This window comes from Hermetia illucens, chromosome 5 (assembly GCF_905115235.1).
Source record: "Hermetia illucens chromosome 5, iHerIll2.2.curated.20191125, whole genome shotgun sequence".
In the NCBI taxonomy this organism is placed as follows: domain Eukaryota; kingdom Metazoa; phylum Arthropoda; class Insecta; order Diptera; family Stratiomyidae; genus Hermetia; species Hermetia illucens.
The window spans coordinates 93,662,525-93,734,613 of record NC_051853.1 but is presented as its reverse complement, the minus strand read 5'-3'; positions in this window follow the sequence as shown (position 1 = coordinate 93,734,613).

Genomic DNA, 72,089 nt, shown 5'->3' with positions numbered 1-72,089 from the left:
GTGTTGTCAGACCTAGAGACGCGGGGAACATCACCTTAGTAGGTAGTAGTATTAGTATTAGTATTTTATCACTTTTAGAAAAAGATGGTATTACAAAATAATATCACAGACCATTCGTATATCAGCAACTTCACATTATTACACTCGGTATGTTAAATGTTATGTATGACTAGAGCGCCATGAATAATAATAATTATAACAATTCTTGTGAATAAATATTAGTTACTACTTAGAAGTATAAGCATTTTCTACCGCTTTGTTCGGTATTGCAAAAATTATCATTCACTCAAAATAATTTTTTCAGGTGAAAGTCAACCAAGAAAATTTCAATTCATAACACTACGTGACGGGTCCACCACCAACTTCACACTCCACAATCGCGAGCGCCACTCGAATTAATGTCTGGTGATACTTTGATATCACACCGGCACGAATAATCCAAAGATTATTTATCACAAAAGTAATATCACCGTTAGTTCTCTACTGAATGGTGATGTTGTGTTGTTAAGCAACTGTTTAACTTTAAGTGATGCTGTGATGTTAAGTTTCTCGCTTCAGGTCGCGAGGTCAGTTGATATCCGAGGCACTGTCAACATTTCGGCAGCAAATAGAGTTTGCTAGCCAGCCAGTTTCTCTCTTCTTTCAATCGTCTTTTATGATAAAAAAGAAATACCCTTCTCTCTCTATTGACAATGACTAGAACGATTTACCGTCGTGTAAATCGGTTTTAATATCGCTTCGAGTACTTGTTATCTCCATTTGATTGCTCCTAAGTTGCACCTTTTCGTGGACGTCAAGTTCATCTACTATTATCATACATTCATGTGGCGGAATTTTAAAAGGTATACGACCACATCGTAGTTTTCCTGTGATATAGGGTAGGGGTTTCAATTGTGGCGACTTGCGCCTACTTGCCCATCGCAACCGTAAGCTCTCTCTTCTGACGGCGGGGTGCTTATTGCAAATTCACTGCTTCAATAATGTGCCATCAATCGCTTGCAGGGAAAGTTGCAGAAATTTATAAATCTTTTACCATTCTCGTTACCATTTCCAAGATAGTATTTTTGAATCCCATACTCGAGAGTCCTCTTTAATGTCAAAAACATTGAATGGAATTATGACCTGAGTTGTAGATGAAAAGGTCGAACTCAAGATTGATTTACTTACTTGCTCTATTCTTTTAGTCTATTGTCTTTTTGTTATATCACCGTTTATTCTATGGAGTATAACCATAGTGCGATGTATTCCAGCTGAAGGCCAAGTAAAAATCTCGAAAAATACTGACTGTGTAGAAAACGGAAAATGAGGGGAACAAAGAAAGAATTAGTTTATTTTAATATTAATTATGAAAGATTCAACGTCACGCAGAGAGAAAGTATAAAAAGCATTTCTTTTCGCTCAGGCGTGCTGCGTTCTTCTGGCTGATGTATAATTTTAATATAAAACCATAATCCCATCCCATTTCCCATAGATACGAAAGAATCCTTATTAACAGGCCTACATCAGTCTAAAAATAAACTTCCAGAATTTGCTTAATATAATGAAAATGAAATTACAAAGTTCACGTAAACAGAAAAACACTGAAATGAAAAATTCGGATTACATGTAATGTTTGAAATCTAAACGTAGACGCAGATAGATACACTTCGTATCTTGTAAGATAAATATTCTAGACTATACCATTTGATTTATTTTTGATTTCACAGTTAATTAAAAGTTTTAATCCGATTGGACTATTGCACATCAAGTAAGTCTCGATTACGTTAGTAACTTTCTTACTTATTGTTACAGAGGAAAGTAAGGACAACCGACTTGAATGAGGTGCGGCCACGTACGATTATTATCAGTTTAAATTGTATCATATAATATGGTCTAAATTCTTACTGTGTTCCGGAGGAGGAATATTGGTTGAAAGACATTTATAAATTATTTTTTAGAAATAAAATAAGCACTTATCATGGAGAGAATGTAATCCCAAATCCAGCTTATGGTAAAGGTACAAATGGAAGGAAAAACTATAATCCAAATAGTAGATAACGAGTGTTTCAGACATAAGGTTTCCAAAGTGCTTCAAGATTTTCTGACCAATATAATGAGAATATAGCGAAAAATGCCTACACGATTTGGTGTGTTGCTAGGGCGTGTGGTTACACGTCAGTCACGTTATAAAATAATCCATTTAAAATATTATCTGATTTGAAAATAGAACTCGGTTGCTTTATTTACTAGTCGTCCCACTCAGTTAAGACCTCAAGATATGTAGTTAGTAGGGAGAGCTATAAGAACGTATTCCATCTGCTAACTGGAAAAAGCGTGCTTTGATTTGAGAAAACCAAAATAAATTTGTTAGGGTCAGATAAAAACACTATGTTCGGCTTTTTTAAGGCAAAGCGTTCGACTAAAAGGACATCATAAAGATCGATTTTGAGGGTTTGCTTTTTAGCTACTGGTGGTGGTATCTTCTTTTCTTGATGGAAAGCAAAACGTATGCTAGATTACCAATGCACCCTAAGGATGAAAATTGCACTTTGTGGTGATGAAGAAATGCCAATAAAGTGAGAGTTGTGGTGGAGAATCCTTGGCTGTAGTAAGCAAAAGTTCCACTTATGAATTTAAAAAGCTTATAGGGAGACATCCATATAAAAATGATGGTGAACTGTGAAAATAAGCAGGTAAACGGTAGCACAGGTAGCAGTACGGAAACGTGAATATTACCCACGATGAAGCATAAAACCTGGGAAAACCTGGTGAACCAACACTAACAGCTTTACTACCACCCCTATCTCCTGCTCCACGTCGGCATCACTGAGAGTTTCTTTCTTAATGAACAGTTGCAAACGGAGAGGGATGAAAACGTGTCTCCCAAAAATGAGACAAATTATACCGACTGGTTTTCCAGGTTGGGGGCTGGCAACCTTACATGGAAAATAACCATCTAGTAAACCAAGTACTCAGAGTTGGTTTCCTATTCAATCAAAACATAAAGCAAAAGGCTATGTATTCTTTGCTTGCGAGCCAAATTCCCCTAAAGAGGAGACTGCAGGGTCGATGAGAATACTTTCTACGATGCAGTAGAATAACGTTCGAAAACTGCCCCAGGTATGATATTAAAATCATACTGGGAGATTTTAGCAGCCAAGGGTATTTAGGTGATCTGGAAACATAGAGAAAACTAAAACGAACCAGAAGAATGCCTGTGAGAATGACGTTTCTATACCGATGGCTCAAAAATAGAGCAGGTTTCTGGAGCAGGAGTCTACTTCTCCAATAAAAACGAGAAGTGGGTTTTTCTCTTGGGACAAGATGCAACGATCTTTCAGGCAGAAGTATATGCGAACCTAAGGGTGGCAACCTGAGTGATTGACGTTCAGGAATTTAGAAACGGATTGAATTCTGTTGGTAGATTCAATTCTCGGCGTACCTCGTCATTTTGTTGTAGAGGGAAATGAAATCTGAGATGCTTTACCAAAAGAGGATTCAATTTGCCCCATGCCCGGACCGGAACCAGAAATTATAGTATTAGTAGCGTTAGCTAATGCAATCAAAAAATACTGATAAGTTTCCTATACTGGTGGCAGAGCCTTGGTGCTATTAAATATATATTTCGTTAGACGGGGGAATCGAGAACAATATACTGAAGTCGGAGACGTTGCCTCTCCCCACCTCATATATACACACACACATCATTTGACATCCCGTTATACTTGCGACATCTCCGAAATGTTGGACTTCTCATATGAACATTATCTCTGGGTATGCTTTATTGCATGTCATTTGATGACCTCACTAAACATCTGTATTCTCAGGTCCCTATGTAGTTCTACTTTCAAGTTAGTCTCGTTGCGATAGGCCCAGAGTTATATGCCGTACGTTCTAATAAGCTTTAGAATCTTCTTCTTAATTAGTGAATTGTTGTGGACAGTACACTGGGAATTCCTCTTGAGCAGCCAGTGCACCCCTCTGAATCTGACATTTTACTCTTCTTCCTTTTTTTAGAATTTATTTATTTATTTAACGGAGAATAGGTAGAGTAAACTCCAATTACTTATTGTCCTCAGGGAGGAGAAAGCAATAATCTTACCTTATGCTTAAAACTGCTTAAAGAAGAGAAGTTAAAAGGATCAAGCTGTTCTGCGTTGTAACTCCGGAAAAGTCTAGGAATAGGGGAAAGGAAGTAGACTTTGAACTCTGCGAAGGACACGTTGAAAATGTCTGCGTTACGTGTATTATAAGACGCTGGACGGTAGGTGATGTCGTTAGCGGCGGAGCAGTCCATCAGACTCGACGAAAGTTTAAAAAATGTAAGTAGGTCCAGATAGCGTCTACTCTGTTGTGGGAAGGGTAGGTTAAAAAATCAGAAGTGAGGGGGGTAGTCCACACGAGGGAAGAAAAGCACAAGTTGCACATTTTCAAGGGCTAGACAAACATAATTACGGAAAAGTGACCAGATCATGGACTGGTACTCGAGGGTATTCCTCACGAGGGAATTGAAGAGAGCTAAGGAGGGTTGGATGGAGTCGAAATCAGAGGAGGAGTGAAGTATAAAGCCTAATAATTCTGCTGCTCGATTGGTGACTTCGAGGCAATGGTTGTCGCAGCGGAGCGTATTGTCGAAAGTTACTCCGAGGTCTTGAATGGAATTTAGTTATGATAAGGAATGCCCGTTAAGAGAATAGGAGAAGATTTAACCGGGTAGCGAGTTGAGTGATAAATTCTGACGTTTAGCGCTAAGGCATTATCAGAGTACCAACGACCTAGAATGTCTAGGTCAGATTGAAGGGAAACACAGTCCATAGGTGAGAATATAGTGGAAAATAGCTTATAGCCGTCGGCATAGAGCAAACAAGGACAAGTAAGAAAGGGTAAGGTCGTTGATAAAAAATGAAAATAGCGAAGGTCCCAAAATAGGGGGACGCTAGAGGAAGGGGGTAAGGAACGGGATGTGCAGCCGTTATAAGAGACGTGGCGGAATCGGTTGGAAAGGTAAGAGGCAAGCCATATGAGGTATGAGAATACTTAGAGACGAGAGTTTGGATTGAAGTGTCTTGTGATTTACAGTGTTGAAAGCTTTAGCGAAGTCAGTGTAAATAGTATGCACTTTGTATCGTGAATTTAGACATTTGGCGACAATCCATGTTCCTCTTTCACTATGTGGTGGCCAAAGTGGGCGGACAACTAGTAGCTGACATATATTTCCTAGATTTTGGAACAAGGGGAGACTAAGGAAATGGGACCGAAACTCTCGACAAGCGTACGATCGCCACTCTTGCCAATGGAAATGATGAGAGCCTATTTCCATAAGCTGGGGAAATGCTTCTCTTCGAGGTTTTTGTTGAAAATAAGGGATTGGGGAAGGGGAATAGACTGACTAGTTTTAAGCAAAAAGAGGTTTGGAAGACCATCGTAGCCACGTTCGACCATGGGTTCAAGTTTGCCAAATGCGGTACCCGACAAGGAGAAAGGCAATAAGGGGGAGGGTAGGCGATGCGGAGTGGGCTACTTCTACTAGCGGGAGGGAAAAGGAGGAATTAGATAGAACATAGACTGCCAAAAAGTAGCGGGGAAGTAGTTGGGGTTATTTAGCTGAGGAGCCGGAGAATTTAATGGAAGGAGGGGATAGCTGGGCCGGACAGCTGAAGTAGCGAATATGAAGCACGAAAAGTTTGAAGTTTTCGCGCTTCAGTGAGTCTTCAACACTGTTCAAATATTCGTTTCTGGACTTACGTATTAAGGATTTAACCGAGGAATGCAGAGTTTCCTCTCCTAGGTGAACTGGTCATCGAGTGTCACACCTAAATTTTTAACTTTATTTGCTTGTCGCTCGTCTTTTCCGTTAATAATGACTTCAGCTGGATTCTTTTTTATGGTTTTGGATAAAAAAAACATTATTAGAATCGATTCGATGCCTGTCTATTCGTCTGTCTGTCTATCTGCCACATATCGGAAACGAGTGAACCAAAAGTCACGAAATTTTCTGACAATGCGTGAATCCCTTTACATTTGCATTGCTTTTAAGGAAGGCTCCCCATGCATGTGAAAGGTGAGTGTAAATGTTTCTTTTTCACAGAATATGGCCGTGTGGGGTATCAAATGAACGGGATCAATTAGTGCTGATGATAGTTTTGATATTGGGTGAAACATAGGGGAGTGAGCGCTCAAAACGTGCACCCCAAAAGGTGTAACAGGCCTCCTCCTCAGAAACTATCCAACCGAAAAATCTAAATAAAATCACAATCGGACATTTATAGGAAATGTAGCCTTCAAAATATACCCCATTCCAATATCTGCTAAAATAAAGTTAATAACAGTATATTATCAAATTTTAGAAATTTACCCGAAAAGTCCCCTTAAATTCATCCTAGAAGTACGGTTATAAGTAATAACATAATCTATGCTTTGAATTGGAGGTATACGTGAATGGGAAAACGTAAAAAGGAAATTGGTCACATAAGAGGAACGCAAAAACCTTTATACCCGAAGCGTCTAACTTCCGGTATCCTGACTTCTTTTTTGTTAGCGAAGTTAATGTACGTCGATTTGTTTTTATTTAATTTGATTTTCCATTTCTTGATCAAATCTACAAGGTGGTGAGTAGCTTTTGTAGCTTTATTTTTGCCTCCTCAGCATTTTTCACCGCCATAGGAATAGCAACGCCATCCGCAAATATGGGCAGTTTTGACTTCGCCATTTCAGAGCATGTCATTGGTATACAAAAGAGATAGTGTTGCGCTCAAGACACCAGCTTAAATTTTTTCAATTCAGAGTTTATTTTTTCGTATTTCATCTCAAAAAATTTTTCCGGGAGTTTCCATATCTTATACAACGCTTTGGCGTCAGCAAGAAAAATGGCTGAGCGCACCTGCTGTCTTCCATTCCACTTTCAGCAGTTGAATTTTGGAATGTTTTTCGTGGAAACCCAATTGGTAAGCTGGTATAAGGTTTCGATCTACAATAAATTGCATAAGTTTCTAATGGAGAGCCTTTCAAATAATTTGGCGGTAGTTTGGAGTAGCGATATTGGCCTATACGAGGAACGTATTTTATTCAAACTGCTGCACTGATTATTTGGAATAATCCTGGCAATTTTTCCAGTATTCTCCCAGTAAAGTTCATAGTCATAACCTTTATTACGAGGCAGATTTGTTTTAACGTCTGTCTTCAGCCCATTTAGTTTTATAGGCTGAATTGGGTAATGGTCAACCTTCCGAACTGGGGTTATGCATGTAGAAGCTTGTGTATCTAGTAACTGGAAGGTACCTTCTAGATGTTTGACTTATCCTGTGCAGAACGGACCCAGTTCCCATTTTGGACCTATGGTGGACAACCTTGAGCATAGTTCATGATAATGGAATTGATAGCTGTCAGCACTTCTTCAGCGTCATGTCCGTCCAAAAGAGTAGAGTTATTTCGATTCTCCTGCTGATTCTCACATCTCGTACCTTTGCATGCGACAGTTTCTATTGCATCGTGTAATACATCCGTCAGCTGAAGGGATTACGCTTTGGAACGTTAGTGCTAGTGCGTGCAGTTGTCAAAGACCTTCTCCGTTGTTTTCAGTACAAATGATCTTAGGTTTAGCTCGTTTGTATATCTTAAGGCCATGCTCCAAATGAAACACTACGCGTTATGCGTTGGAAGCATGATGGTGCATTTTCTAAACCGCTGGGCATATGGCTATGTTTATAATGGCCACAAGAAGAACTCAATGTGGTTTTTGCCTGCAGATTTTTTCTGATAGACACTAGATGTTCTAGTGTTTTTAACCTTTCCTAATTGGTCCAATATCTTTAGCTCGTTAGTTAGTGCAAGTAGAGATACTTGCCCCTTAACTTCGTTTTCGGGTATCTTTGAGAACTTGCATACTTTTACCCGGAAAAGTTTTGAGCTTTCCATGGTGTCTAAGGAGTGTACAGCAGCTCCTTCAATTACTTTGACAAGATCAATTTCACTGAATTTCATCGCATATTTGGGTAGTCCTTGGTTAGAAAGGAAGAGAAGTAGATTTGGAGTGAAGATAAACACTAATAAAATCAAAGTTCTCAGATGGACATGTCATCCCATTATCTGAATTAATGTGCAGAGCATCAAAGGCTTTGATCAATGTGTGTATCTAATCAGCGTGGTTTCTGCCGATGGTGGCATCGAATTGGATGTTGCTATACGCATTAACAGCGCTTGTCTGAAACCTCGAAATGCTGTTATTTCACCAGAACCACCTCAACTTGAGATTGTTCTGTGCTAGTATTGTTTCTGTATTGCTTTGTGGGAGGAGCACATGAAAAGTGATTACCACTATTACTGGAGGGTTTCAGGCCTTTGTCAATACTACTTCAACGAAGAACTTATTGGGTGATATCATCTAAAGATCGAAGTGGCAGTGGATAGCTCACACATTGAAGAAGGCCGACAACTGCATTGTTGGTTACGCCTTGCAGTAGAACTCACTCTCCTCAGATGAACGGTGAGCGGGCCCTCTCCAGAGCGGTTGACGCCAAAGAGCAGGGACAGTCCTTTTCGGATTGTGGTATGTGTGGTTGACGCACTATATCCTAAAATTAGTGAATAGCGGCCATTTATTTATTATTAATTCCTTGATATATTTTGCAAATCATACCTGAGTATTCTGTATTTCATCCACCATCCCTACACAGCTGAAAACAGTTGCAAATCGAATTTGTCCTTTAGTAGGAAAAACTGCGTCCCAATTTTATTTTCAACATGTACGAAACGTATAATTTCATGTGTATCTGGTAGTTTGAAATCATCATTATATATTTTTACTACAACTTTTCCAAATGTAAAATATTGTGTTGGAGGTTAAATTGCACATTGTGTTTTCCTAAGAAACCCATACCTGGGAATGCTGCAGAATCTTGTAAAACGTGCCATTCAGCCACTTGGAATTGTACTTGGAAGCGAATCCATTTTCGAAACATGTAAGCATTATTTTCCCAATAGACTCTTCACTATGTCTACCAATCTTATTGAATTTGATCTTTTCACTGGCCCACTTGTCTCTCATGAACCTTTTCTTTCAGGATCAGACTCCCCTCACCGCGTCTCTCAACTAATGTTTTAATGCATTTACCGTTGACTTTAATGTAGATGTACGGACCTTGTGAATCGGCGAATTATCTTGGTGAAACAGTCCTGAGTCCTTTTCTGTTTAATTGTGTCAACCAATCGATCCAATAATTCAATATAGTAGTTGCTGTTGATCATCTGGCCCTTTGGAAGAAAGTCCAAAAGTAAAATTCAGTGGAGGTCTTAAAACAGAGAGGTCAGAGAGGCCTTGCCTGCTGACTTTTTGTCTTCCCACGCTTTAGCCAGCCATTTTTCAGCTTGAACGGTATTTTTCCCATTAAAAAAACAGTGTCTAATTAACACGACAAATCCGTTTTTTCCATCGTTTTTCCTCGGGAGATGAGATTTCAGCACCAGCTTAACACATCGCAGGAATTCGAACAGCGGAGCATCCTTCAAATCACCAACTCGAGCATGGGTTCCTTGCAGAATTCCTAGGTATTTGGAGAAGTCTGCCTCCGTCATAGCTTCGATGTGGAAGCCACTAATGCTATTTCCAGCATGCGGCTCGTGATGACCTTTGCGGATGGCTTGGGTTCGACACTTGTCTAATCCAAACTCCATCCGAATATTACGGCTGATACTTTCTACTATTCCCAACAGACTTCTAAGATGTTCGTCAGTACCAGCATACTATTTAATGTTATCTAAATACATCAAGTGCGTCAGTTCGTACTTACCACGTCTCTCCATCTTACTTCCCTCAGGCCTAGAATGTAGAATAATTACGGCTGAAAATCGTGCTCAAATTGGTTTCATAACATAAAAATGTTTCCAAAATTTTGAGACTTCTAGTCTTCAAATTTGTATCCCTTTTAGTAGCCTTTTACGAGAAGTAAGGATTAATTTAAGTGAGTCATTATTTCTCAACTTTAAATGAGTCGCTATCTCAGTAGGGTACCTACATACTATGTCGTTCGAAAAATAGTAGCAACTATCCGTAGGAAGTACTATCTACTGACCGAACCCCTTTAATTCTGACGTTTCTAAGGAGCCCTCCGGAGGGAGGAGATTCTCTATATTCAATCGTCTGCAGCGTACTGTTATTAGGTTGGAACGAAAGATTTTTGCCTAAAATGTTTCTATTTTGAGGAAACTACTCATCCTCAGAACTAGAGGCGCGTCATTATTCTGTACAAATGTTTGCCATTTTTTGTAGGCATTCGATTCCAATCTCTTACCCCCCATTCATCGAAAGCATTCATCCGATGATACAGAGACTTGTACGTCGCTTTCAAGATCTCTTCCTACTTTACGAAAATTTGTAGCGATTGGAGCAGATGGAAACCAGTTGGTGCGAGGACAGGAAAATATGTTTTCCATTCGAATTTGCTTAAATTCTGTTGAATTATGAAAGCTAGATTTATATACAATGGCACGGTCGTGATGAAAGAAAACGACACTTCTTCAAGAAAATATGGAATGGCACATGCACAAAATTGCTTCTTTTTCATGAAGGAAGGGTTTTGTCATTGAGCAACCAGTTTTTTTTTAGTCTAGTTGACGATAAAGTCTATCTTTGTAGATCGTATATCACACATGACTTGCTGAATATTTTGACATCCGAGAAGCTTCTACAGAGATCATAATTTTTCGGAATTTTATATGGTTTTTACAGCTGAAATGTTTACAGTGCTGGTAAAAATGATAAGACACCACCAGTTTTTCATTATTATGTAGGTACCTGAGATAATCGCACCATGTTGGGTCCTCCTGAGCTTTCCCGGCATAATACAGCGAATAACTAGAAAAAAGTTGAATTTCGAGTAGGTAACAATCATAAGACAGTACGGAAAAAAATTTTCTGTTTATTTATATTTGAAGGCGATTTCCAGTTATTTTGTTGTAGTGAATTCATGATAATAGGCGGGAGCAAAGCACGAGGAAAGCCCATAATGGAAATTGCTGCGATTGTGTTGCGGAACAGATGTACGGCTCGTAACTTTATTCCAGACCCTGGGAATTATGGAAAGAAAAGGTCAAAGGAACTGCCAAGAATTGTAAGTCCTTAGTCCGAACCGATATTTATTCGATTAGCATCTAACGCTAACCGCGGTCAATGCGGGCATTGATACTAGGAGTATAAATGCTGGAAAAAGTGTAGCACAAGTAAAGTGTTTTAAGGGGTCATGCCGTTTGAAGGTTGTTTTTTCGCTTTTTTGAAATTTGTTGTGACGAACTGGATATAGGTACAAATACGAATTTTTCACCCTAGATTTATTAATATCTTGAGCGTGCATAGTAATTTCCAGCCCGATCGAATAGTGCGTTATTGAAATAGGGAGCAATTTATACACCCACCTCCAAAAAAGGTGTTTTTCTGCTGCCACGCTAGAGGTCCCTGTGATCATACTAAAGAAAAAAGCAAACGGCATTATAACGTGCAGACTTAACTACAGTCCGTAAACTAGGGTTATTAAAAAATATTAAAAGCTAAATTTTTGGTGCCGTGTTAAACTTTTTTTCGTGAATTATGGTTTTTTTCACGGCTTCTACTGAATGATATCGCAATTATCCTAGTTTGCGGACCGTGGAAATATGTTCTGAATAAGTCGTGAAAATTTCGAAGAATTTTGTTTTATAGATTTTGGGTTATGGTGGCAGCCGATTTTCAACATGCAGTTTCGAGAAAAACGCATTTAAAAAGTAGAATGGGATTTTTAGCCATAAAACCTTAACTAATCATTAATCTGCTATACCTAGTTCATAAACCTTAGGTTTCTTCAAAAAACACATGCACAGCTTTGGCTTCAGTTCTTGTCCTTTTAGCGAAGTCATTCGAACATCATTCGGACTGATAAATACGCGCTTTATTACGACGATCGACATAAATCTTGCATGTGACTTATCACGTGTTTACCACTATAATTTCCGAACGACCCCGTATATCAAAAAATAATTTTGCCCATATATTCTACACTATATCTAGATACAATTGATGACAAAAAAAATCTATTTCGCCGATCTGACACACGGGATGACCCCCTTAACCTCTTAACCACCACAGACATTTTACTTTAAAAAATAAAATTGTCTTTCAAATACTTAAATTGCAATAACTATAATAGTTAGGGTATTAAAATAAACGCCGGATCGTAGCTAAGATTTCGCTCTGAAATGTGAATGCCAATTTGTGTAAATTAAGTGCGCCGTTTAGAAGTAATAAATTTCCATACGCGAAAACTGTGTTTTTCTTGCCAAAATTTCGCTGTTTGACGGACTTTTTTTCGAATTTTAACAAACACAATGGATTGATATTTTTGGATGGTCAACCAATATCTTGACGCAATCTAAATACACAACAATATACTTCTTATAGTCATTTTTATGTTCTTTAAATTTTCCAAAGTTTTCGATTTGTTTCACCAGCAGGGGAGTTCTTGCATACAAACTTTTGTACCAACTCGGTACTATTCAATTTGTCTATCTCATCTTTGCTTACAATTATTATTTTGGAGATTTTTGATGGAAAGAACAGTAAATTGAAAACCTTTAAATATTGAATAGTGAGATATTATATTAAAATTATAGACCGTAAAGAACGTACAGTAGTGGCAACGATGTTTTTATCTTGCTCTGAATGAATATGCATAAATTTGATTTTCAGACATTTTCAATAAAAGGGTTCATCACTCAAGATCCGTCTTGCAAAACTAATGTTGCCTTTGTGAAGATTTTTATTGGGCATTAATATCGTCCTGTTGACTAGATTGCAGACAATTTCTTTTTATTGATTGGAATCGAAACTTAAGGTTTTCGCGGCGGAAGTACTTTTACTGCGCCAATTTGTTATGATATAGTAACTTTCACGAAGAAGAAAAATGTCTGAGAATGACATCGAACTAATATTTTCTATTTCGAGAAGATATCGATTTCAATTATTAATGACATTAGCGACAATATCGATAAAGTTTTCACGCATTGTAATGACAAGTGAGATTGACGAAGGTCAGAAGACAATCCTAAGTGGCCGGAGACGACCAAGAGGGGAGAGCTATTTCAAAAATCTTAAAAAAAGACCGATGACAGATTGGATCCTTTATCGATGTTTCGCTTGCCTAAAATGTATAGTGCGGCATGACCTTGGAGATTCTCACCTTGCCTTGGTATCTTTACATCCGCCAAGACCAAAGTTACGATAGTTTAAATTTGACTCTTACCCTGATTTTAAGTAAAGGCACAACTTTATAATAAGTCGAGACACCGGGAGCGAGGCGCTTCTGGCAAAAGGTTTTATCTTCACCTTTTGGGAGCAACTCCCTATGCACGACTTTCTATTCTTATTTACATAGCAAAAAAAGGAAAATATTCCTTCATTAATTGCTAAAATCTAGATATGCAACGTTGCCTACCCAAATTGACCTGGCGCATCTTCTCGTATTTCCACTCTACCCCGTGCACAAAGCCATACAAATATGTACTTAAAGTAAATACCACTGGTACTAACGTACACACAACTCTATCCTATTGGACACTGCCCGCTAACTTAATTAGAACATACATATACATACAAATGTCTGTCTCCAGTAATTGATACTGGAAAAAAACGAAAAGAGGAAAATTAAAATGTCCTCGTGGATCCCGCCATTCGCATAATTTCACTTTATATGCTGATGATGTCATACACCTATTAGAGTGCAATAAATTTTCATGAAATGCAGAAGTTTCAAGGCGAATAACTTTGTCAATAATGGTTGGAGTTCATTCAAACTTCCAGGAGTTATGTCTTATATTATCCCTTACCATCATCATCAACGGCGCAGCAACCAGTATCCGGTCTAGGCCTGCCTTAACAAGGAACTCCAGACATCTCAGTTTTCCGTCGATGTCCACCAATTCGATATCCTTGACAGCTGTGTGGCGCCCTGACCTACGCCATCGTTTGATCTCAGGCATGATCTGTCGCGTCTTCTTTTTCTACCATAGATATTGCCCTTATAGACTTTTATCATCCATACAAATTAGGTGACCCGCCCATCGCATCCTATTGAGCCGGATTTTGTCCACAACCTGACGGTCATGGTATCGCTCGTAGATTTTGTCGTTAGGACGGGCAAGATCATAGTCTTGTACAGTAACAGCTTTGACACTATGGTAAGACGTTTCGAGCCGAATAATTTTTGCAAGCTGAAATAGGCTCTGTTGGCTGACAACAACGGTGCGCGGATTTCATCATCGTAGCTGTTATCGGTTGTGATTTACGACCCAAGATAGGAGAAATTATCAACGGTCTTAAAGTTGTATTCTCCTATCCTTATTCTTCCCATGCGACCAGTGCGGTTTGATGTTGTTGATTGGTGCCTTCATTGATGTGCAGCCCAAGATCTTGCGCCGCCTGCTCGAAGGATGAAGGATGAAGGCAGTTTGTATGTCTCGGGTGATGCTTCCGATGATGTCGATATCGTCAGCATAGGCCAGTAGTTGGGTGGACTTAAAGAGGATCGTACCTCTTGCATTTACCTCAGTATCACGGATCACTTTCTCGAGGGGTTAAAGAGGACGCATGATAGGGCATCCCCTTGTCGTAAACCATTGTTGATTTCGAATGGTCTTGAGAGTGATCCTTCTGCTTTTATCTGGCCTCGCACATTGGTCAGGGTCAGCCTAGTCAGTCTTACCAATTTCGCCGGAACACCGAATTTTCCCATGGCCGTGTACAGTTTTTTCCTGGCTATGCTTTCATAGGCGGCTTCAAAGTGGATGAATAGATGGTGCAACTGTTGTCCATATTCCAACAGTTTTTCCATCGCTTGTCGCACAGAGAAAATCTGATCTGTTGCTGATTTGCCTGGAGTGAAGCTTCTTTGGTATGGGCCAATGATGTTCTGGGCGTATGGGGCTATCCGGCCTAGCAAGATAGCGGAGAATATCTTATAGATGGTACTCAGCAACGTGATACCTCTATAATTGCTGCACTGTGTGATATCTCCCTTTTTATGTATGAGACAGATAATGCCTCTTTGCCAATCGTCAGGCATTGACTCGCTGTACCATACCTTGAGCACAAGTTGGTCAACCACTTGGTGTAACTGGTCGCTTCCATATCTAATCAATTCGGCTATACTTCCATCGACTCCTGGCGACTTATGATTTTTTAGCCGATGAATTGCACGGGCTGTTTCTCCCATACTTGGTGGTGCCAGTATTTGTCCTTCGTTTCCAGTTGGCGGGACCTCCAACTCGCCGATGTTCTGGTTGTTCAGCAGCTCATCAAAATACTCAACCCATCGCTCCAATATGCCCATTCTGTCGGAAACCAGATTTCCTTCTTTGTTTCGGCAAGATGAACACCGAGGTGTACAAGCCTTCATCCTGCTGACTTGTTGGTAAAACTTGCCCGCCTGGTGCGGTTGCTCCCTGCACTTTCACAGACTGTTGGCTTTCCCAGGCTTCCTTTTGCTGTCTGTGAAGTCGATTCTCCGCTCGCCGGAGTTGGTGATTGGTGTCCGTGCGTGCCCGTGTTCTTTGCGAATGTAATTTTACCCGGTGCGCGGCATTATTCCGTTCCGTTGCTAGCTTACATTCATCGTCGAACCAGCCGTTCCTACTCCTTTTGCGGGATGGGGCCAAATATGTTATAATATCGTTCTTCAGATGATTATGAAGACCATTTGTTGATGCTTCACTTCCAGGATCTCTGTTGACTGCGGTTACTGCGGCATCCATTTCCCTATGATAGGTGTCGCTGAGGGCTGTGTTGTGGATGGCTTCAGTGTTAACTCTCACCTGATTGTCAGATGGGATACTGGGTGGTGTTGTAATTCGAGCTCGGAGCACCATGCCAATTCGATAGTGATACTAGCCTATACTGGCCCCCTATATGCTCTGACATTCATCAAGGCTGAGAGGTGGCGGCGTTCGAACAGCACGTGGTCAATTTGGTTCAAAGTATTCGTGTCTGGATCCAACAACCAATTCATGTGACACTGCTAATTGAATAATCCGCAGAACGTTACCATTTGTATTTTTATGTAAGCTATGGGAGCCAACGTGACGCCTGGATACGGGCTCCGGCCGCTGTCAAAATCCTCAAGTATGATTTTGAAATCATACCTGGGGCAAGCTTCGAGGGTTCGTTCTACTGCCTCGTAGAAGGTTTCTTCTCCGACTCTGCAGTCTTCTCTGTAGGGGCGTGAATGGTATTTTATTATAATTGGTTCAGCTGTTTCCGAATAAATTGGGTGTGGCAGGCAGACAGACAGATAGCCGGAGAGACAGCCGGAGAGGCACTGAATCGTATTTTAAAACGGTTTTTTTTTCACACAGAACCTTAAAAATCAGTTTACATGCACACCCATCACTTACAAGGTGAGATCAAAAGTATAAATTTGAAATGGAACAGTACTTATCCAGGTCATACCATCTATTATCACGACTGCGAGGGGTGGCCATATTTTTTTGCTTGAAAGAGCACTTGACGAATAGTTTGAATCGGAGGCCGACAATATTTGTTTTAGAAAAACCTGACTTCACTATCACAATTTGTATACTTCAATATAGATTTTCAATATGAGAAAACTAGTGTGAATGCGGCAATAGTATAACCAAAAGTGTTATGCAACATTGAATTCCTTTGAATGCAGCATTCAATTCCTCTGATTGTGACGTATTTTAACCCACGTTTTGATGAATATTTGATACTTCGGCAATCGAGTGTGATAGTTCTATTGCGCATATTTAATTAACTCTTTCAATCTCGACTATATAAAGACCGTAGCCTAGAAGAGAAGGTGTTAAATGTAGATTATTACGGTAGGTTAATATCAATGTGAATTTATTCTCAACATATTTCTCATGAGGGGATCCGCATAGAAGGGAAAAGGGGTGTAACATTGATTTCGTAAATAAATCAAACACAAATTTTCTAAGGCGAAGGAATGATACTTTTAACCTTAGGTAAGCTGGTGAAATTACTAGCAGACCTTTGTACTCATTCTTAGTTTTTAACCAGATTTTAGCTCAGGGTCCATTGCCAGTAAGATAGCAAACGAAAACTGAAGACATAATGCGCGATTAACACCCGGTTTATTACGGAGAAAAACATCCAAAGTTTGAATTCTTCTCCAAAAACCATGTCATGAAAACTGATATGGATAGAAATGAGGAGGGAGTGGACATCTGGAGGTTCCAATTTGTCTCAATTCAAGTCAGAAAGTGCTAATGCAGGGCACACATTTGGTACCCTCAATGTGAATATTCAGAAAGTAAAATAACACCCTTTCTTGGATGTATGGAGAGGATCCCTTTAAAGTAAGTATAAAATCATGTCGATTGCTGCATGAGTCGATGTGTGTCACAGAGGGACAATGAAAGCACAAATACCAATAACTTTCTACACAATAGTGCAAAATTTTTAGTTTCAAGTCAGTGATATTCATTACCATCAATAAGCTTGGTGAGAACTGCGATGTAAATAATCATCTGATTCGTCAATTATTCTCTTGAAAATCAGAGGAAAGTGCACCTTTACAACGCTCCCTTTCTCCAGTCAATATAAACATAAAAATGACGTAGTTCCTCAGCAATATTTCATTTATGTTGCTATATGGATGCAGCGTATCGCTTGCAATCTACAAGCTTCAGCTTATCTACGCCTGTCATCAAGCACTCTAGTTTGACACAATCCTGAACGAAAACCTGTAGCCACTTACTTTTGGACGTGTTGATTAGAAGGCAGACGTAGCAGTCACCTGTCTGAAAAGCATTAAATATGATTACACGAATGTCTACTATGTTGTACATCGCACGTTGCACGCCTTACTGAATAATTAATACGACAAGAATGCAATTAAGAGTTTAAAATCAGACGATTTCATCCTGCACGTCTAGAAATGATGCTGACATCTGAAAATGTAAATGGGTCTTCTACTTCGTAGTATTGCAACTATTTGCAAGCAATATATATTTTTCAGTTCCTGATATCACACCTCTGCTGAAAGTTTAATGTTAGAATCTACTTTATGACACTCTGCATACTTCGAAGGCTACATGAAAACCACACATATCAAAAACTGGGAGGTGTGCAGTTCTTGAAAGAATTCTAGGCGACTTTTGATTACGGTTAGAAAACTAATAAGTCGGAAACTGGAAGCTCTACGTTTCCGGTACGAAAGGTTATGTGTATTCTATGTGCAAGAATGTTTCGGTGCATTTCAGCTCCATTTGTACATATGTATGTGATGAATGTCAAACCATATACTGAGCTGAAAAGTTCGGAGGCTAACACTCAGATGGCGCTACTAGTATTAGATCCTTATGGTTTTAGTTAACCCCAACCTTCAAAAGACACGTGGACAAATTTGTCAGCTGTCGGAGAATTAATTTGTGGGATAGAGCATTTTGAGTGAAGTAACTTTTGCTATGTAGTTTGAAGAAATTTTATCCATTTTCGAATTTCGTGTGTGCCGCGAGTTATGGAACTTGTTCCATAGACATCAAAAAAATAAATGATTTTATTTTTTAGACGTTTATTCACATCAATGCGAATGCAATACAATACAATAACTGAACTTACGTTAATTGAGTGCATCATTTATAATATTACAATAATGCTTACTCAGGTGCATGTGCGTGGAGTGCGATAACATATTATATTTAGAAAAAAGTAGAGTGCATGGCATGTGTGGCAATCTGATGAGTTAGCATGGCATGTGTTGGTATCGAAGTTGGGGTCGTTGGCATGGATCATGTATTGACATCGGGTGGTTATGATGGGGTCGTTGACGTAACTCGCGCGAGCTCACAATCGACCAAAAATAACAGCTAGTTGACGATTCTGAGCAGTGTTTGAAGCTCTTCCACAATAAAAAACCCGAATTTATGCATCGATATGTGACAATGGAGGAAACATGGCTCCATTATTTCACACCACAATCAAAACGATCGTCAGCTGAGTGGACAGCACTTGGTGAACCGGCTTCAAAGCACGCAAAGACGCAACAACGCAATAACAGAGTAGAGTATTTACCCAGGTGGGGTATCGAATGAAAGGGCTCGATTAATAATTTTCGAAACTAATCTTGTTTCTGATATTGGCTGAAATATAGGGGAGATAAAGCTTAAAATGTGTGCCCCAAAAAGGGAAACAGGTATCGATCTTAGAGCTTACTTCACCAAAAAAAATCACAGTGATGTAACCATATGAAATCTAGGCCACAAAATATTGGGTTGGGGAAAAAGAAATCATCAATCAATCATCCAAGTAGACCTGGATGTGAGCATTCGCTCGATTGGCCAGGAACTGGGTAAGGACCATAAAACCGTTTGGAACCATTTGCAGAAGATTGGATTCCAAAAAAAGCTGGATGTTTGGGTGCCACACGAGTTGATGCAAAAAAATCTCTTGGACCGAATCAACGCCTGCGATGCACTGCTGAAACGGAACGAATTCGACCCATTTTCGAAGCGGATGGTGACTGGTGATGAAAAGTGGATCACGTACGAAAATCTCAAGCAAAAAAGATCGTGGTCGAAGCACGGCGAGCCGGCCCAAATTATCGACAAGCCCAGATTGATGGCCAGGAAGGTTTTGCTGTGTGCTTGGTGGGATTGGAAGGGACTCATCTAGTGTGAACTACTCAACTATGGCCAGACCCTCAATTCAGTCCTCTTTTGTGAGCAACTCGACTGTTTGAAGCGGCTAGAATTGGTCAATAGGAATGGTGTTGTGTTCCACCAGGACAACGCTTGGCCTCACACATTTTTGATGACCCGCCAGAAGCTACCGGAGCTCGAATGGGATGTCCTATCGCACGCATCGTATAGTCCGGACCTGGCACCAACTGATTACTATCTCTTCCGGTCCATGCAAAACGCTCTTGGTGCTATTAAGTTGACCTCAAAAGAGGCTTTCGAAAACTGGTTGTCTGAGTTTTTTGCACATAAGGGGGGGGGGGGGGGGGGGGTTTATAAGGAAGATAATAAAGTTGCCCTCTAAATGACAACAAGTTTGCGAACAAAACGGCGCAAATTTGACTTAAATATGTTAAATAAAGCGTCAAATGTCGATCACAAATACGACATTTCTTTTCCACAAAGTAATACATTCCATTCCGCTATGTGCACCAGCAAAGTTAATAATACCATAGTATTTTACCATATTCATCCCAGAAATTCGAAAATTTGACATCAGCATAGTCGATAATATAGGACGTAATTTTGAAAAGTTTGAAGCCAATCCGACTATTGTTAACAAAGTTAGAAGGTCAAAGTTTGACATTTCAGGTAAGTTTATGGCACCCTAAGACATGTATGGTGTCAACATCATGTAAAGTGAACTTATCTGAACGGCGATGCCCATGGGAAGTTTTAGTTTTTTTTGGCTTTTTTTTTAGTTATTTGCATATCTGGGTGAAAAACCAACCGAAACAAGGGAAGGGTTTATTATATCGAATTATCTGTGAAGATGGAAAATATATTTACTATGAGAATTCTAAACGCAAAAAGCCATAGGCCAAGCCGGGGAAACCAGGTCCATCGCATCCAAAGCGAGATATTCATTGTAATAAGGTTATGCTATGTGTCTGGTGGGAGCACTATACTGTGGTGTCTTATGAGTTGCTGGAAACAGGTGAATGCACTACTTGCAATATCTACAAATGGTAACTAATGCGTTTGAAACGAGCTATTCAAGAAAACCGTTCAGAATGGGTAAATATACACAAAAAATTAATTTTCGAATTCAACAGTGACTGGGCTCATGGGGCTTCAGTTGCTAAAACCTACTTGGAAGAGCAGTACAGGCAACTTCCACCGTATTCACCAGACATAGCTCGTTTAGATTACCGTTTGTTTCTGTCGATACAGTTAGCCGTTGCAGACCTTATGAAGATATCGAAAAATGCCTCCTCAATGAATCGCCTCAAAAGAAGTGGACTTCTTTAGAAGAGAAACCGTAAATTGCCTGAAAGAAGGGCAAAGATTTAGCTGCAGATGTAAGATATTATACTTTGCGTAACATTTCTAAGTAGCATGTATTTTAACGTGACAATAATGACAAAACAAGTCGGAAACCGGAAGCTCGTGTTTACGTATGAAAAGTTTTGTTGATTTTATATGTAAGAATATTTGCCTATACGTCAGTAGCACTTACAGATAGCTTATAGTGTATATACGGTGAATATGTCCTATATTCAATTCGATGTGGTACTGACATTTTATCTCTCAGGGAGTAGTAATTTGTCGCGAAAGTAACAACTTTGACCTACTACAAGTTTGTTAATAACGATCAAATTTTCTCCAAACTTTCCAATCTGATGTTTTTTATTAAGGTTTATATTACTACCAAGTTTTGTTGACTAACTTAAGGGGGGCGCAGCGAATTTTCAAAATGCAATAATATACTATTATTAACTTTATTTGAGCAGATGTCGTAACGGATGGTATTTCGAGGTCTAGATAACATGTGCAGGTGTCACCATAATTTTTTTCAGATGTTTCGGTTGAAAAGTTTCTGAGAATAGGTCCTTGAAGGATTTGACTCTTTTCGGACCAACGCACTCTTCCATTTTATAACCAATGGAAAATTACTATCTGAATTAAAAAAAGCTGATCAAGACCTTTTATTTAATACTGCACATGGCTATGTTCGGTGAAAAAAATGGTTGGGTTGTTTCGTAAAGTTAAAATCTTCTTCTTCTGATACATCAGATGACTATATTCTAAAAAAAAAATATTCTACACCAAGCCACGTTGTTTTTGGGTAGGTGGAAAAGTGTAATGTCGTGAAATGAACTAAGCATTCTAGGGTGAAACTTGAAATCAGAGTGCAGTGAGGATAAACGCATTTATCGCTAAACTGACTAAAGAATTGGAACGAGTAAACACCATATCCGGCATCATAACCGCCGCCTGGCTCGACCCTAGCTAACTACAAAAATTTCTCTTCCGAGTAGAAAACCTCACCATGCGGACCCAATAAGGAGACTTCACTCTGGTGTGTCACATATTGTCCAGTCTTTTACCTTTCTTTCTTATCTCACCGTCTACCCGTACCCCAAATTTCATGTCAATCGGTCTTGACTGAAAGGATGCGCAAGTTGGAATCTTTAACGACTTTTCAAAGACAGGGCAGTTGATTGATATTAGAGATCATTCTGTTGAACGAATCAAATGGTCGTCATTTATTGAGGTTCTTCGTACTTGGGTTCGGTATCATTTGAATCGTAGGATTTCGACTGCAATGATATAATTCGTATATTCAGTGGTCTAGAAATCTATTCAAGGAACGACAGAGTGATAGAATTGGTAAATCGTGAATTGAAATCAAATGGGTAGAGATTGATGCCTAATTCTTCCTGGCAGTACTGGATGCAAGCTACACAAGTAGTCTGAAACTATGGCAATCCACAACATTCTACAGTTTTCCGCTGTGATTACTGAGAAAGTGAGCCGGCTTGACTTAGTGTCATCAATTTTCGCCAAATTGAACAATCAAACAAAACGTCTATTGGTAAATGTGTGTCTGTCTTCTACTATTTAAAAATTCAAACCAAACTTGCTTAATTACTCTCTCCGGGAAAATTATATATAAGTAAAGAATCGAAATAAATTCATACTTTGGAAGGAAGCTCACTACCTCTACACACTACTTTTGTTGCACTATTAAATTTTACCGGCAGTGAAATTTCAGTTTAATTTTGCCCGTCATTGGCACACAATTGTGAGAGGAAGTGAACATCTGAATGCATAGCGCGGAAAAGCTCCCCATTGCGAGGTGATTTTATTGCTAAACCTGTCAACTTCAGAGATTCTTGAATGTGATAATGAACATATTGGAGGTGCTAGTTACCTCGATAATCAAGCTGGAAAGTGAGAATATTCTGGAATCTGGCAAAGTAAATAACAATTTATGCAAATTGGGTGTTGAATATTTTGTAATCAAAGCTAATCGATTTAGCTATACTCGGAGGTGGTGTTATTGAATTAAATTTTATAGTTAGATTTCAGCTTCAATTTTGTTTTTACGTTTGAAATTCAGTGGTTATTTTCTCTTTTCAGGATCTTGGCTTTATAACGTTTTTCGTACACTCAAGAAAATCCACAGGCAAAGTGGTGAGTATATCCGCATGTTGAGAATTCAACAAAAATATCTATTGAAGAAACAAGAAATATATTTTCAAGCCAACAGTTTCTATATCACTATCGCTAAAATCTTTTTGCTTATTTGTCTTAAAACTGAGTTAATCCCATTTATGGCGGCTATTTTTTCTAAATATCAACTTCCCGAACGAACTACTAGAATTGTTGAACAGGCCTTGTAGACATTGAAGCTGATTAAACGCATTTGGATATGTGTGTGTATGAGGTGGGGGAGAGACAAGACCTCTGAGCACTCAGACCCTAGTGGTCTATTGTGCTCGATTCCCCAGTCTTACGAAATATCCTGGATTCATTTACGTACTGCAGGGTTTCCGTTAGTGCATGTGATGCTACTCGCTGCAGTTGGAGAACATCAACCCGAAAATCAGATGTCTGATTCCTTCATAGGCGGGTCACCTACATAGGAAATGCTCCGTGGATCTAGCTTCATAATTTTGAGGATGGATGCGTATCGTCTTCAAGAATTCCTACTTTGAACATATGCCCAACTAATGAATGCAAGTCTTCCTGCTTTTCGACAGGATAGGTTCTGATAGGGAAAGTGTGGTGTGTTTAGCAGCATCAAGGTTCTGCCACCTTCCATTACGGAACGCTTGTTCGCGGTTTTTGAAAGCAGCATTAGCCAATGCTGAAACACCAATTGCTGGTTCCGGATCGGGAATTATACAGATTATAATGCGCCTTCAACCGTTGATCAATCATCCCGGTTGCTGCTCTTAAGATCACATACACTAGAGTAACTCCCAGATATTTCACTTCTGCGGAGAGTTCAGGGTTTTACCGCTCAACTCTGGAAGGCAAAGACCGTCTAGTTTCCTTCTTTCTGTAAAGTGTATCATTGTGTTTTATTTGGATTTACTGAAAGTCCATGTTTGAGGCGCCAATGCTCAGCCTAACTAACGGTGCATAGCGTATTCCTATGCACTGTTCCGAGATATCGATTAACAATCAGCACAGCCACGTCATCTGCATAAGTTTGAGTGTGTATTGGCTGATTTTTCAGTTCCCATAGTAGGAAGTCGATCAGAAGTAGCGAAGACATATCTTCTTGGGGCAGACTTTCGACGCTGCTGTCATCTTCAAAAAGAAGACGAGGCAGACGCTGCCTGAAATGGAGTGATGGCGTCGGTCAGGACGGCAGACAGCTTTTAGTGATATCGAGTTGGTGGACCTCGGCGCAAAGCCGGGATGTCTGCAGTTCCTTGTTAAGACAGGCCTAGACCGGATGCTGGTTGTTGCGCCGTTAATGATGATGTCATCTTCATGTGTTTCGGACAACTATCGTGTAGTAGTAAGCTGCTACAGCCCCCCCTCCATTACGACAGGATCGTGCCCGAGGTGGAAGGTTAAGCACGTAGTAGAGAGCACGAATTGTATTTTGAGCAAAGCGCATTGGAAGAGTATCGAACACAATGATTGCTTCAACAGTGATTTTCACATTTTACTACTACTGAACTACATTTTGATGGCCAACCGCTCTTGAGTGTATTACAATCATTAACAGAGGACTATTTATTGTGACTCGTTCAAGGGATCCGGGCTATGATTATGGCGTCATTGGAGGTGTTGCAAGTCCACAGAGCTACAATCGAAAGTAAAATTCATTTTTTGGGTTTTGTGGTTAAATCAGATGCACAGAAACTTCGGTCTGAATGGACTCCAAGACGAGATTGGTGCCTACGTGGGTTAGGATACACCCTCATACAAACAGTGAGATAAACACAATGAAAGCTTTCGTCAACTTTTTTATTAAGGCTTTGTTGTGAAATTTGGCGAAAGTCAAATCTAGGGTGCATGGATAGGAATGTAGTTATGAGGGATACCAAGTAAAGGTTCTAATATCCTTTGCAAAGTGGAGCAGCTTCTTCAAATAAAAAGAAAGCCATTTTTTCGACGTCATTGATGTTAAAGTCCGAACATAGGAAAGCATTGCTCATTCCTATTAGCCGTGAATTGAAGTCCTCTGCTTCCACTGACTCGTTGTTGTTGTTTTTTTGGTTATGTTTGCTCTCTGGGATCCGTCAGGCTGACAGTACGAAAAGGACCTGATATAACCCACGAAGTACACTAACAAGACTGATGGCAGGCACTTAGCCCATGTTGCCAGAAGCACAACTGTTTATGGCCAAAAAAGGTTACACACAAATTTATTAAATTAGATTCTTTTTGGATTAGTTGACACATCTACAAACACATGAGTGTCAGAGCTTGCCCAAACAGACTGGACACGTGTTACAAGCTTGTCAATATAAGTCGGTTATATTTTGAGATTATGAGCGTTTATTCATTAATGAGTTGCAATTTCGTTTTCTAGTTATCCAGTTGAATGAATTTCCAAGATTTATTTTAGGTTTTAGTGTTTAGTCGATCTGGAACACAGGATGTATTCTAATATTAGTCAATAATACGTTAGGATTATGAGTGTTGAGTAGTTGCTGCGTTGATGAAGTTAAAGTGATGATATTAAATCTACATCCGGAAAGGCCCACGAACGCATGAAGGCTGTTCGATAGTATAACTGTATCCAACAGAGTGTGAAACAGGAAGTTCACCGCGATTCAACTCAGCACAGCGAACAATTGGAGCGCGGAGGAACCTGGATAGATCAATGCCAAGAACTAAAGACGGTGGTGCAGGAAATGCCGCGCCGCGGGACAATAGAAAAAGTATCCTCATCTGACTCTAGCCTCTTTGAAAAAATATGAAATCAATCATGCACGGACCCCTACCCAACAGGATTTTTTGAAGGTTAAATTACTTGTTATACCATTTACACTTTTCCGAGTAAAGTGTTCCGACCTGGTATACTCTTTAACAACAAAAGATTATGTGTTTATTAGTTTCCCTAACTTTACAAGTGTTACATAAGTCCGAAGCTATGTTTCGAAACCCTTTTAGAAAGACTTTTTTATATGTGTGATTAATTTGAAGACGATTCAGAAATTTTTCCTCAGAAACTGTAAGTATACGTGTGGCCTCCGGTATAATTATACGTAAAATCGCATAAATGTTGACGTAAAAATATCCTTCCACCCATGATGCTGCCAAAACTCATCCTCCCACTCCTTGTATGAATGTTCAGAACATCAACAGGAGAGGGTTCGGTCTAAAGACTCACGGGCCTCTACATGGACAAGTTCATTTAATGGGTGCCCCACATAAGCTGGGCACGAGAGAATTTTCAGTGACTTAAAACGGAGGTCAGAAGCCAGAGCATATATTTTGCCCATTAGGTAGTGTACTCGCGAAGTTGTTTATCTAATTTACAAATCTGAAGAGAGTATGCAATGATGATAACCTTCTCCTCACCTATCCTGAAAGCTATTTTGATGGCATGAAGAGCAGTTAAGTCCTTGAGGGCTTAACGGGAGCACCTGTCTGGACAACTTAATCCCACGGTCTTCTTAAGACACGGATTGATTTTGTGACCACAATCAGAGCCAAGCTGAGACAAGCAACAACAGTACCAGTCTATACCAAGTGCATGGCTTAGCATTCATAGTGGTGGATGCAAGACATACCTAAATCTCTACCGAACTAAGGAGTACGGCACCTGTGCTGAAATGAAATACCATGCCGAGGCCCGAAGGTCTCTTCTCGCTTGAGTATAACCATAACCCCAATGAAACTCCCACTCTGGGGCCAACCGCAAATAACCGAGCGGTACTCACATACAACGGAAGTTTACCCCAAGTATGAGAGTCCAGGGGCTATCGCGGTTCCCATGGTACCAGTATACTCTTGGTAAGGTTTCGTGACCAAATTGCCCGTGTAGACTCGGGTCTGATCGCCCTAATTAGGCCTTTGGAGCATTCGCCTACTGCATCACGGCCGGCAAACCAAAGTGAGTACAGCGTCTCCCGGTGCCACCATTATGGAGGAGGCAGCTAAAATTTCAGCCGCCAAAACCGAAGTAACATTCAAGGAAAAACGTGAGAGCTGGATCCCGTCGGGACCAACCACCGCACAGGTCAAACCACCATGCCTGAAGGCAGCATCCGATGTCTGGACCAAAAACCTACAGATTTAATACCATTGGTCAACCTGTCACCAGCAGCCGCCTCGTGGGCTCTACCATAGGTTCCTCCCAAATCGTAAAGAAAAGATGACTTTTATGTTATTTGAAATTACTGGAACTACAGTATCAAACAACGACCTGCGGATCGAGGACAGACCATTGTCAGGATTCGGGTTTCGTACCACGAAATCATAGGTTTCGGGATTCCTTTCCTTTATTCTAAGAAGTTCTTTGCCTCCAAGAGGGAAACGGAATGGCGGATTCTAAGCCAAAGCAAAAATCTGGTGCAAGGGAGTGGTTCTGGTCAGTCCCAGGTATCTTCTCAAATAGATATAGAGTGAAGTGTGTTTTCTAAGCATCTGTGCGGCTTAATAGAGGTCGTAGCTGCATACTCTAAGATAGGCCTTACCACCGATCTATAGAGATTGATTACTTATTAGGGTGTGAGGCCTCAAGAAAAACCAGTTTGCAAGTTAATCAGCCTGCGCCCTTTAAGGTTTTCGGGATAATAGAATTCATTTCATCTCTGAACGTTATTTCCTTGCCTAAAAAGGTGATGGATTTGACATGAGCAAGAGTGTGATTACTAACTTTAATAAGCAGGGGTGTGATCCTGCTTCTCCGCCGAGATTCCGGTATTCCGACTTGTTTGTTTTTCAAGCTGCTGTGCGGTCTCACGCAATGTTGTAAGGATGTTTTAGTAAAGGATTGTCCTTAACGTGGACCCGGATTTTTTAGTCAATATTCTGTCAGAAACCGGCACCCAGGTCAAGAGAACGTGCCTTGCAGTTATTGTCTGAAACAGCCCAATGCCGGATTCTGCTACCACCAGGCTTTCTAGAATAAAAAAAGCACGGAGCTACCAGAGACGGTGTAGTTCGCAAGAAGGGGTGAGTTCTAGGATCCCACCAACTCACTTCGGTTAGGATTAGAATGCTCAGCTTATATCGCTTAAATTTTCGCTCGGGTTGAAGAAAGTCAGCATTCTGAGATTCCTGAATACTCTTGCCGTGGAGTGTGCACATATTGTAGAAATAAGTTATTAGCAATTTTCGATAGCCACAGGTTGTAGCCACAAGGTCAGTCGCAATCGGAGGGATTGTTGACGTTTCAGTACTAGAAAAGTTTCCAAATTTGCTGGTTGCTAGCTCACGAATTTCTATCCCTCTTAGCCGCCCTTTACGACAAGTAGGGAAGACTTTGTATTTAATCTTAAAGTCCATCTTACAAAGTTACAAAGCTCCTTGGTAGAGAAATAGAATGGGAACCTCTTAAGGAAAAAGGGTCATATGCGAAGACTTCTATACTCGATGCACCAAATTTTTGTTTGCAACGTGTTGATGTTATTAACAATCCGCATTTTTAGTTATAGTCGGGTAATATTGCCATCACTTCATTCAATTCTAGGATTAAATTTTATTATCAAATTAGCTTTCTCTCTGATCTCTCATCGCATGGATTTCTGTTTTACGTTGTTTTGAAAACCCCCTGGTAGCTTGTCATGTTATGGTTTACATGCAATGGCAACAACCGCATACAACACCTGGAACTGAGCTAATGTATTATTGAGACAACCCACCATCCCGAAATACTTTTAGATAAATCTTGTACAATAAACGGTTGGCTTTCTTTGAGCCACCTGAAAGTGAAACTTGTTAAAATGCACATTAAAAGCGGATAATTACGCCGACAACAAATCCTCGTGCACAGATTTCCCAGCATAAATTAATCAAACAGACATTGTTTACAACTTCACTAAAATACAGCATTTATTGCATCGTAGGAGAATATTGGAGAATTCCGCGAAAAACATTACAATTTAAATTTAATGGCGGCTCATAAAGCACGTAGCGTCTCTTGAGTTTATTTGCAATTGATTTAATCAAAGCTGCATGCGGAGTAAAAGATCATTTGGTCTTTGTATCATCCCACTATATACTTTTTGGATTTTGGGTCAGCTGTATTTAGGTGTTGTGAATAAATTTAGCTTTATTCCAGAAAATAAGAAGCATTCCTGGACCTGAAGCCATGTAAATATGTAAACATATCAATTTGAGAGTATAATATACATGCATATGATATATATGTATATAAAATACAGAAGCGGGCTTTGAAGATATAAATGTTCTTTCAAATTCTCTCTACCTCCAGAGATGGTTTAGTTCTTGGCTGTTTTCTTTTAATTTGAAGTTTTTTCATTACTCATTGTTTATCTCCTCGCGCACTCGTTGCCAACGATGTTCTCTTTGTTCCTTGTACGTTTTGTAGTGGAATACATGTAAAGCAAACCGTGAAATCATGAGAATCTGCCATACTACACCTCCCCAAAAATTTAAAATGGGATATTCGTCCTTTCAAGAGAATTATATATAAACATCCTTCTTCCAAAAAGATACATCCTCGTATGTATACACATAAAATTCTGAAATGGGCTCTTATTTCACGTATTCCTGGGGAAAGTTCCAAAGTAAACCTGATTACGACACATCCCCACAAAAAATGATTTCAAACCAAATGGGTCGAAGGAAGTCTTCTGTGTAGATATTTTGGGGCTTTTTGCGCAAAGTAAGGTTTATGTTACTTACATTCATTCCTATTACCTTCATTTGTAAGCTGGCACACTTAACGTGACAATATCCTATCAAACGTAACGGGCCGGAGGAGCACAAACAATGTATGTATGTAGGTAATGCCTTCATAAAGAAAGCTTAAGTATCAGAATTGATGTAAGAAGGCGCCTTCCCCATTAGGTTCTTCATAATTTCAATGGAATAAATTCAGTACTTTTTCACTAAGAAGAAGTAAAATGTGAAGTGCGTTTTACGCGAGATTGTTATGGAAAGTACATGGTACATGGTACAGGGCATGAGGAGAGTTTATTTTTTTTAAATGCACGCAACAATTTGTTTGAGACGATGACCTTTTATCTATGTTTTAAAAGACGTAACTGAAAATTTCAAAGACAATTATGTTTTTTTTGTTTTTTCTCAAAATTATTTTCACAACATTTTAACTTAAATTATATCTTTTTTTTTAAATTTCGTGTAACATAACTCCTTAGTAAAATCGTCTGTTGCACTCAATCGACTAACAAATAGCTGAATCTTTTGTTATCTTGTGAATTGGGACTTAAGAATAGTCAAAGTGTTTCCTGGCTACTGTAAAAGATAACTAGAACTAATAGGAATTTGTGCAAATGGCAGCGCTTATAACTGCGGACGGCGATGATGGACGCGAGCTTCCCGCTGTTAAACACGGCCAAGGAACTTAAAAGGTCCTTGGGTATGGTAAGATTCTACCGTCGTACCCTGCGCATAGTGCCTCACCACTAGCTATTACTTGATGCCTTCCTATCCGGTCATAAAACCAAAGAATCGTAATAGGTTGTGTGGTCACCTGAAGTCGTCCAAGCGTTTGAAACTGCCAAGAGATAACTGCTTAACTCTACAATTTTGGCATTTTATCAGTAGGATGCACCTTAGCCGCGTTTGTCGATGCCTCCGACATAGCAATAGTCACTGCTCTTAACTAGATCGTGAACCAAATCAGGCAACCGATGAGTTTCTACTTAATACGGTTGAATCCCGCTCGGAATTACAGCGCCTACGATCGCGAATTACTACCCGTGTCTGTGAACATCAAGTACTTCCGGTTTTTCCTTTAAGGCTGGCTGTTTACCGTATTCACGGACCATAAGCCTCTAACTTTTGCCTTAATGCAGAAACCCAACAAAGTGTCCCTCGCCAATTTTGACGCTTAGCCCACATTAGTAGCTAATGTCGGACATTGAACATGTGCCCGGTAGAAAGAACTTAGTCGCTGACGCTTTGTCCTGGATCTTCACGATGAAGATTTTAGTCGCAGTTGATTTTTCGACAATCATTATGCCTGCACTCGAATTTCGAACACAAGTTTAAGGAGTTCCCCATTTTTGGTTCTCCTTGCGCTGTCTGCAGCGAGCTCTCTGAAAAAGGGTCTAGGCCATATATTCCGGACGCTTTCATACTATACACTTCGACATTGTATGCTCATTGTCAGACTTACAAGACTTTGAATATTCTCTCATGATCATTCATCGGTTTACGCAGTGGCCTGAAGCGTGACCTCTGACGGGCACTACAGCACAGTTATATGCTGAGCCCCCCGCTTGTGGGTCACAGACCAGGGGACGCAATTTCCGTCAATTCTCTTCTCAGAGCTCGACTCGCGATTACCTGGTCCTCGACAAGAGAGACGGTCTTGGAAAAATCGGATTATGGTGCCTGGTACGAGAGGCCGTTTCAAATTGACACCACCTCCGTTATCACGATACACGTAGCTAGCGGCGAATGCCCCTTGAAAGCTTGGAGTCTGCATCCCCGTTCTGGTGAGGACTATTGCCACCCAAAAACCGCTGCAGCCCCAGACGAGAAATCCTATCACGTCCTCAAGAGAGCGGAACACACGTTCAGTTAGGACGTCGGTGGCAAGCCCAAGACCTTGGGCAGGCTGAAGTCTTTCGTTCAGTAGGAAGACAGCGCTAGAAGGGAGCGTGAGTTTCGCCTACCGACAGTCGACTGTGACCGGATAATAATAATAATATCGTCAAGGGAGATTACATTGCGTCCTAAAGGAACTATTGCACTCTTTTACTGATTATACAATAGCATGCCTATAAACTATAGTATGTCGTTGAAACTGCTTCACGCATTAACGCAACCTGGATGAAGTGGCGTTCCACAACTGGTTTTCTTTGTGATCGATGTATCAACGAACGTCTCAAATTTAAAATTTACCGCAATGTCGTCCGTCCACTCGCTCTCTATGGTTCTGAGTGTTGGCCGACTATAAAAGACAATGAACGACGTCTTGCGGTAATGGAGACGAAGATGTTACGTTGGACCAGTGGCGTCACACGTTTAGATCACATCCGAAATGAGGATATCCGCGATCGTTATGGGGTTGCACCCATTGTGGAAAAGTTGCGAGAGAGGCGTCTTCGATGGTATGGTCACGTAATTCATGCAAACGAGAATTCACTTGCCAAGATTGGTCTGAACATCGAAGTCGATGGTAGACGACCAAAAGGCAGACCTAACCAACGGTGGCTTGATACGCTAGATGGGTATTTGAAAGCCTCGAGATTGCACCCAGATCAGGCATTCGATAGAGCCAAATGGTGAAACCGATCACGACGAGCCGACCCCGCTTGTGAACGGGACAAAGGCTGAAGAAAAAGAAGAAGAAGAAACTATAATATGTCGTTGAAACCAATAGCCGACAGTAATTTAGTACGTTCCCTACTTCCAAGTGTTTCTACCTGCCAACTGATATTAAGTATTCTTCTGGGTGCCTGAACTTACTTTTCGCAAGTGCCGGTCACTGTCCCAGAACAGGTGTGGAGGTCTCATCACTCGCCTCACAGAATAGTGACGGCAGATATCCATAGCTTCCACAGTTGACAGTAGGCTGTCGTAACCAGTGAGTACTCCCACGATGGCGCGGTGCGGTTTAAACAATCTTTCGGGCGCTTGGGCTCGTATCCCCCCGTGAACACCCTGGATTGTTCCATTCCATTCCATTCCCCCAGCCGTTCCACTTCGTTTTTCAATGTCGTAGCCATGAAACCATTTCCCCACCCCATTGAATGACTCTGGCCCGTATAGTGGCTCCTTTTCTGGCAGGCTCGTCCGCTGCTTCATTGCCCCTTAACTAAAGGTAGCCTAGAACCCAGAGTATCCAGACCTTTTTGAGCGAACCTAGCGTATTCAGCCTGGTAAGGCATTCCCACACTAGCTTGAAATTTATCTGGTAGGATTCAAATGCCTCAAGAGCCGCTTGGCTGTCGGTGAGAACAGAACTGCTCCGCCTTCGAGGTTGAAGGGTGCACTTCTGTATATGGCTTATTTTTCCGCTTGAAATATGCTGATATGCTTACCCATTGTTTCAAAATTCATTTTCCTTGGACCAATGATCACAGCGCCTGCTCCGTCTGCCGTAAGGGATCCGCCAGTGTACTAGGTAAGATTCCCATTGCCCCATTGATACACACGCCAGTCAAGCTTTGGAGTTTTTCCCTGCTATGGTGCTGCAAGTCATCGGAGCCCTTGTGTTTTTGCGACATAACTTTTCAACATGTGTTTTCCACAGTAGTTTTTGGTCAAGTGTGATTTCCAAATATTTGACCACTGTTACTCATTTTTCCTCCGTGCCATGTAAACTAATGGCCTTTAGGTGATCACACTTGCGCTTCCTAGTGAAAGGTACTGTAGTCATCTTGGCTGAATTGATGCGTAGCACCGCCTTTCTGCACCAGTTAATAGTGATTCACGGTCCGGTTTGAATTCTGTCACATAGGGTATCCTTGTATTGATTCCTACAGATTTAAATAATATCATCAGCGTAACCTTCGACCTGTATTCCAGTTTTTGTTAGTTCTCTTAGGAGTTTATCAACCACCATGCTCCATATTAATGGTGATAATACCCCTCCTCGTTGACAATCTTGAATAGTATTCATGACAATAGTATTTATATCTGTAGGTAATTCTGTTTGCTTATCCTGTAACAATCTGCCCATCCATAAGGTCACGGTGTTCCTCACTCCTTTACGGATTAAGGCATCTCGTATCCCTGCCTGTGATGTGATATCGAAAGCTCTTTCGCAATATGACCAGCCAAATGCTCTTTATGGCATTAGAATAGCTAACGACGAATTCGAGATTTCCACTCTCGTGGGCTCTGGTTTAGATTTCTTGGAAGCATTTCTCCTTTGCGAACTGATTTCCGTTGCTTTTGTCTGTCCTGAGTCTGCCCCCTCTTTTTAAGCCGTTCTTCAGATACCGTAGATGCCATTTGGCACGTGCGCCATTTCCGTACGATTAATATGGTGACCTTAGCCGTAATTTTGCTCGCCTCTGCTTTTTGAGCTTTTTGGGACCTTTGTTGGTTGTTATCTTCGTAGTAGGCCAGTATTGACCTTGACTTCCTGCTTGATCTCCCAACTTCTCAATTCTTGGGTGTGGTCATCTGGCTCTCAGTGTTACGCAGATATGTCTCCGCCTAATGGGCCGTTTTTGATCGGTACGGAACCTGCTTGGTTGTTTTTATTTCTTTTTTTTTTGTGTTTATTCGTACTTATATGATTATCCCGAGTATGGGGGTTAGAAGATCCGCCATGTCATGGTGCCCCCTAGCACGGTAAGGTCAGGCTTACCCACTCTGGCGACCAGGTATCAGTAACGATCTGTTCGAATACATTCAGTTACTTTCGATTGCAAACTATCCAATTGGCATCGTTTGCGTAACACCCTGGATTGAGAAGAATGTTTTTCGACTTCTCGGTCTAGATCCGTAGCATTTTGTTAATAGTAGAGTCACCTAGTACAGGGTGTGGCTATCACCACCCATTAACGGTTTGGTAGATGAGAGGCCTGGCTTCTGGAGTGCCACGCATCAACCTCGATGGAGATAGGTTTGCTCCCAGCAGACTGCATTCTACATCAGTCTATCCTGCAGTCTATTGCTTGACCCCGACTGCAACCGGAACTCTTCGGTTTCAACTAGGGGCGGAGTGCTATGGCGGAGCGATGCCGACCAGAAGTAGAGCGAACTACTTTGAGGCCGGTAGCGGTAAGGAAAGTGGCACCCGGCAGAGAGTTCGCCGGAGAGGCAATTTTTTTCTGCTTTTTACGTGTGTTTCAGCGAATAACGAACTAAGCATCAAAAGCTGGCCGTGAAAAAAGAGAGATAAAGTAGTTTTCTAATTTTTGCCAATCAATCAGCGCTTGCATGTATAGAGAAATTGTGTTCGTTTTAAAGACGCCGGTTATAGCCTCGTCAGAAATCTGCAGAAAATTTTGGAATGAAAGGGAAATGGAATTTTTCTTCATCTTTTCTTATAACCGGTTATAGTTTGTCAATTGGAAAGATACAAACCTGTCAGAAAACACGTCAGGAAGATTTGCCTGATGCATTTCACTGACATATTACCAGTTAATTATATCGAATGAAACACTTAGGGACAATTAGCTGTTCAAGGAAATTGTTTTCCGGTCAATAGAGAATTCAAATTGATTAATTCGATTACTTTCCATGTTTGTTTGCATACCTTTTTGTTTGAAATCATTAAAACATTTCAATATACATACACATAGGACATAATTGGTTAGATTTACAGTTTATAACATGTCGAAAAACTTAATGAAAATTATTTTGACGCACCTAATTTTCTCACCTGTGTGCACTGAAATAGGTTCATCAAATATTGCTCAAGCAAAAGTAAATTTCTGTACAATAACAGATTTTGTAATTACATCTGATTAATGTACTTAAACTAATAAAGTAATAAATATATTTTAAAGTGAAGCAATAAAGTAGTGGTATTTCGCCAAAAATTCCATCAGGGTCCGCAGACTATGAAACGAGTTCAATGCTCCTTTGATTTGCTTCAGTGATATAAATTTCCATGCCAAACTTCAGACTCTCGGAACCTGTGCTCCTGAGTCCGCATCTACTTGGTGGCGGACCGGACCACTTGAGAAGCAACTTACTTCCTCTTTTGTAGTCCACGGACTTCTCTTTTTTGGGTTAAACATCCAAGTTTTCAAAAAAGAACAAAAAAGTTGACTGAAGGTTTCGCAGCGTCTGATGAGTTGCCTCTCATCATAATTAACGGCGCAACAACCGATATCCGGTGTAGGCCTGCTTTAATAAGGAACTCCAGACATCCTGGTTTTGCGCCAAGGTCCACCAATTCGGTATCCCTAAAAGCTGTCTGGCGTCCTGACCTACGCCATCGCTCCATCTCAGGCAGGGTCCGCCTCGTCTTCTTTTTCTACCACAGATATTGCCTTTATAGACTTTCCTGGCTGGATCATCTTCATGCATATGGATTAATTAACCCACCCACCGTAACCTATTCAGCCGGATTTTATCCACAACCGGGCGGTCATGGTATCGCTCATAGATTTCGTCGTTATGTAGGCTACGGAATTGTCCATCCTCATGTACGGGGCCAAAAATTCTTAGGAGGATTCTTCTCTCGAGCACGAGTTCGCAAGTTTTCTTGCTAAGAACCCAAGTTTCCGAGGAATACATGAGGACTGGCAAGATCATTGTCTTGTACAGTAAGAGCTTTGACCCTATGGTGAGACGTTGTTGGCTGACAACAACCGTGTGCGGATTTCATCATCGTAACTGTTATCGGTTGTGATTTTCGACCCTAAATAGGAGAAATTATCAACGGTCTCAAAGTTGTATTCTCCTATCTTTATTCTCCCCGTTTGGCCAGTGCGGTTTGATGTTGTTGGTTGATTGGTTTTCGGTGCTAACGTTCCCACCATATATTTTGTCTTGCCTTCATTGATGTGCAGCCCAAGATCTCGCGCCGTCTGCTCGATCTGGATGAAGGCAGTTTGTACGTCTCGGGTGGTTCTTCCCATATTTTGATATCGTCAGCATAGGCCAGTAGTTGGGTGGACTTAAAGAGGATCGTACCTCTTGCATTTACCTCAGCATCACGGATGACTTTCTCGAGGGGCAGGTTAAAGAGGACGCATGATAGGGCATCCCCTTGTCGTAGACCGTTGTTGATGTCGAATGATGTTCTGGGCGTATGGGGCTATCCGGCCTAGCAAGATAGTGGAGAATATCTTATAGATGGTACTCAACGTACTCAACGTGATACCTCTTTAATTGCTGCACTGTGTGATATCTCCCTTTTTAAGGTTTTGTGTGAAACAAAACCTTATTAGAATCGATTCGATGTCTGTCTGTCCGTCTGTCTGTCTGTCTGTCTGTCTGTCTGTCTGTCTGTCTGTCTGTCTGTCTGTCTGTCTGTCTGTCTGTCTGTCTGTCCGTCTGTCTGTCTGTCTGTCTGTCACAGCCGATTTATTCGGAAACGGCTGAACCGATTGTCACAAAAATTGGTAGGAGTATGTGATCTGCCGTTCCCTTTACATGCAGCAACTGACGCCATTTTGTGTTGAGTTTAAGGGGGGGCTCCCCATACATGTGAAAGGAGGGTGCAAATTTTTTTTTCATAAAATGTGGCCATGTGGGGTATCAAATGAAAGGTCTCAATTAGTACTTTTTGAAACTGGTTCAATATTTGATATTGGGTGAAATATAGGGGAGTGAGGCCTCAAAATATGACCCCCAAAAAGTGTAACAGGTCTCGTTCTCAGAACCTATCCAACCGAAAAATCTGAAAAAAATCTCAGTAGTGCATCTCTACGAAATCTAGGCCTCAAAATATATCCGGTTCCGATATCTGCACAAATAAAGTTAATAATAGTATATTTCTACATTTTAGAAATTGACCCGGCACCCCCCTTATGTTCATCCCAGAAGTACAAAATTTGGCATACTTATAATGAGGAACATAATGCACAATTCGGTCGAGTTTGAAGAAAATCCAACTATTATTAACAAAGTTATAGGGGGTAAAACTTTACAATTTTTTATGAATTTCGTGCACTCTACAACCTGCATGACGTCATCATCACATGTCAATTTGTCAATACTAGAACGAAGTAAGTTCGTATGAATTGGGTGTATGTAGGTATATAGTATATGCGTGCTAATTAACTTTGCGGGTAGAGCCTAATTCAGATAGATATAAGAAGTAAATCGGAAATATGGGTACGATCAATTTATATACGTGCCTATATGTGTACAGTATTCGAAAATAGGCAGTTTGTTTGTGTAGGTGAGCGTAACATCTACGGCTGTAATATGTACCTATGTTTCGTAGTTTTGTAGCTGTATACGGGTAGAAAAATATGCGTTGAAATTTCTTAGATAAGATGAACACAAAACCTTTATACCCAAAGCACGAGCTTCCGGTATTCCGACTTGTTATGTATGAGATAGATAATGCCTCTTTGCCAATCGTGAGGCATTGATTCGCTGTCCCACACCTTGAGCACAAGTTGATGAACCACTTCGTCGCCTCCATATTATGATGACTTATGATTTTAAAGCCGATGAATTGCAAGGAATTTTTCTTCTATACCTGGTGGTGGCAGTGTTTGTCCGTCGTCTTCAGTTAGCGGGACCTCCAACTCGTCGATGTTCTGGTTGTTCAGTAGTTCATCAGAGTACTCAACCCATCGCTCCAATATGCCCATTCTGTCGGAAATCAGATTTCCGTCTTTCTCTCGGCAGGATCAACATGGAAGTGTGTAAGGCTTCGTCCTGCTGACTTGTTGGTAAAACTTGCTCGCCTGGTGCGGTTCCCTGTACTTTTCGAGTTCGAGGGTATTTATGGTTGCGTTAATAATAATGTTCCTCTGGTGGATGAAAAGGGCAATTGCCAACATTTCACTTCCAGAGTAGTTGATAGCTGCACAGCGGTTATTTTGACACTCATTTCTTTGCTTGATTTGCTATGGATTATTTCAATGTTTACTCCTAAATGACTGTCAGACGGTATTCAAGATGTTTATATCAGAGTGTGGAGTATCGCTCCAGAGAGTTAATAATCGGAGTCTATGTCTGTATGTCTCACTCCTAGGTGGGGTAAAGCGCGTTAACCAACTCGCATGGGCTTTCAAAAGAAAAAAAGCACATTGACGCAATGGTGGAAGGAGTGCTTTTCAGATCCCCACCATCTTACTTTGCATGCACCCAGAATGTTCAGCTTATATTATTGGAATTCTCGTTCGTGTTGAAAACAGCGACTTTAAACCTATGAGTTGCGGTTTAAGAACCCGCAACTCATAGAGCGACGAGTCTATATTGTCCCCTATATATTCTGAGAGAAGTGGCGATGTTTGATTAATTCGTGGTCAATTTGATTGAAAGTGGTCCAGTCAAGAAATGTTTCAGATCTCTTTTCGCGCAAACCGAGTACTTCCAACAACCATTTCGTGTGGTACTTTTATTTGCATAATTCGGAGTCCATTGGCGTTGGTAGTTTTCTATGCGAGCTGACCTTTTGCTTAAATATTGGCTCCCCTTCCCGCTGGGCTGCTAAAATCTCCAAGTTTAATTTTGATCTAATACCTAAGGGCGGCTTCGAGATGCATTCCACTGCCTCGTAGACGACGTTCTTTTCCAATCCTGCAACCTCCTTTTGCATGAACACTAATAAAGCATGATGTTTTTAAATTTGTCTCGCAAGCGCAGAGCACGTAACCGTTCGTTTATCTTTCCAAGGCGCTTAATATCAGCATTCACTTCTTAGCTTACTAGGACTAGGTCTAGGACTAAATTTACTTCATGGCCCTTACAATATAGCTCCCATTGTGTACAAGAAACACATATTCTATGAAAAAACATAAATCGTTGGTTCTTTTTCTTTTCCGGGTCTTCCGAAGGGTATTCAATCTAATGCGAGGCTCCTTTCGTGGCTTCGTGCTCGTAGCTTTTTGGATAGTATACACCAATCGCTAACCTGAAGGATCAGTTGACGCAGTCTGGCCCGTTTTATGTAAGATTTAGTGTTGCGAAATATGGCTTTGGGTGAAAAAAATTAATTTTAAGATAAATGGTGGTGTAGTGATGAAAAAAACTCGAAGACAAGGGTCATGTTCTAGTTTTTTTTCGAAACGTCATTACCAAGTTTTTTCTTTCTTATGAACAATATCCTAGCTTAAGCATCACTACATTCCTTTATAATACTCGCGGTTACGAAGCTGAAGACAGAGATGATCTGTAGAAAGTTTTGCGGAGTGCCGGGGTTAAGAGTGTTCCTGACAGAGCACTTAAATTCGCTGCTAGAACAATATTGAAACCAATTGCAGAAACCATCGAATACACTATTTTTGGCAGTATGGAAAAATCAGAGGCTACCGAAGGTCGGGGAAAATATTTCCATAGCCCAATATGTCTCCTGTTTACAACGGAGAAATAATCCACAATCGAAATTTTAGATAAATTCTTGGAGATATGGATTTTGTCGACTTCAGCTACGTGATGGGCATTAAGGTGGGACTAGCATCCTTTGACTGCGCTGAAAGTGAATAACGTCTTTAATTCAGGTACATGGGATCAAATCAGACTGAATTTGGATCCCCTCTCAATTTCAAAAAGAGCTACCTATCGGAGAAAATTCTGTGTTCTGGCAAGGGCGATGGACTTGAGGAGCACATGATTACCTCGGAAGTACCATGGAAATTGTACCGTTGTTTCGTCGACGACCTGTCTTTGGTCATTGTTGTGAAATACCCCAAGGACCTTGAAGGATATTTAAGTCGTTAGTCTAATGAAATATGGCTAGGAGAGATCAGATTATATTTAGAGTTGTACTTCTATCGCATTCTTACGGAAAAGCTAGAAATACTAGCAAATTGCTAATCAGGAGGATGCCTAATATAGCTTAGCAGAGGCACGGTTGAGGACTGCTATAGAAAGTGGCTATATCGACGGGAGAAGTGCCGAAGAGTGTGGTAGATTCGCTAGCTTATTCCTCGCATCAAAGAGAGCACCGACCGAAAGTGGAAGTCATTGTAGTCAGTCATATTACCTGGCTCAATTGCGTACGGGCACAAATTTGCCTTGGAATATCCCCCAATACGGGAATACATTCGAAGACCCGGAACATATACTAAGGGATTTTTGGGTAACAGGCTCAGTTCAGTAATTAGTGTAATGAACTTAGTTGGAGGGGTGTAGATTCTTCAATTACGATAATCCAAGGTGAGTTATTGATGAAGTCGAAAATGGTGGTCTAATGGCGTGGGAGCTTGCCTCACGAAATAATACATTGTGGTGGAGGTAGGGGTGGGAGCAAGGTTGGTTTTTAGTTCAACTGAACTTCAACAGTGACTGGCTGGTCCTCTTTCGATTACAAGTTAACCGTTATTGATAATAGTTAATACAGTAGCAAAAATTGCAATCAATTCAAAATTCACGATGATTGATTTCTCAACTCCTTCATGCAATAATATTTAAATCATGAAAGCATGGTGGTAAATGCTCGTTCAACGTTTCTTTTCTGATAAATAATATTGTAGAAGGAAAATAATGCTCAGTTCAAGAAAACGATTCGCGGTCAAACATCCAAAAGAAATTACCAGAAAGCAGAACAGTATTTTGAGATGATAAAGGAGTTTGGTAGACGATATTAATGAAAACTAGAATGGGGCCAAAGGGAAGGACTAAACGCCAAGAGGAGCTGCTGGTTAAATTGGAGGTTGGAGAAGTTCAATGCACGATGGCATCTTTCCTCAAACACCTCAATTACGTTGATGCCACGATCTGTTTGTTCTCGCACCGGGCATGACCTTGACCCAATGGCTCAGGATTTGGAAAGAGAGGCAAACAGACAGAGGTTTTCACTCTCACGGATCATCGCACTGCCCCCTATCAGCATCCATGGACAGAGCCGCGAAAGCGTCGATCAGTTTGTATATATAGGAGGCGTGGACGAACTAAATGTTGCCCGGCGCATTAACAGCGCTAGGTCCGCTTTCGCCGTCCTACCTAAAATCTGGAAATGCAGTTATCTCAACACCAAGATCAAGTTGAGATTGTTCTGGGTTAGTATTGTATTGCGTTGTATCAGCAGGGTGCGCTGGCCTGATATTATCCCAAACGAAGAGCTTTGTTGATATACAAGCCTGGCACTTGTACGCACTGTGATTTGAAGACGGAGGTGGCACACCTTATTATTATTCTGTTTAGGGAAAGTCGCACCGCGTCCTTGAAGAACTATTGTGCTCCTTTTACTGGTTATAGTGTACCTGTTGATCATAGTATCTCAAGCAGGCCTGTAACCTTTAGGAACTTTAGTATGTTCCCCACTTCCAGAAGTTTCAGCTTTGCATCTGGTATTAAGTGTTCTCCCAGATGTATCGACCTACTTTGCACAAGTGCCGGACACTGTCCCAGGACGTGCATAGAGGTTTCGTCCTCCTCCTCACAGAACCTGCAGGCAGTGTCCGTAGATATCCCTAGTTTCCCTAGGTGATAGTTCAGCCGACAATGACCAGTGAGAATTCCCACTATGATTCGGAGGATCTTTTTGGTGAGGTTTAAGCAATCCTTTGTGCGCATGGGTTCGTATCCCCCAATAAGCACCCTGGACTGCTCCATTCCTGGTAGGCCCGCCCAATATAGTTCCCTCAACCGTTTCTCTTCGTTTCTTAGATTCATAGCCATGAAACCGTTTCCGATTCCACAGAAGGGTTCTGGCCCGTGTAAAGGCATCCCTGCTGCCTTCTTGGCTAGTTCATCCGCTGCCTCACTGCCTTCCAACCCAGCATGGCCTGGAACCCAAAGTATCCAGACCTTGTTGGACGAGCCGAGTGTATTCAGTCTCTCAAGGCATTCCCATACCAGTTTAGAGTTCACCTGGTTGGACCTAAGTGCCTTGATTGCTGCTTGGCTATCGGTGAGAATAGCTATGTTCTGCCCCCTATAGTTCCTTTGCAGATTAAAGGAGGCACATTTGTCTATGGCGTAAATTTCCGCCTGGAATATGCAGGTGTACCTGCCCATTGGCTCAAAGTACATTTTCCTTGGACCAATGATACCGGCACCCACTCCCTCTGCTGTGAAGGATCCGTCAGTGTACCAAGTAATCAGTTGCTGGTTTAAGCCGTATGTCGCAGCCACGCTCTCCCAGTTTGCCTTGTTACTCCAACGTGTTTCAAACTTCTTATCGAAGTGAAACTTCGTTGTAATGTTGTCCCTCGGTATCAGTAATTCGGGATACCGCCTAGAAAGGAATCAATCTTCCTTTGATTTAGGCAGCTCCCCGCCTCACTCATACTACTGGCCATCCTGAATATTGATCTCCTTGCCTGCATCTGTATGTGCAGATGGAGAGGGGTTAATCCCAGAAGGACCTCCAGGGATGCCGTTGGGCATGTCCTCATTGCCCCACTGATACACACGCAAGCCAGCCTTTGGAGCTGATGTAATTCCCTGGCTTGTGTGCTGAGTTGGGTTCTTTCTGCCCATATTACCGCTCCATAGGTAATCATTGGTCTTACTATTGCAGTATATATCCAAAGTAGTATCTTCGGGCTGCAACCCCATTTTTTTCTTGCTATGGATCTGCAAGTCATCAGAGCCCTCGTGGCTTTTCGACAAGTGTTTCCGACATGTGTCTTCCAGAGTAATTTTTGGTCTAGCGTGATTCCCAAATATTTGACCTCTGTTTCTCGTTTCACCTCCATATCATGTAATGCTATGGCTTTCAGGTGATCCAGCTTACGCCTCCTAGTGAATGGTACTATGGTGGTTTTGGTTGGGTTGATCCGCAGTCCCACCTTCCTGCACCAGGCACTAGTAACCCTTAATCCGGTTTGGATTCTATCACATAGGGTATCTTCATATTTGCCCCTACAGATTAGAACAATGTCGTCCGCGTAGCCCTGGACTTGTATTCCAGTATTAGTTAACACGTCCAGGAGTTCATCCACTACCATACTCCACATCAGCGGCGATAGTACTCCACCCTGTGGACAACCTTGAGTGGTGTTCATGATAATAGAATTTGTACCTGTTTGTACCTCTATTTGTCTGCTTTCTAGCATTTTGCCCATCCAGAGTGCCAGGGTGTTTCCCACTCCTTTGCGGCTCAGGGCATCCTGTATCTCTGTGTGCGATGTGTTGTCGAATGCTCCTTCGATATCCAAAAACGCGCACAGTGCAATTTCTTTTGTTTCTATGGCGTCCCGTAGTACCTCTTTCAGCTGATACAGAGCAGTTTCAGTTGACCTTCCTGCCCGGTAAGCGTGTTGACAGTGATGTAGGGGATTACGCTTTAGAACGTTAGTTCTAGTATAGTTGTCTATGACCTTCTCCACCGTTTTGAGTACGAACGATGTTAGGCAGATTGGTCTGAAAGATTTACGGTGAAAAGGATCCTTTTTACCCGCCTTCGGAATAAATACCACTTTTGCCCGTCTCCATGCCCTTGGTATGTAACCCAGTGCTATGCTCCCCTTTACCACCCTCAGAAGAGACTCTAAGATAATTCCTAGGCCTCTCTGGATAAGTGCTGGGAAAATGCCATCTACTCCGGGAGATTTCATTGGTTGAAAAGTTCCCACTGCCCATCTTAGCCTAGCTTCTGAGCATACCTCTTTTGCTAGTTTCCAGCTCTCTTTCCTTCCACTTTTATTCGTTGTTGGGGTGTCAGGCAGATTATTGCCGCCTGCCGCCGAGAGGTAGGACCCCGGGAAATGAGTTCTGAGAAGCAAGTGTACCCTGTCCTCCTCATTCTCGGTGAATGTCTCATCTTCCTTTTTCAAGCAGACAGAGGATATTCCCCCGTCTTTGGCTACAGCCTTGTACAGCCTGGTTGCTTCTGTGATCTGTTCAATCCCTTCACAGAATTCCCTAAAGCTGTTCCGTTTCGCTTCCCTGATCGCGTTGCTATACGCAGTCAGTGCATTTTTATACCTCCGCCAGTCCCCGGTTCGTTTTGCCCGGTTAAAGAGTTTTCGTACCTCCGTTCTCATTCTGGCTAAATTCCTGTTCCACCATGGTACATCCCTTGATGACTTGACTGTCTTGGCGGGACAGCTGGCCTCATATGCGTCAATGACGATTGTGTTGAGGTCTTCCACCACCGTTTCTAATTCCAATTCGCTCCTGATGTCACCGCCCCCTTGAAGGTGGGCAATGTTGTTGCTCAGGTGCATTGTGTAGGATTCCCAATCCGTTCTCTTGGGATTCCTTATTATTCTTTTTATTTCGGAGTTACCCTCAATGTCGAATCTGATTATCCTGTGATCAGACATTAAGGGTTCATCCGACACCCTCCAATTCCTGACCATCCGGTTCATTAGGGTATTTCCTAGAGTTATATCTAGTACCTCTTGTCTGGTGCTGGTCACAAATGTTGGAGTGTTCCCTACGTTGTATATTTCTAACTTATTACTAAGAATAAATTCGAGAAGGTACTCACCTCTACGATTAGTGCCGCTGTTTCCCCACACTTCGTGGTGGGCGTTGGCATCGCAGCCGAGAAGAAGTGGTAACGCCCTCTCTTCGCAATACTCCGTCAGTTTTGCGACTTGTTCCGGTGGAGCCCGGCTCTTGTCTCCTGGGAAGTATCCCGATGCTACAACTACCTCTCGAGTGCTCCGCCCGGCTTCCAATGAGACTTGGATAGCCACAAGGTCCCCGGTTAAGAACTCTGAAAGACATATGTATTTTAAATTACGTTTGAGAATTATGCAAGCTCTTGGTTTTCCACAAGAGGAGTCCCAAATTACCTGCATGTCTCCTCCTTGCAGACCGCGAATCTGCCCCCGCTACACCCAGGGCTCCTGAGCCAGCACTATTCCAATGTTCTCCTTGGAATTTGCCCTTGCAATCACTGCAGATGAAGCTCTCGCATGGTAGAGGTTTATCTGGGCTATCCTAGTGCTGGCCATTGGCTCCGTTATTGTTTGGAGCTCTTCTCCACTGTCGGAGTGTCACCCTCCTCCTCCGACATGGCGCTTTCCTGCGCGTCGCTGTCCGCCTCGAGCCCTAGGAGTCCTAGGTCTAGGTCGTCCAGTTTCTGCTCTTCACTGGGCAGCAGGTCTATTTCCCTGGTTGATCCAGTTCTTTCCGCCTCTATGGCTTCCGCGACTTCTTCAGGGACCTCGGTAAGTTTTCCACCCGATGCCTCCTCCGAGGTCTCTTTCCTTGGCTTTTCCTTGTGCACATGCACGGGTATGTTGCCAAATCGGTAGTTGATATGACAACTCCGACGTTTAATTGCCTCTAGGGATCAGTCATCTACCCCGATCGTGAGCAGTTTGCCCTTTCCCTCCACCTTGCTTCTGAAGACTCTCCATAGTCGAGTATGGAGATCTTCGTTCTGAGCAATTAGGAGTCTCATAAGGTCTTCTGTTACTATTGCCGCGGCCTTTGGGAGAAAAACTGTCACCATGTGGGCTCCTGGTATATCATCTCCAGCACATGTTGACAGTTCCACCCCTTCCCAGCCTGGCAATCTAGGAATTATGGTTCTAACCCATTCTGCGGTACCTTCCGTCGCGCAGTCCACCAGTATAAGGCCTGGTCGAAAGCGTATCCCGGTGAACACCAGTTTCGACGTCCAATCCTTGATCATCTGCTTGACGACAAGTTCCTCAATGATTTCCTGTTCCTCCCGAGTGAGTATTTGCTCGGGAAACTTTTTTGGCAGTATGGCCAGTCGAATGCCCTTGACCGCACTAGCATAGCTAATGCCGGGCTTCCTGGGTCCTGCCTTCACTCCTGACCTGCCCGGGTTTTCTCCTCCCGTGGGTTCAGGTCTGGGTTTTTTGGGAGCATTCCCTTCATGCGGGCTGATCTCTGCTGCTCCCCGCTTTCACGGCTCCGGTAGAGATGGCTTAGGTCTGTCCTGAGCCTTCTTAAGGGCCTCTTCTGGTTTCAGGCCTTCCTTCAGATAGCGTAGGTACCATTTAACCCCGGCGCCACTGAGACCTGTCGCCTTCCTGACGTCTGTTATATTTATCTCAGACGTGCTTTTGCTGGTCCCTGCTCTTTGAGCAGTGGTGTTCGTTGGCTGTAGTCCATGCAGTATACCAATGCTCACCTTGGATCCACTGCTTGACTTCCCAACTTCTCCCTTCTTGGGTGTAGTCACCTGGCTTTCAGTAATTCGGAGACGTGCCTCCGCCTGATTAACCAGTTTTGGTGCGGTACGGGGCCCCGCTTTTTTGGTTTTTGTTTTCTTTTCTAGTGGCACACTTTAGGGACACAATTATATTGTGGGCCACGCCTTACAGTGGAATCTACTCTCTCAAGATGTCCGACGAGTGGGTCGCACTAAGGGCACTTGGCACAGAACAGTAGAGGAGATTTATTGACATCTGTTTTATTACATTAAAGATAAAATCAAATTCATGGGATATTGCTTATTTATTTATTGCATTAAAAAAAATGTTGTGATAACAACAGAATTGATTAATCTTCTGATTGCGTATGCCTTCGCCAGCGCAAGTTGAACCTGTTAACGTGTCATTTTTCCATGGATGAGCTCCATGGGGAATCTAATTTTCAAAAAGTCGCAATGTTCCTTCCATCGTGTGTGTACATTTATGATGTTCTGACGTGTAGCAATACGCTTGGATTCTGTAAACCGCACCAACTATTTCATGAAAATGGAAACTAACTTCTGATGAAATTCCGCCATACTTATGGTTAACGTAGATACTGATGACCTGTTTAAAAAAATGTTATGTATTAGGTTTTCGGGAGTTAGTACCCATGTTGCCTCCTAGTAAATCGAAACTTGGTAATTGCTTCTACATTATATATTCTGATTACAATATGTTAACCTACTTTACTGTTACGCAAGTAATTGTATATTGGTATTTCTATGAAAAGAAAGCCGTAAACAACAATATATAAAATTCTATGATACGCGTCGATCTCTATGTACGACTAAATTAGAGAAATATTCTTTATTCGAAAGCCATGGGTAACAAGGAGACAGGGAATTACTTAAATTTACAGCAATAAGAAAACGAAAGGGGACAACTATGCCACTTTTCACATTGCTCTTCTAATTTCTTTAATTGTAGATTTTAATGATTTAATTCTATTTCTCAATAATTTGAGTTTAACTTTCTGATTTCGATACTCTAAATCATTGCCAATGGTCATAATTTCCGCTTTCAATGCGAACACTAGCTTTTGGTCACCCCCGGGCCTTTGTTTCCTCTCCAACATACCGCCAAGTCTTAGGATAAAATTAGCTCGTTTCTGAACCACACTCAACAAATTATTGTATTGTGTTTGATAACTTTTGAATTTTATCTTGTGGGCTGCGAGGAGACAAGCTGGGGACGTTGCAGTTGAGACCTGTTCCGCATTCACAAGAATATTATCCCGGCAAAGTCTTCTTTTCCCGACGGTCCTGGCGGCTCTTATTTCAGAATGTAATGAAGAGTCAGACGAAGTCGCGCAAAACCCAAGTTTCACTTTCGGGGATGCCTTTTTGATAATACTCCTTCGGGATGCAGATTTCCTATTAGTTGATGCGGTTTCGGAGCTCTCCTCTCCTATGCCTGAGTCCGCAGGAGCTTCGACACGTAGTTTAATTTTCATGATCTGGTCTGAATTAGCAGGGACAATGCTATACTTTGGACCAATGGAAGAAGCTGTATCTGACTTTATTGCTTTAGAATGCAAAGATGGGCTAGAAGATGTTGTCTTCGGAGTATACCTGGTTTTCTGGTTCGTCTGTTTAATAACTTTGCTCGGAGTGGAAATGTCTCCAATGGTTGATTTATTCTCCTGTGCTCTTGGACACAGAGAAGATAGGGTATGTGGTGAACACTTGGCTTTGCTACTGTTGAATTCAATACCTGGACCTAGCGAATCCGCTGTAAAACTCGACTTTTCGCTAGCATCGGAAATTGTAATTTCATTTGGTTTTTGCGTAATTAATGTTTTAGTGTGCCTGTGGCGAGCACCGGGTATTGGGGAGAATGGCACCACTGAAGCAGTTTTTGATTTACTTAAGTTTTCCTTTTTTAGTGGAAAAGTTGAAGGAAGTTGAGTTTTACTTTCGATTTTCTGCAAAGGATTGTCGTCAATATCATCTGAATAAGAAGACTCAGAATGAGATGAATCGGAATCTGATTCTGATGACGACCCAGAACTGGAAGAGTCAGTATCTGAGGAACAACTAGATCCTGACGAATTGGTATCAGATGATGAGCTTGAATTTGAATGATAAGATTTTAGCTCATGTGAGTCCAACGATGGCGAAGAAGACGACTTAAGATAATCACTGCGATTGCTAATCTTATGTTGAATGAAATCATATTCATTATTCCGCTTAGCATTTGAAGGTGTATTAATAGTAACCGCCGTTTTAGAATAACAACAGGACTGGTTGACATTTGCACTTTTCGCTTTTCCGTTGCATATTTCCTCGTCCGAGTCTTCTGATAGTTGAAGGCAATTCTGAAGTTCCTGTGCGGCTGCAGCTCTTGAAGTTATTGGAACATCTCCACTACGTTCTGTTCCCTCCAATTTCGTATACTCGGTTTTGTTGCCGTGATTCATACAGTCTTGATTGGACTGGTGACTAGATTTCGGTTTTTTATCCAGTTTACTGTCACAAATTTCTTGCATGGCTTCTTCAGTTAAAATGGTAAATAAATCCATATTAGATATAAATGGAGCAACCGTGAGGTTAGTTTAAAATCAACTCAACTGCTAATGTAACATGGTGCAGAAATATTGTTTTATATATGTACTATAAATATTTAGGGTGAAATTGAACTGGTCAGTGAAGAGAGGATATTTTAATTAGTTAGATTGGTAAAAGTAGCCTAGCCTAAAAGTTAATACATGTAATTTAAAATTTATTGCTCTATGGAGGAAATTAAGTTTTGAGATATGATCAGGACAGGATATTTTGGATTTTTGGAAAATCAAGTCGTTCAGGTCGGATTTTTAGGTTGTAAATTAGCACACAGCTTTTGGGCTTGTAGATCTGCGGGCTCCATTGCTCATAGAGAATCTTTATTCTTTCTTCAACCTGCTACCATTTGTAATGACTAATGGAATTACAGAGCGGCCAAATGACCGTCCAAGTTGATATTATTTGTAATGATTAAATGGATTCGCAAGATGGTCAAAAGACCATCCGGATTAATCAAGATCAGCAACGAGAACTGAGTTAACGGAAAAGATGATCAATTGAATTGCCTTGCCGACTGCACTTACATGCTCCTGTGGTAAGCACTCTCAGGGCACTGGGGGTTCTTCAGACACTTCAATCACCTACGCGATCGAGAGACTGGGTGAATTGCATCCTCAAATGATTTTCCTCCTGCGTCAGATCTGTAAGAGTTACGGCATTTGGAGCTAACAGCCTACCTTAGCATCCTCCTGCCATATTAATCAGGGTTGTCCCTTCAGTTAATGGGAATTTTAGGATGAAGAAATTCTGATATAGTTAATTACCTGTTCCTTATTCGATGAAATAAGGTAGTAAACCTAAAAACATGGAAATGTAAATTAAGGAACTAAATAAAGGAATACTAACTTGGGGACTTAAAGCTAAAATGAAAAAAGAATTATTATAATAAGAAAAAATACCTAAATATTAGAAAAAAATTAGACTAACCACGGAATAAACAAAAACTGAATTGAAAACACCCTCCAATTATTTGGCTTCGATCTTTATCACGTTTCGCGCCAATAATTTTGCCCGAAACTAAACAAGTACATTCAGCATTTAGTCAAATGTATTCATGCGGGTTTCGAAACCAAGCCTTAATTTGTAAATACGTGCCTGCGGGTTGGTGTCGAAGAATACAGTGCAAGGATTCCCTGTTTGTCGCACAAGGCGACTAAACGGATAGAGATGACAGCTAACGTAAGGCCTGCTCTCATAACATGGAGGTTATTTTTTGATAGTATTCTGATTGGTGAATCCGGTTCAAGTTAAGGAGCATGATTATTGTGTGGTGCTTCGTATCAACGGAGATTTCCTATATCGAAGAGAAGGATTCTTTCAAATGCGCTACTAAAGGTAATTCAGGTCAAGCTTCCTGAAGGTGAGATTGTGATCGTGTAGTATGGTACGAATAAAAAGGTGTTTTTTTCAAAATATTGTTTCGACATATGATACAGACCACGGTCTACTGATTGGTAAAAGCATCTTGTCACCGTTAGCAACACAATGTTTGACTGACCTACAATGAACAGTGCCTATATCACAATTTGCAGAAGATTTAGGAGATGTCTTCTGAATGAGCGTAACAAAAGAGGTACTGTCTTCGGCCTCGAAAGGGACTATCATCTGATTAATTTTTATTTTCTCCTCTATGTCGCTCTCGCCTATGCCCGAAATTGAACTAAAACTCCAAAATCAATGCTGGCGTTTCAGTGACCCAACTGTCTTTCAGTATGGGGAAACTTTCTTTCTGTGCTAGCGTAGCAAACTAGGATAAGCGCTCCTCTCCACTTATGATATCTGAGCTCATTTCAAAACCTACTCACTTTCTAACTTGTTTTCTGGTTTTGCCCTGAGTTTCTTTTCAGATTTCACTGCAATTCAGTCCTTACCACTATCTAACCATCCTAGTAGAACCATACTTCAATATGCTTCGTGATTTAACCCCCCCCCCCCCCCCCCAATCGCGATTTTCCCATTCTGGAAATGAAACAATGTAGATTCAGTCGATGCCACCTATCACGAAGCTATAACGTAATGAAAACTTGTTCCCTTGTCTTCGGAGTTTTAAGTATGGGATAAGTTATTCATTTTCTCCTCCCTCTGAAGGCATTTATGATATGAGAGCATAATATCCAGGAGAATTTCCGATCCGGTTATTTGCGGTTTGCCTCCTTATGGAATCTTGTTGTTTCTTTTTCGTTGGTGTGAATATTTATTCTTGCCAATACCGATATTTCGGTACGGAAGAAAAGAAATGCTACCCAGAGTTGCAAAACATCTTCCTTACCACAGAATGATTAGCTTGTACCACTGCAATTCTCGCTGAAGTTGGGGTAAGACGGCATTCTGGGGAGATCCGAAGTCGTTTAATTATTGAGTCATAAACCGTTGATGAAAGCAAGAGCCATGATAGCTATTTTTGAAGCATAAAATAAGATTCGAACAAATACATTGCTAGCTCCCAAATCTCTATCCTTTTTAATCGTCTTTCCTAATGGGCAGGGAATAGTTGGAGCGAATTTTCAGCCACTAGCTCATAGAGGCGTTGCAGGCATAAACTTCAAGCTTAATATAGTAATAAACATTGTCAGATAGGGTGAAATATACCCCTCATGGACCGTAATTCCCGTATATGTTATTATACAAGTACATGAGCGTTCAGCCAATGACGTTTTTTCTTCTCAAATAAATTCAAGATTAGGGGGAACGAAAAGTAGAAAAAGATTCCAGACTTACCTGTAACAAAAAAGTCGGAAATCCACACTTACCTGTAACAAAAAAGTCCGAAATCGTCTCAGCTATTTTATTATAATTACGTTTCTCTTCTACCAAAGTGATCTTCTCCCTAAAAGTCACATAATTTTGACAGGCCCTTTTGAAGTAGTTAGGATATTACGTGATAACTGAATTTTCAAGAATCGCCCAAAAACATACATCTTAGGATTAAATGCTGTTTAGTTTACATTGTTTGAACAATTATCCCAAGTTCTCGGTGACTCACTCGATGGTTAAAAACAACAGAATATGTAATCCGATTTGAACGAAACTTGTCAGCACTGATGAAGGAAACAAGTGGTTCCCGAAATATCGGTATTTGCAAGAATAAATATTCGATATTATCCGATTCTTCTTCTTTTTCTTCGGCTTTTGTCCCGTTCACAAACGGGGTCGGCTCGTCGTGATCGGCTTCGCCATTTGGCTCTATCGAATGCCTGATCTGGGTGCAATCTCGAGGCTTTCAAATCCCCATCTAGCGTATAAAGCCACCTTTGTTTAGGCCTGTCTTTTGGTCGTTAACCATCGACTTCGATGTTCAGACCAATCTTGGCAAGTGAATTCTCGTTTGCACGAATTGCGTGACCATACCATCGAAGGCGCCTCACTTGCAACTTTTCCACGATCGGTGCAATCCCATAACGATCGCGGATATCTTCATTTCGGATGTGATCTAAACGTATGACGCCACTGGTCCAACGTAACATCTTCGTCTCCATTACCGCAAGACGCTGTTCATTGTCTTTTATAGTCGGCCAACACTCAGAACTATAGAGAGCGACGCAATATCGTCCGTCTATATTGCGGTAAATTTTAGATTTAGATTTCGGTAAAGTTTTCGACAGCATTAACAGCGAGGGTGTTTGTGCACAAGAGGGGGGTATTCTAATAGTACGTTACATGTCTTGTCAAATGAAGGAGTGCATATTTGCATTTGAATTGTGGAGGCGCTGCAGTATGGAGCCGATTAGAGAGGGTTCATCTGAGCTCCGCACCAGAGTAGCGTAACTTAACACGAAGGGAAACTCATCAGCCTGAATGGCTGGTCTATCTGTTAGTAGTTGACAGCCACGAGGTTTGCAGAGTAACCAGGCAGGGTTATTCCATGGTGACAAGGAGAAAAAACTCCGGAAACTGGTAGCTTGACGCTTCCGGTTTAAAAGGTTTTGTGTTTCAGTAAGTGAGAAGCATAACGCAGTTCTCCAATGGCTGACAGCATTGGCTCGGAATATTTAAATCGCTCAGTGTTGTCAGCTTCAGTAACCGGAACTGAGCGAATTAAATATCGCGAATTGGTAGTCCTTGAATTAATTTAAGGGGGTTTTACAGCAAATTTCTAAAAGTTGGTAATATACTATTTGTAAGTTTATTTGAGCAGATATCGGGATCGGATATATTTTGTGGCCTAGATTTCATCTAAGCCCAATTTCCTGACTTTTTTGGACTTTTGGGTTTGGATTGGTTTAGCCATTTTGAAGAAAAGAGCATATGACAGACAAACAGACAGCGAATCCAGTTTAATAAGGTTTTAAAAAGTAGAATGACGATTTAATAATTTTTTGGAATTGGAAATATTAATATTGATACTTTTGGAAATTGGAAATTGTCATGAGAATTTAAAAGATTTTCAATTTTAGGTTTCTTAATTAAATGTGAAAGAATTAACTTGGATAATGGTAGTTATTAAATATGAAAGCATTGATATAAATAGTGATGTGTTATTTTAACAAACTAAGTAGAACCACAGTAACCCTATCGCTACTTAAGCTATTAATTTTGCGCAGTGTGGCGCAAGTATGTTTTAAAAGGAAAATAAGTGTGACGTAGGTGTAAACCAACTACAGAGCTCTGGGTGAGGATCATTAAATTTTTGGCGGATATATTGAATGTAAACATATGATTCATTAATTAATTCATTCATATTCAAAAATAATGGATTGGATATACATATTTTTTAGATCTATATGAATTCATTTAATTATTCATTATTTCATTTCGTTTGTATTATTTTGTTTTGCTACGTTGTATTATTTTCTTTTCTTATTTTATTTTAGGTTTGAATATACCAACATCAACTTCAGATAACTTTCTCTTAATCCACGAGCTTCTCTTTTCTTTTTCCTCTCACCTCACCTTGAAAGTGCATCCTCTAATATAATGGCCTGAGGATGCCAAGGCAGAGCGGGAACCTCAACGGCCGCGCGTCATAGCACATCTGAGGCCGGAAAAGCATCGATTGAGGATGCAATCTGTCGTGAATCTTCTTTCTCGATCGCGGCACTTGGGTCCAGAGTTTTATTGCTCCACGAGCGCGGTTGTTATTTTTTAAGGTTTTGTGGAATTTGAGGGATTCGCTTATGTATTGCAGGATTTCTTTTAGTGGATGTCATGCTACCCATTGAAGTTGGAACACATCAACACTAAAGATCTGATGCCTGATGCGTCCATAGGCGGAGCATTCATACAGAAAATGTTCCAAGGATTCCGCTTCCTCATTGCAGGAGGAGCACGTATCATCTGGTACAATTCTCATTCTGAACGTCCAGCTAGTGAACTATGGCCTGTCAACATGCCTACAATACTTCTGTGGACCTTCCTACTACTTTTCGGCAGAATAAACTTGGCGGTATGCATTTTAGGTTCTGACAGTAAAAGTTTGGTGCTGCTGGCAGCATTAAGGCCCTACCACCTGTAATTATGCGAAACATGTTTTTGACAGCAGTTTAGCAGCAGTTTGGCATTGGCTACTCATACTCTAATTGCTGTTTAAAATAATAAAAACTTGTTGTTTCTTTTTCGTTGGTGTGAATATTTATTCTTGCAAATACCGATATTTCGGGACCCACTTGTTCCCTTCATCAGTATTAACAAGTTTCTATTATTTCAAATAATTAATCGTTGGAAACACCGCATAACTTCACTCAGATCCAATTGCTGGTTCCGGTCCCGGGATGAGAGAAATTGAACCCTCTTTTGCTAAAGCATCCGAGATTTCATTTTGCTCTATACCATAGGTACCCAGAGTAGTTCCAGCGTATTGAATCTAGAAATAGAGTTCAAACGGTTTCTGTATTGCTGAAAGATTATAGAAGTGTTCAAAGGAATACTGAACGTCCTTTGTGTAGCTTGGCTATCACTCCAGATTGCAATGCGTTTGTCCTTCAACCGCTCGTTGATCACCCATTGTGCCGCCTTTGGTATCGCATATACTTCACCTTGAAAAACCGTTGCATATTGTCCCAAAGGAGAAGTCCACTTTTGTCTTTATTTGAGAAGTAGACTCCAGCTTCGGAACCCTGCTCTGTTTTTAGTCAATCGTTGTGCGTGTATTCAACTACGCATTCCTCCGCGACTTCCTAGTAGTCTCCTCGTTTCAGGGTAACTTCATATCCTTCTTTCAAACATTTCAATAGACGTTGTAAGAACTAGATTCATTTCCCCAAAAAACCCTTCCAAATCTCGTTACCCCACTTTCGTTGTTTCTCCATAAATCTAAGGGAATTAGTCTATGAGAAACAGTACATGGTACACGTTCAACTTCAAGAGGGAGGAATTTCTTCATATACCTAAAAGAGAAATTTTTTTTTCATTGAATATAGTCATGTGTAGTATCAAGTGCAAGGTTCAGATTGGTGCTTTTCGAAGCAGTATTAGTTTCGACATTAACTACAGAGAGAAGAAGTGCTGGTGTCCGAAATGGAGCAAGTAATTCAAGAATTCGTTCTCAAAAGCTACCTATCCGATATAACTGAAAAGAAAACTTATAGTGCTCCATGCAGATGCTAACTAGGCCCCCAAAAAAGCTGTCCGTTACGATATCTGCTCAAATAAAGTTAATACATTAGAGAATCACATAAGTTGGCACTCGCAAAATTTAAATATATGGAAAAGTTAACTTGACTTTGGCCACCACAGGAAATACTGAAAAGATAACTTTTTGGTTAAGTTTTCGAAGGGCTCTTTGATTCTGATTCGGTGCACGTGTGTGCCCAGAAGCGGTTAACAATTGCCACAAAATGTTGCATGTTTAAAAACTGGAACATGTTAGCAGGTTAGCAATGAAGGTTTTAAGGCGACAATTTTCAAAATTAAGGCATACAGAGGACAAATATACAAAGTAGCAGCAAGCACCTGTGACAACATTTCCAAGAAAAGTTTTCATCAGATTGAATAGGTGTCGAATGTAGGCCACATAAATGGTTCTTAGATCAACGCGAAAGTAACTACCCTATTTGCAGTTCTATTTTAAAAGGAAAGCGGAAGACATTTTTTCACCAAGGGCGTTAGCAGTCACATCATTTGTTCACTCCCGAATAAGTACATATATTATCTAAATTTGCCGCTTATTTGTTATTTCATGCATAGTAATAGTATATTTTCATATTTTGAACATTTACTGCGGATTCCAATTAAGTTTATCTTACATCCGCAAAATTGCAGTAAGATACATTTTAATATGGAGGATCATACTAGAGAGTTTGGTGAAAATCCCAGTTTTATTAAAAAAGTTACAGTAGGTCTAGATTGTCCCTTTCGAGTCAAATAACTCTCACCACGAAATAAAATGTCAGTACCACGTCGAGATTAATATCGAGTATATTCAATATTCATTACGATTTATATGCATATAAGTGGAACCATTGTGTAGTCAAATATTCTTACAGAAAAAATCAACGAAACCTAGCAAACCTGACGCACCGAGCTTCCGATTTCCTGCTTATTTTTTATTTCAATTCCTAGTTAGCTCGCATGTTGATTAATCGAAGTGCCGTGTTAGTTAAATAACGCATGAGGGATCGATGTGCTCAAAGGACCCTTCATATTCCCGAGCCTGGCTAGCAAGGAGGGAAGTGAGCGTGTTTTTACGGAACACTTCAATCGATCTCCAGTATTTGCCAGCGGATCTTCACGATCAATTTCAGCATCTTTTTAGGTTATTGGTAAAGTTCTCCCCACTTCGTCGCCTTAAGCCACTCAGGATGGTTGTTTGTGTCACACACAATTTTTGAAAATGAGAAAAATAATTGAGAGGTATATCTTCATATTGTCCGGTCAGGTGATGTTGAGGTAAGGTGGGGACCCCAGCAGCAAAGAAGCATCGGATGAAGATTTTATTCGCTGATAGAAGCGCCCAAAAGGATCTTCCACACTCCTTAGTTTGGGTAACATAGATAGATACAGTGGGCAACATACTTACGAATCCAGGAGCTCCGGCTAGCTCTCTTTCATGGTTGACTATGATAAATCTCAATAGTCATTTCGGCGTCAGCCAACATATAGTATGTCATTGTGGACTTCTTTTCCAAAATGTTTTAGAAAAGCAGTTGAATTTCATGCAACTATTAATTCGTGATTGCATAATGCATTGGGCAAGTGTGTACTGGCAGTTGGAAACAAAGTCCCAATGCTCCCTTATTCAAAATTGCTTCCTAGATACACCAAATTCAATTTCTAACCGCAGTAAGTTTACATTTCCATTTCACACATAATTTTTATATACAATACATATATCATATAATGACTTCCGAATTAATATTCCGTTCATAATTTCAGTCTGACAGTTTCTTTCTGATTACTTTCAATCTTAGCCTTAGATATGCCATGATTTGCGCTGCTTTTACATACAAATTTCGCAAGGAAATAAAACATACGTTTTTATCGACGTTCAGTGATAAAATCTCTACCGGAAGCTGTAATCGGATAACGTGAATTAAATAAAAACAAAAATGGAGACCTCAAAGCCTATATAAGCTGATTAGATTGAATTTCCTGGTAAAATTCTGGAAACCATTTATTACTTTATTCTGCATAGGTTAAATCTCTCGAGAAATGATTTTTTCCTTAATAAAAAGTTATTAATATTGCATGAAAAAAGGGATTCTCGACCAGCAAAAAATCTAAGCTTTAACTCGGTCTAGTGAAACTGATATCGCAAGATAGCAGATAAAACACAAAATATGTGGATTATTATTGAATATCATCTTTCGTAACATTGTATATTCTAGGTTAATATATCACGTATTATTTTATATATAATATGAATGCATGTGTGTGTAATCTTAGTATGAAAGCTTTCCAACTTTCTATGGCAATCATATCTATTGTTATTGTGCTGATGGAGCGACTAAAGATATTGTATTGAAAGGGTAAACAACATATTGAAAGGCAGAAGAAATATACACTTCCTTTTAGTGATCAGACATTTATGACACATAACCATATCTTATGTCAACTATTATGCTCTGTGTGAGTTAGTAGTTAGTAGCTAGAAACGTTTCGCTAAATTTTCTTTTGCTAAATAAATTAGTCGCCTATGGCGTATCAACTTGTTTTGTGCTTAAGGTCACTACTACTGGGTGATGGTTTGAGTAAATGGAGTTTTCCTTGACATATTTCGAAAGTATAACATATTGAAAACGTACAGTCAAAAACTCATTTTAACGTGAAAAATAGGCGGGAAGCGTGCACAACAAACTATTTAACCGATTAAGTTGAAATTTAGATATCGCATTCTATAGACAAATGCCGAATTGGTCTGTCAAAAATATTCAATGATAAATATTTTTTTTTTAACTATTTAAGATAAAAATACCAACAACTTTGAAAGAAAAATCACCATTTTGTTATTCTTAAAATAAAATTACTTATATGATATTCCACATACTGGGGCAAGTCTACAGGATGGAAAGAAATTATTTTTTTTTTTAATTTGGACTGCAACAGAGGGCTGTGTGCTTCTTCGGGTGAGGTAATCTGAAGGAGTATTCTAAAGGTAGAATGAAAAACGTGAATAAACAAATTAAGTCATAATTTACTATTTTTTTGAAATCATATTAAAATTTCAAAAGAATCGTATATTATTTCTACGTTCAGAAGAAGTAATTAAATATCATCAAAATTCCAAACAACACACTGAATTCTTACCTTAAATCCACAGACCGTGTTTGGAAAATTCCTTCAAATACATACCCTCTTCATCTTCAGTCCAGTCCAGTGGGATTGGCTCATCGACATTTTGTTCTGTCAAAAGCCTGATCTGGATGCATTCGTGAGGTTTTCAAATCAGCAACAACCGTATCAAGTCATCGTTGTTCGGTCGACTTTTTAGTCGTTTGCCATTGATTTCTATGTTGACACCTATCTTGACATAACGTGAGTTACGTAATATACCATCGAAGTCGCCTCTCTTGCAATTTTTCCACGATCGCTGCGGCCCCATATCGATTGCGGATATAATTATTTTGGATGTGATCAAGGCGTGTTACGCTAGTAGTCCAGCGCAACATCTTCGTATCCATTACTGTGAGACGCCATTCATTGCCTTCTATTTTCGGCGAAAAATCGCAAACAAAGAAAGCGACATTGCGGTATTTTCGATTTGAGACGTTTGTTGATACATCGATCTCAAAGAAAAGCAGTTCTGGCAGATCTTTGCCACTAACAACGGCTTGTTTCATTAGTGTCGGTTGTCAAAAATTCAGTCTGAGACCGTCTTGCATCAGGCGATCATTTCATTTTTGAACAAGTTGCACGAGATCAACTTTACTGTGAGATGTCAAGAAAGCATCATATGTATAAAACATTGTATAGGGTGACGGACGTTGGATGTCCTGTGTGCCAGTGTTCAAAATAAGAACAAAGAGGAGTGGTGAGAGGGCGTTTCATTGATGATATGCCCAAACGTCTCGAAAATCCTCATGGTCTGGGACAGTCATTTGAACCCTCCACTGGGCTACCTTTCTTTTTTCATATTGGAACGGTTGTGCTTTCTTGTCAGCCAGATGGTGTGGGAACTTCATCAATAGCTCGATTGAAGAATTCACTGAGCCACAGTGTTGGGTCCCACCTCTTTGCTTTCCAAAGGTCAGATGCGATGTCATCAGGTCTTGTTGCTTTCACCGATTTCATGGGTTTTATTACTTCCTTGTCGTCAGCGGAATTGCTCCAAATGTTGGCTGTGCTTGTCGAAGTAGAGGATGAACTAATTCTTCCAGTGTAAGTTTGCTCGAAATATTCTCGAAATATCCGTCATTGTTCGTCGATTGTTGAGCAAAGCACCGTTCTTGCCACTAGCGCAATAGAAGTGTTCGATATCTTGTGCGCGTTGGTGTCGACTTTTGACAAATCTATATACCATAGATCTCTCTCGTCGTCCCGGGTGTCTAATATATCATAAACATCGTTTTAATGGACCGCTCGCGTACGGATCGTTTCTTTGTTTCCCTAATGGAATTCTTGGAAATTTGCCAATTGTCCAGGGTTTCATCATCAAGAAGCTTATGGTAGAGACGTTTCTTTTCAAGAACCTTCATTCGAACATCGTAATTCCAAAGCGAAGTATTTTGGTTAATAAACCACCAGGCTTGGTGATCCCGAGGGTTGCATAGGCCGGCCATGAGTGTCCGCTACGCTCATCGCCCTCATTGTGTGCTCTAAACTCCCCTTCATGGACCTGTTGTCATTTGCTCCTTAAACTACATGATCATTAAGGTCGCCCACAGTAACGATATAATCATCAGCAGGCAGGTCTTTGCGTCGAAGAAAAAGCAAACTTCTTGGACATCAGGTCAACCTATCTGTGGTGCTTATGTGATAAAGAAGGGAATCGTATGATCAGGTGGTATAATGTTGAGTTTCAGCAGTCGGCCATCGAATCGCTCGGCTTCTTTAATGGCATCAAGGAAACCCTTAGAGATGACAATGCCAACACCATATTGAGTGTGTGGGCTACCAAAGTAGAGAAGTTTATATCCATTTTACCGCGTTCGCGTTTAATGTTGCAGCTTTTGGCACCAGACCATCGGATTTCTTGCAGAGCGTAGATATCGATGCGTCTTTTCCGAAGAGCGTTTGCGAGTTCTTCCGTCTTTCCAGCGAGGGTGCCAGTATTTAGCGGGCAAACACGTATTTGTTTTTCTCCGAATAAAATTAGAAGTCAGTATAATATTTCATTATTCCCTTATTCCCTCATGGACCAACTCGTGCAAAAATCAAATCCTCGTCTGTGTATTAACGCATGAACGTTAAAAGATATAAAGTTCAATGCAGGATTTTCAAAGAAAAGAGAGATAAATTGCTCTCAGCGAAAGTAGCAAATGTATGTATTGTATTGGACGTAATCAGGCCGCCTCTTACAAATTGCTTCGCTGTTATGCTGTTATTGATGGATATACATATACACACCGAACTCACGTTTTTTAAATTGACATGTAGGTTGTTTTGCATTTTGCCCTCACTTTCAACCCACATATGTTTCCCAAAATAAGTAGAATAAATATAAACGAAACAAATTATCACTGTATTTTATGAATTTACTTACTATATTAGCGTGCTTGTCACCACCAAGTCTATGCCATGTTTAACGGACGACGGACTTTGCAAAGCAGTTATTAATGGCGTAGATTTTATTTTATTTTTCTGTCTTTAAGAAAACATTCCGGAAAAAAATAGGCAAATATTGCTGTCAACCATATGGTATCCCAATGTGATAATTGCACTATAATAAACTGTTTCAAACGCGACAAATTTCTTTTGTACGCGCGCCTAACTTTTGCATTATCAAAATATTGGCTAAAACCCAGGGTCTAAATAACGAAAAAATTTATGAGCTATATCACGCCATTTGATTTTGGATAAAATCCGATACAATGGGATTCAATAAACGAGTCCCCTAATCCGTATGCATATGGTTGAAAATATCCTCTAAATAGGGACATAGTGCGGCAACCACTGTTCGCCGCGAGTTCGCCACAATGTTCTTCAGCTTTTCTTGCGTCTTCCTGAGAAGCATACAGTCCCCCTCTAGTATTCCGTGCCATGTGTTTCTGAGGTAATGCTTTCGTTGGCCACTCTGGCACCATCTTCATCTTCAGTCCAATTTACAAGTGGGATCGGCTGGGGGGGGGGGGGGGGGGTTTCAATGCATGGCATAGCCAGTGATGTCTGTAATTGCTGCCCTTTTGTAAATTGAGACCTATCCCCTGCCACTTCCGGTTTCTAAACAATGTGGTATCCGGCGCCAGGCTCGTTCAGAGACGCAGCTTTCCGTAGAAGACTGTGTCGTGTAGAAGTACACTGATGATACGGTGAGGAAAGGTGTTAACGAAGTTTTAGACCTGCCGAGCAACAGTGGCAGTATATTCCAAGTAATAACAATAATCGTTGGCGCAACAATCCGATTGAATCAGGGCTTTGAAGAGCGCTAAAGCAATTTATTCAAGGCCATACCGGTACACCACAGTACACTATAGGAAGCAATGCGGTTAGCACTCCACTTGCCCGAAATTATTACTCTGATTTGACTCAGATACTCATTCAAAGCTGTGTCAACTGGTATCCGACGTCAAATCATGATACAAATCCCACGGCCACCAGTGAGGTATGAAACGCGGCCTTCCATACGACAGCCTTGGGTTCTAACCACTCAGCTATCCTGACACACATTCCGTGTGCTGCTCCCATATGACAGCACCAAGTGAACATCGGCGTGGGAGGGCCAGTTGGTGACGAGGAATTTGCCTTTTAAGATTTTGTACAATTAGACAAATCAATCGACATGCTTCACTTCCTGCATCTTAATGCAAATAGGAAGAGACTGATAATGCGTCAGATTCAGAACATTTTGTTGATTTTTATCTTAAGTCCAACTCCACCTGACCCCTTCTTTAAATTTACAGCAAAAATTTAAGCTGAATGCAGCACGAGACATTCTGCACCAGCATATGTCGCTCTAATAATAGTTATTAGTACCTCTAGAATTACCCCCGTAGTCTTTCAAATATACTCCTTCTTCACGCTATCGAAAATCCTATTGGATACGATGAAGAACAACTTGGACCTTAACTCCGAGCATACCGACATTGATCAGCATAGTGTTGACGTGGCCTGTGTAGAAGGATCGAGATTGAAAACCAGCCTACTCTCTATTGATCAAAGATTGGCAGTGCTCTTTGAATGAGTTCCTCCACGAATGAGTTATTCTAATTATCATTCATGATGGGGGCCTCTTTTGGAATCTTGACGATTATCTTCTTCCGCTCACTAGGAAAGATCATAGATTCCTGGAATTGACGGATGAGAGGAAGTAATAGCTCAGCAAAGACTGCAAGAACTGCAAGGAGCAGTTCCACGAAGAAATGCTCAAGCCCAGCGATCTTGAAATTTTTGCTTTGGGAGCAATCCATATGTGACGGTGGCTAGGCACTTCAACTTCACCACATTTTGAACATTTTATAATCGCGGTAAATGGTCCCTTCCACCTCAACCTCACCTCACCTTTCTCTCTTTGGACTAAATGTCACTTCAATTTGTTTTGACTTATTGTGAATGGTCGTTGGTTAGAAGGCCATCCTGAGTGGCCGGAGTCGAACAAGAGGGAAGAGCTATCCCAAGATATTTGAATACCTCGATCTTCAATGAGTCATTTAACAAAAACTTCACGTGCCCTTACCGAGGCGTGGTTCCACAGCGGAATTTGAAAAGCAAACAAATGTCGAGGTATCACCCATATTTAACGGAAGTAAACACAGGAGCTAAAGCTAGAAATTGAAAATGAAATAAGTTATCGGTGTGAAAAGTTTTCTTGATATTTTATGTAAAAATATTCAGCCACACGATCGTTTCACTTACATATATATAGCTCTTAGTGAATGAATGAATATTCGACGTATATTACCGATACTGAACTCGATGAAGCCCGGCATTTTATCTCATTACGAGTACTAATTTAATGCAAAAGGGACAACTTTTAAGTATTATAATTTTGTTAATAATAATAGGATTTCCACTAAACTTTCCAGTACGATGCTTCTTTTTAAAGTCTATCTCAGTGCAGAGCGTTTTACGGATCTAGGATGAACTTAAGGAGGTTCGCAGCAAATTTCAAAAATATAATAATATCCTATCATTAATTTTGTTTGAGCAGATATCGCAGGGGAGTTGACTATATTCGGTGAAAAAAATTCTACCCCCTATTTTGCATTTATACAAAAACAGGTTCGAATATCAATTATTCTTGTTAATAAAATAAGATAAAAATACATAAGATGGGGATGGGATGTTTTTAAGGATATTGGCGCATCGGTAAGGGTTTTTATGTTCTTTATCTTTCTATTTGAAATGGTGGCTGTTGGACCAAAAAATAAATTGCAAATGAGGAGTAGTTGCATACGAGTGAGTAAAACGGTTTAATTTTCCGAGGGGCAAGGGTAGGATACAAAGACTTGACGAAATATGGGGTAAGTGAGATAAATGGGAATTCATTAACAGTGGATTTTTTGAAGCTTCGTGATCAATCTTCATGACAAGAATTGCATGCTTAACCGAGTTATTCGCTTGGTTGGGGAAGTCGAACTCAGGAAGAGGGTGAGAGTGGAGTGATGCTGCTTGTTTATGAGGGGTTTATTGATCCACTTTTGATAGAGAGGTAGGCCTGTAACTATAAGGATTAAGTGGGTTAAGATTATTTTTGAGGATAGCAGTTATGGGAGCACTTTCCATTCAGTGGAGAAGAAATACTTAAGGACACAGTGGCAGATATGATAGAAATACTGGGAACGCATTTTTTAGAAATATGACATGAATTTTGACTAGTCCGGTACGGTTGGGTAAAGAGGTTTTGGCTGGGCTGGGGGCTGGGGGCTGGGGATGGTGAAAAGTCTGCATTGAAGTTAGACTATGATTCACTAACGCAACATCAACGGTACAGCTGATATACGTTCTTTATATGGCGTCCGTGACTCAGTCAGTTCCTTACAGGATTTTTTTAACATTTCAATTGCCGCTGGTGAGGAAATGATCAGGGTATACATTGTTTAAGCGATGTAAGTTAAGGTTGGGATGAGAGCTACTTGAGAACGGATGGAGAGATTCGCCATTCCTGTTCGCCCATGCATCGAACCAGGATGTGGCGCTAAGGCCTCTACTTGCTATTATATATCAGACTTCATTATACTCTCCTTGTTAAGAGGCGTAGAAGGAGAGGATTTGATGGATATCATGTGTATGAAAGGATCAATTACGACAGCAAATAATAGCAACGAAGACTAAGTATTGTTGGGTTCGGCAGCAGATAAGGAAAATTTTAACCAATTTCAAGGTGAGAATGGTTGGCTGAATAGGAATTTATCAAAAAATGAGAATGGGTGTATCACCACAGGTGGCCTGACCTTGACTAAAATACTTATTATTATAAGTTCCAAATCTCAATATTAATGCAAATGATCATCAAGTATACCGATAATATCTTCATAATTTTCGAAAATAAACATCCCAAGGGTCAATCGACAAGATGCAGAAGCATAATTAATCTAAATTTTATGGACCAGATAACAAGACCAAATTAATAGAAGGGCTAGGAAACTAGAGATTAAGTTGATCTTAGAACTTCAAATTTATATCACCCATCTTTCATTTTGAATAAATACTTTCTTAAAGGTTCCGAAGTATCTGTGCATTCTGTATTTTACGTACCTTCAAACAAAATTTATACAACATAAAATGCTAAGCAGTTCTTATTGCTACAATCTTATTGCCGCAAACTTTCCACTTAATGGTCAACAAAATTCATGAAAATTACCAGAACATCTTCAATTACCAGAATGTTTAAGTGTTCTCATTGCGTGTCTAATGGAAAAACTTCCAATGGTCCTGAACTGATTCTGCACATTGTGGAAAACATTTACATATAATTATATCCACAGAAATTTTCCGGAAGAAACTTTCACTAGCTAGTATTCATTCCCTATAGCAACGTAGGAGCAGTTACATAGCACCACATCCCAAAGACTCACATTGTTTGAAATCAGTCCAGGGATTAGCATTATCCTTAGTTGCGGTTAACATAAATGTGGCCATCCATTACAAGGGATCTAATAAAATGCTGTCTTTTCTTTTCAGGGAGCTTCTGCTTGCAAAGATAACACTAAACGGATACACAGCATAAAGTTTTGGGCAAATGTCTACGATGGAAGGTGAGGTCAGTGTCCTTCTCATAGTGACCGTCATCATTGGAACAGTCCTCATGTCCTCGCTCCTTGTCTGTTACATATGCGTGTTCCGTCAATTGTGTTGCGGCCCCGACATGAATCAAAGGCGTAATGGACATTTCCAAGGAGGAAAACGTGCATACAACTCACTGCGACGTGAAAGTGTTAATATGGGTGAACTCACGCATGTTTCTAGTCAACCCACGGAAACGGAACGTGTCTAGCAAATCGAGCCACCCGGAGGAGGAGATTTACAGGCGAAAACAACTTGTTTCTAGACCATGAGTGAAATGAGAACCAGCAGCAAATTATCTTGTAAAGTGTGGAAATGCTTTACTATAGAAAATAAATGGAGGGAATCGGTCATCCACATTTACGGACAGCAGATAAAACTACCCCCATGTGAAGCTCTTGCTGCTTTTTTCTACCAGAATCAGTTGAAAAAGGGACTATGATATATTTTAAAACTTTTGAGACGATAAAGAAATATGGGCAGTGTTTGTTGAGGGAATGAAATTCTTCAGATTCCAATCCGCGGTGGTCGAAACAACACATAAAATCCAATATCGTGATGGAAAAGTATCTCTCTACAAATGAGCTTTTTGAATAACACTACGAATATAGGAAACCACGGTTATGATCAGCTAGAAAACCTAAGAGTCAAACAGGGTTACTATCCTGAGCAGGAGGAGGACACTTCCCAATGCTCAGATTGCCGTTTTCCCTTTTTTCCAACGTTAAATTGTAGCCGCCTGATGTCCTAATCTTTTTCATGCCGAACGTGAATTTACGGTTTGTGGATAGTAGTCTCCGGTCTTAGATCGCATAGTACCGGCCATGCATATGTATATATGTACCTAATGAAACAAATTTTGCGATATACTGTCTGTAACATTACAAAGTCGTGTAACGGTGTTTCAAATAACTTAAGTATTAAATTATAGGTGGATAGGTGTACATATACAATGAAACAATTTTTCTATCTGTGATCACATGGGATCATTTGAAAAATGGAATTTCTTTTCATTTTAAGATTCCACAAAAGCCTATTTTATGTAGTAAACTAATTTACAAAATGTTGAATAAAAATTTGAATTTTACGTAAATTGAGAGACTTTTAATATTGTGGGGGAAACCAGGACATTTTCAAATTATGGAAGATGAGATTGCTTATTTTCCAAGGGAGCGAAGAATCGATATACCAAGCACCAGGTGAAAATGTGTCCTCATATTTTTTGTGGAACAAATTTTTGAGAGTCCAAGAAATTCGAGGCGTCGTCGGCTTACTTACTATTTTAAGTACGAATAAAAGCCGAAAATATGGAATTGGGATTATATTTTTCACATTCATGGCAGGATATATTCATTTTATATTTTTTTCCTTTTTCAAAAACAAATAAACTTACATATATGGATAGTATGGTACAAAAATAGCCCAATAATTTGGAAAAATAAATTTCAAACAAACATGGTAAATAGTATATTTTTTCAACCAACAAAGCCTAACATTACATGAGATAAAACAAAAATATTTTCACTTCGGTTCTTCATAAAAGTTAATAAGTCTTACTAACGGGTATTGGATGGTGGTGATTAGGAAATTTGGTACTTGTGTGTGTGTTTGGTGGAGGAGAAGCTACAGCTTCTGAGCACTCAGGCCGTGTTGGCCTATTGTACTCGCCACCCCCGTCTAACGGAATAGTCCGGATTGGTTAACGTGTCACAGGATTTCCGTTAGTGGATGTGATGCTACCCGTCGCAAGGATCGACAGGATAAACTTTGTGGTAAGCATCTTCGGTTCTGGCAGAAAAGTTTGGTGTATGGAACGGCATTTAGGCTCTGCTACCTGCCATTTTGGGAAGCTCGTTCCCAGTTTTTAAGAACAGACTTAGCCAATGCTACTGATACTCCAATTGCTGGTTCCGGTCTCGACATAGGGGAGATTGACCCCTCTTTCGCTAAAGCATCCGAGATTTCATTTCCCTCTACGCTACAGTGACCAGGTACCCAGAGTAGTTCCACCGTATTGGATTTAGAGATAGATTTCAAACGGTTTCAGCATTCCTGAACAATTTTCGAGGTGATCAAAGGACTACTCGATGCTTTCAATGCAGCTTGACTATCACTACTGATTGCGATGCGCCTGCCCTTCAATCGCTCGTCAATCACCCAGTTTGCCGCCCTTAGGATCGCATAAGTTTGAAAAACCGTTGTATATTGTCCCAAAGGAAAAGCCGACTTCTCGTTTTTATTCGAGAGGTAGATTCCAGCTCCAGAACCCTCTTCTCTCTAAACAGATATACGGGGTCACGAGAATCGGAAGACATTGAAAGAACTGGATTCCTCCCAGTAACTCTTCCAATGCTTTACGCCCCCACATCCGTTGTTTCCCCATAGATCTAATTGAATTACTGCTTTGAATAAATATATCCAGCGGCTGTAAATTGAGTAGTGCATTCAGAGCTGTGCCGGATGTCGTGCTCATGGCACCAGTGATACCCAGACACAGTTCTTTGCAGTGCGGCTAGTTTACGGTGAAAACCTTTTTGTCTCACCTTAACCCACCACACTACGGATGCATATACGAACATCGGCCAAATGATGGCAACGTATATCCACATTAGCACATGAGGCCTGAGTCGCACCCTGTCGAGGCAAAGGTGCGAAGTTTTTGAAAAGGCGCACAGTCAAAAGCCCCTTCAATATCCACGAACAAACCCCATCGTGCATTCACCATTCCAAGTTGCATCCTCTATTTTTGTGACCAAAGAATGAAGAGCAGACTCATACAACTTTCGACGCTGGTAAGCATGTTGGTTTTCATTAAGTGGGTGCGACCTAAGTGCGTTCCCACGAATGTGACGCTCCACCAGTCTTTCCAAACTTTTCAGCAAGAATGAAGTCAAGCTGATCTGTCTGAAGTTCTTTGGATTAGAATAGTCATCTTTCCCAGGTTTCGGTATGAAGACTTCCTTAACGTTTCGGCAAGAGGAAGGCACGTAGCCTAGAGCAAGTCATTCTCGAAAAATATTTCTTAGAGGTTGCTCTAAGTGCTCCATACCCTCCTTTAGCATTGCTGGATAGATGCCATCCATGCCAGGTGTTTTGAAATGTTCACAGGACAGTATAGCAGCTCCCACCTTTTCATGGGTAACAACCGCTTTCGTAGTGTTCCAGTTCCCCTTGCAGCACTTGTGTGTTGAAGGGTTGCGAGAACCGTCAACTTTCCCCCTGCTACTTCTCTCACCCGTCCTCCCGGGTGAGGTACTTTCAGGAGGGTCTGTACTGAATCCAGTCTGGAGCTCGTAAAAGTACCGTCAGGTTTTCTAAAAGAGTCCAATATGGCCGACTCGTCCCTTTTGAGGACTCTGCACAGCCTTTAAGTCTCTCTTTCGCCTTCCAGTTCCTCACAATACGCTCTAAAGGAGTCTCGTTTCGAACACCTAACGAGCCTCTTCTATTCACGCTGTGATTTCCTGAAATTTAACCGCTCTTCGTTCTTATTACCTTTGCAAACACGGTTAAGAAGTTCATCGAACTTTTTCCAATCGATTTTCCTAGGGTTCCGTCTTTGTACTGCAGACTGTTCGCCCGCAATAGTCAGTTTGAACTCTAGGTATCGGTGATATGATAGTGAGACCTCGTTTAACACTCGCCAGTGTGTAATCAACTCTAACAGCTTTGAAGTGCAGATTGTTAGGTCAATTACTTCACTTCTTCTTGGCCCTACGAACGTAGGGGCGAACCCTACGTTCGCGGCCATCAGACCAGCTGAAGTGATAAAATCAAACAGCTTCTCTCCTCTAGGATTGCATTTGCTACTGCCCTAACAAATGTGCTAAGTGTTCGCATCACAACCTATTAAAAGTTCAAGGCCAGTTGATTCTGCATACACTACCAGATCCCTTAGTTCTTGGGTCGGTGGAGGGCATAATGAATCATAGGGTAAGTAGTTAAAGGCAACTATAACGTTTCTTCTCTTACCATTAACCTGGTATTGTAAGTTAACCGCAACAAGATCCTGGGAACAGAATTGTCTCAGCATGGTTGCTTCTAACAATTTTGACATCAGAACGCAGACCCTCGGTTTCGAGGATCTTTCATCGAAGAAGATCCTGGTCTCCTTGACTGATCCAATAATTCAGATTCTGTTAAAACGAACTCATGGCTCTTGAACCAGAGATATATAAGCAGAGTCCTGTAACTTTGCCAGCTTTGCCGCCAGTAGATAGGAAGAAGCTTCGGCATGCTGCAGGTTGATTTGACTTACTCTTATGTTTGTAGCCATAAGTGCAGCCTTATATGAAAACCGCCGCTAACTGAAAAGTCTGAAGTTCCGCATTCTCGCGTCCGATTTCTTGGTGGTGTAGCAACGTCCATGTCCTCAGTTGCAAGAAGCTTCGCCTTCTTTCGCAGTGCCTTCCGTGTTGGTCGGCTCGAAGCTCTCCCAGGTTCAAGAAGTCCGGGCTGCATATATCTGTTTTCACATACTGGCGCTAGACCAGTTACATCTACATTACCAACTTCCCTTTCCTCCCTTTTTCCGGGTACAGGCGGATCAGAAGGTTCTGAAAGACAAGCCTGTAATTCCTTCTCTCTTGCGGTTGAAGTTTCCTTCTGCTGAGCCTTCCTCCCTCCTGTTTTAGAAGAGTTAGGTAACGGTGTCACCGATCGACCGGCCGTAATCTGAATTCCAGTTCTTCTCATTAAGGGAGTTGCTGTACTATCCTTTTTGGCTGATCGCGCCGTAGACACCGGGTGTTGGTTTTTCACTGAAGTGGAGAACCTGTCTTCCACAGATTTCTCCATGGGGGAACATGAATTAGGCGAGGCCTCCAAAATCCGTGCCTCGGCCACGACCTGATTTCTCAGGGTCGCGGGTGGATTCGAAGTCTGTGACTTCTTACCACTTAGAGAGTTACAATCCTTTATTTCCACCGTCATGTGTTTCTGGACATTGTTAGTGCAGTAGTAAACTACTACAAGCTCCCTCACCACGAGAAGGTGTTGTCCGAGGGGGAGAATTTGGTACTTAGTGAAATACTTGTTTGCTTTTTTCTAATGTTTTATCCTATTTGGCATACAGTCATGGAGTTTGGTAACAATTTCCTGTGATGTATCCTTTATGCAGTCCCACAGCTCATTAATGTCCTTGCGATCCATTTATTTACAGTCAAAGAGCCGCAACTATGCTCCACCGTTTCCTCAACTGCCAAAGGATGGGGTCTCGAGTTGCGCCAACAATTTAATTGGATCATGGCCTTGAAGTGTGTTGGAGCACTTCATTCAAGACCGTAACGGTATACTATAGGATTACAGTACCTTATAGGAGGAGATTATTAGCCTGATTTGACCCAGGTGCTCATTCACAGCTGAATCGATTGGTATCCAACGTCAAATCACGATATAAATCCGACTGCTATCAGTGAGATTTGAACCACAACCTGACAACCTCGTGCTTTAACCACTCACCTATCCGGACACATTCCATTGGATAGGATATATCTTGATTTCATAAGAACAAAGAGTCATCAAATAGTAATCTATCGCCGCTGAAAAGGGTGAAGAATGGTTACATACGCAACATCTCTGACTCCACGTTGGACGCCAACTCTGTCACGATGGAAGTCCAGTGTTGCATCACCTTGGCACCAACACGGTCACTAAGGCTCTCAACCAATCAAACTCGCCTAACCAGGGATATTTGAGCCAAAAAAGCGGACCAAATTAATTTATTGCATTTTTCATATTTAATCAATAAAAGTATATTATTAATAACCTCCAAACTTTTTTTTAACAATTTTCTTTAAAAAATGGATATTTAGTACAGAAAATTACTTTTATAAGTAAAAAATATTTGATTAAGTTAAAATTTAAAAAAACAAGCAAACAAATAAAAGTCACTCCCTTCGTTTGAATCCTGATTAGACTCGTCACCGTCAATCGAGATAGTTGCATCCTCATTATCGTCATCTTCAGCGATGTCCCACGGGAGTAGCATATCCAAAGCCGTTGAACTAAATGGTTTTGATGTTTTTGTCGGTTT